Genomic DNA, 66,330 nt, shown 5'->3' on the forward strand with positions numbered 1-66,330 from the left:
GAGTGGGCGTGGCGTGTGATCCTCGTGAAAGCACTAGCCAGGGAAGGGTGATCCTCGTGACGACACCAGCTTCTCGCCATCGCCCTTCACTTCAACCTCGACACTAAAAATATTTACTATTATAAAAAGTAATTTATTAATAAATTAAAAAAACATACAGATTAGCTAACTGTATGAGTTATATCAAAATTAATTGTCACAAAATTTATTATTTAAATTTACATGTGCATTAAATATAAATTAAAATTTTTAGTGTTATATATAATAATATTATTTATTTTATAACATAATTAACCTATTAGCGCAGTTGGTTAAAGTATAATTCTAATAGCGCGAAAGTTAGATTATACGGATTATTTTATACGGATTAAGTAATCTGTATAAGTTATATAGATTAACCAATCCGTATGAGTTATATGGATTACGTAATCCGTATAAGAAAAAATACTTAAGGACATTTTTAAAATTTTATTTTAATGCTAGGTGCACAAACAATATGTGTGGTGCACTTAGCAACCACTCCGATTGCTTATACAGTTTGTTGGGCTAAGTCACTCTGGGTGCATTCCTCAACTCGGAATTGAAGAGCTACCTTGATTTTCAAGCATTCCACGGTATAGTATTTACATTACTTTTTCAATTTTTATGGTGCTGGACCTGTCTCTGTCTACCTCTCTCGCCAGGGAAGAGAAATTAATACAGAAGCGTGTGAAATGAAAAGGGAAAGTTGTTGGTTGGTCAGAAGAGGAGTTAATGTTTTGCCAAAGTGACACCAAAAGCCACGTCACATTCACATCCAACCCCTGTTTGTAATGATATCAAGTTGATTGATTATGCTAGTTGGTAGAAGCGCTAAGACAATATTAAATTTGTCAAAAGCAAATCCGTTGGTTGTTAAATTTAATGTCAAGTTTTACATACCATGTTCATTATTTTTTTTTTTAATTTATTTTGCGTCTCAAGCTTCTTCTATTTTTTTTTTATGTCTTCTCTAGCTTTTCTACAAGTGCGGCAAGCCTTTGGGAATTGAGATAAGAATTTGTGAAGTTAGTTATCCTCTTTAAGAAATTGAAACAAGTCTCTCTGGCTCTCATATAAAAATAAGACTTTGTGAAGTTTGTTATCCTCTTCAAGAAATTGAAACAAGAATTTTGTTGAAAAAAATGTAAATTATATTAAACTCAAAATGATATATAACAATAAATGAGACATAATTCGCAACTAAAAAAAAAGTAAAAATATCTTTAATACAAGAAGACCTAGATAAAAATGTTAAAATAAATACAATCCACTTGTCTATCTATAAAAAATTTAATCTTACTAATAACATACAAGAAATTGAAACAAGCTTATTCTTTATGTGGAGAGAGAAACTAAAAAACAAACCCAATAATTGAAACTAGCCGTTTAAAATGTCGGTATCAAATTTAAGATAGATTATAGTGGCTATGCCTCGGAGTTTTTAGTTTTAAAGGGCCCCCAACACCATGTGATGCCAATGCCATATGTCTAAAAAATCAATTAACCAAACAACTAAGTTGGCCAAAACTTTTTTGGAAGATTGATTTGATTTGGAAATGTTTGGAATTTTCTCGGTGGATGTTTGGTAAAAGTTTTCGGAAAATTCATCATGCTTTGTACCTCTTCGGGGAATTCTCAGATACGAATCTATCACTTTCTCCATACAATTATACACAACACAATCAACGAAAAGCTCATAACTGATAAAATAAAATAAAAATAAAAAATATTTTGGACTTAATTTATTTCAAGTAAACTCACATTTTAATTTGTTGATTTGGGAAGATATTATAGTAATTTCAACAATTAGAAAAATAAAAAATAAAATCTTGAAATTGACGTTAGTTCCATAAGAGACTATAACGATAGAAAGTTATAAAATTTAGCAACTATAATAATAATAATAAATTCTATATTTTAGAGACTAAATGACAAAAAAAATTAATTTCAGATATTTATTTTATTTTATGAACTACTAAGATAATCTCTCACAAATTAAGAGTTTAAAATAGGAGTTTACCCTTTCTTTTGCACAACTGCATTAATCGTATTAATGGTATGTTTGGATGTAAAAAAATAAAACAAGGCTCAAATAAAATATGAATAACAATATATTTATTGTTAATTTTTTTTTATTGTGAAATCTATTGATAATATAAACTCATTTCTCATAAAAGTGGATGTACTTATGGGATATTAACAAAATAAGGTATACTCATTGAATGAAAAATTATTTTTTTTAAAATAATTACCACGTAAAGCATTTAATGATATGGATAATTTTGAAATAAAATTAAAATTTATGATATTATTAATTAAAATTAACTAATTTAATTATATTTTATTGATCTTAATGAAATAAATATCTGTTTCATATATATATATAGATCCAGATTTAGTAAAAAAAGCATTGAAGAGAAAGTGTAAGAAAAAGAAGATTTTTTTAACTAAAATAATATTAAAAAACTATTTATAAACAAATGTAATAAAATAGTTAATATTATAGAGCAAAGTAATGTTTTAATTTGATTTTTGGTAAAAATAATTATTAATTAAATTTTATTTATTTTTTAGTCAAACTCTGAATTAATCACAATTTTTTTTCTCTTATGAACCAAATAATTAAGAAAAAAAATTACTAAAAACTAATTCCACTTAAAATAGGCGAGTCTGGTTGACACATGAGAATTCTGTTACGGATGAAATACAGTAATTTAACACCTTTATTTACATTTAATTCTTAAATTTTCAATGCTTGTTCTCCCAATTAACACATAGAGAAATGTTCTCAAATAAAACAAAAATGACTAAGTTCCATTTTTTGTGAGTCTTCTGATTTCAATAGAGGCTAGTTTTTTTTTTTTTAAACGATTAGAGGCTACTCATATACTGACGTCTAAATGAAAGAAAAGAAGAAAAAAAAACAGCAGAGACGAATTTTCAGAACACATATCATGAGCTCAAACGAATATACGTAGATTAAGGGCCCCAAACCCAAAACCTGCCAAATTTCGGATTCATTACCTAATCACAAATTATATTACATTTGCTTAATTAATTAATGATTTGAAATGATTATCTAGGTCACGCTATCAAGATTACGTAACTGTTTAAGAAATTTAGTATACATCAACAAATTAGGAAATTTATGATATATCACATGTCACGTATAAATTATTATTCCTCTGAATTTTTTTTTTTAATGATTCCTCTAAATTTATTTGCCCGTGATATAATTTTATGATCAGTTAACTGACATCTTTTTTTTATATGATCAAATTTAAAAAAAGTTTAAACTCAATTGGTCAATTCACATTTCAATCATAAAGAATTCATTTCATTTAACCAAAAAAAATAAAAAAATCTTCGCTCTATGAACAATAATATAGACATTCTATAACTATTAAAATGCTAATCTGATGTCCGCGAATAAGGATGTCCCATTTCTAAATTTTAGTTGAATTTTATTCTTTATATTGATGGATGTGTATATATACAAGGGATCGACTTAACCAAAATACTATTAAGAATCTAACTCAATTAATTAAATATGATGGATAAATTATTATAAAAATATATATTTACTTTTTTTTTATCATCATAGATAAAACATTTCATTAAAAGGTACAAGAGCTACTAGCATGCCCATGTACGAAATTATAATAACAAAAGAACCCTGCTAAGTAAACAAACTACAACAATAGGCAACCTTAAGTATTAGGTACATGTCTTTAATTTCCACATATAAAATAAAAATGTCAACCGAAATAATTAAGATTAAAAGATTTGGTTTATCAAGCTTTTTATGTCACTTCTTTTCAAAATTCAAAAGATGAGAGATGGAGAGGGGTAAATATTTGTAAAAGATTATGTGACATTGAATTTAGTAAAAGTTAAAGTATTATATTTCGGATATTAAAAAAATGTGTATTTGACAATACTAATTACTACTTTCTTATGTAATTATGCTCAATAATCTTTATTTTATTTTACTAGACAAAGATAATTTATAAGATAAAATATGTATGAGATCATAACATCTTGTCTATCTTTAGTGTTAAAAGTGAGATGAGATACAATCTATAATCATATTGAAAAATAATGAGATCATATATTTTTTTAACATAAAAAAATGATCTCCCATATATAAAATGAGATCACTAATAAGTCATTGACTATTATGTTGTTAAGCCAAGTTCATTGAGAGATTATCTTAGAACACACATCCTCGCACTTTTTAAATGCATGATGATATACAGAGTAATACAAGCTCCTAAGATTGGACTAATGATGAACAATTTAAATAATTCACATGTAATCATAAGTTAAACCTTGTTTCCTCCGTTATATGACAAAAACAAAAAGCGATTAATCAAAATCCATTTATCTCATGTAAGCAATTGTTTAGCTTTTTTTTTTTTTTTTTTTCTTTCTGAGTTAAGCAATGGTTTAGCCACCACAGTTCAATTCCTCTCATGAACGTGATAAGCTAATTATCTAAACGAAGAAAGTTGACTACCTAATATATTAAATGCTTTATTTTTTTTAATAATAGAAATCATGGCTTAAAAAATATTTATTGATAAAGCTTTCCATTTTTTTTAAAAATGAAATACTTATAAAATTCTCAAAATATTTTTTTTATTTAACAATTCTAATTTAAATTTATTGACCGCTGACTTGTGATACCCATTAGCAATTAAGATGAAATGTAGACGCACTTATTATTTTACTATTAAAATTATTTTATAGCTTATAATCTTCCTTGTTTGGGAATTTTCTAATTATTATATAAATATCCAAACAAAAATCAGTAATTAAAAAAAGTGAATTGTTCAAAATACCACACAAGGGTCAATTGTTGAAAATTGAACTCCACAAATTGTTTGTCAAGTGGTGATCAACTTGATGAGCGTGGAAATCTTCCTTCCTCGACTGCGCACATCCAAGTGGCAAGGGGACTTTTCTATGTGTAGTTTCAATGGACCACTTCATCTGATCGAAACATGTTTGTGTGCGTAAGGTTAAAAGATAGTGTTGGCAAGACATGTTGATCAGGTAAGTTGAACAAGAGTTTTGAACAAAAATAGGAAGATAAGATGACTTTTAGGTTATAAGAGAGCAGATGACACAATAATTACAAATTAGAGTTCATAAAAAAAAGTTATTAACACAAGTTGATATATATTTAATTTCTTTAATAAAACTGTAATTAAAAATACTATTTTATCCAAAAGAAGTCCATATGGTGGAAGGAGATTAGTTTAAATAAAAGCTATTAGTATCTCATAGTTTTAGTTTTAAAAAAAAAAGAGTTCATAAAAAATGAAAAACAATAATTAAGAAAAAAGTGTTGTGGGCTGAGGTTGAGTTTGTGAAAGGGATAGATGGTTGAGTGAGAAAAAGACCACATCTACATCTACTACATGAGATACATGGGGGGGTGAGGATGAGTTTGCACAATCATCATCACCTAAATCCAAGCAATCACTACCTAACAACATGGGCATCCATGCTTCTCCAGGTTCATGGCCTATTATTATATAATATAATATAAAATATTTTCCCTCATCTCATGTGCTTGTCTCATTATTTAATCATAGACATCTCACCAAACTTTGTGAACTTTTCCTACCCGCTACATTTTTGCTATTTTGCGCACGGTGCTCTGTCCTTCTTCTATGTACCTGTCGTTTTCACGGTTTGGTACATTCAGGCCCAGCTATGGCCCAAATTAATTAAAAGAGCTGCTCCACTCCAAGACCTAACGAGTAACGACCCGCTGTGGTAAAGGCATTAATACAACCCAAATTTCCTCAGGATTTAATTTGCCAACTATGAGCTTATGACTATCTAGCAAAGCAATAAACACACATACGGGTCAGGGGAAATAATTTCTATCTTTTTTCTTCTTCTCAAGTTTAGAACTAAATAACACATACCAACCAGAAAGAAGAGAAAACATGCATCTAATACCAAATTAATTAATTAATACTGCAAACATCTAAATCATTTCAAACTAGAGCATTTCTTGCATTTAGCAAGCAATTAATGAATGAGGCAGGGAAGGGTTGGGATGTTCCTTTCTGTCTCTGACAAGTGACCTGGCGTGGCAACTAGCAATTTGTTCATTGCATAAAGAAAACTAGGGAATTGTTAATTTGTTTGTTCAGGAAAAGGAAGGGTAGCTTAGACACATCCCACTACTAGTATTTATTGAAGAGAGTTATCCAATTTTTGCCCAACTACATGACCCCAGATGTAATAGAAAAAATTGGTACCAACCAAGTGCCAGAAACTGAACCAGAGTCCAATTCTATATAGACTTGTAGGGTAATAGGGTATTAGGTCTGACTCTGCCCGTTCTCAGTAATGGCTCTGTCCCATGCATGTCTTGAAAATTAGAGAAGATAAAAGTCTTGCTTTTTGTGTTCATTTAGTCATGAAAATATCACACGCTAAAACACATATTCAACTCCTCAATTTTTTGAAAACCTTTTTAATTTTCCTCTGCTTATCTTATCCAAATCAACTCAGAAAGTGAGGAACATGACCGCATATTGACATAATCATGGTTATTTTAAAGAAAACACTTGGGCTTTCTATTGCTAGAATCGTGCAAACAGATATGATTCAAAGATCAAATTAGTCGTCATGGACCAAGGTCACCCGAATACAGTCAAATATGAAAAAACAGTAAAGAGGACCATTGATTGTCGTTTAGTAATTATTTTTGCATATAATAAGGGACGGTGAAAGAATGAAAGAATTGATGCAATTCATGTTTAATCCCTAAAGCTTGGATTCTTAGTATTTTCACCTAATATCCTAAAAATATAAGCAAAATAGACTAAACAAGAGGAACTTTAAAACCAGTATCTCGGATCTCACATGACTTTCATCATTATAAAGTGAATAAAACCTAAACAAAGATAATTTCTGATACGCTTTATATAATTAATCCTTTTTTCCCTAGCTGATTACATCACCGAATCCATGGACTTTTCTACGAGTGTTCCATCATGATGTAATAGTCTTCTAGAGATTAGAGAGAAGAATTATGGATTAAATCAATCAATTAAGTGAGGGATTTTCCTTAAAACCAAGATTAGATTAGATTAGAGAAAGTGTTGGAAATGAATTATATTATAGGATGAGGGCACGGTGATAAGAAAGAGATATATTGTGTGGAAATATTGAGTTGAGGCATATCTTGGTTCTTGACTATAAGGTTAGAAAAGTGGTGGGACCCAGCGGTGATTGACGGTGGTTAAGAGAGGACCCACCGCCGCAGCAGCGCACATGTGCCTACGTCGGACGGCTACCAACTACCGCCCCAAAACATACTCGAGTTGGTAGCGTTCAGGGCCCAGAGCATAGGTTAGTTATTCCTATACAATTACTGTGTTTGATTACTTTTATCTTTAAGTGTATTTTAGGTGAAATTTTTTAAAAATTATATGGGTTTCACACTTATATACCTTACTTTAATTTATTTATTTTTCTTGTTTCAATTCATCTTTTTTTACTTTCATATTCTTTTGTTTTTTTTTTTTAAATCAAACATACTAACGAGGATATTTAGAAACCAAACATATGATCACATGTTTAATGATGTCACATTTTATTCATTTCTCTTGATGAAAGTAATTTAATAATATATTATTTTTTCTTTTTTAAGTAGGAACAATCAGAATTTAACCTAAATATTTAGGTATACTCCAATCCCTTGCCACTAGACCAATCCAAAGTAGATAAAAACATAAGATTAAATTTAGACAATAGTTTGGTTAAATTTAATTTCAATATTCAAAAAGTATCTTCTAGTAATACTTAGAACTCGAATTCAATATATCTAATTAAACTTAAATAATCTTATATCATTTAAGTCACGTGCTAGATAATGATAGAAAAGTTATGTTGAAACATGTAAGATTACTATGTTACTTAAACCTCTACTTAAGAGAAAACAATCATGCGTTAGATGATGGTTAATGTAAGTTTGATTAATTCTTCATATTTTGTATCCATAAGTGTGATTAATCATTATTTATAATATTCAAACAACTTTTTTCATAAATATTGTCGTGCATGCGGTGTATAAAATTAATTTTCATATTTGTGATCTTATTTTGGCATCTAAACAAAATTTCCTCTTGTTAAATTACTTATAAAAGCCATCATTTCTAAATATAAATTAATTGTTTAACTTTAGCTCTTCTGAATTCTATTCTTTAAAGTCTAACTGATTCCTCAAGATCTATTTATGAATTTATTCATGTTTATTTTGCATGATTTGTGAAATTTAATTTTAATATAATACAATGATGACATCATTAAAGTTTAAGGATATATTGGATTAAAGGCTGCTAACTAATTTTGCATATTTTAATACACAATTATGATTGCCAAATGCACCAAATGAATAAGAATAAAATTATTACTTTGAAACTAAAAATACTTTTAAATTTTTCCAACTTTAACCTAAACACTCACTAACTAACTCTGTTACTTTATACAAACTATTTAGTTTATAATTACTAGCTCACTTTTATTTTTTTTATTTTAATAAATTCCTCTATGTAATACATACAGTAGTATTCAATTCTCATGTTATAAAAAAAAAAAGGTATTCAATTCTTATAATATCAACCACTCCAAATCAGTGGATACTCCTAGTTGATGAGTAATGTATTTGAATATGGAAATTTAAGTGTCAGGTAAAAATTATAAATATTTCCTCTGCACCTTGCTCTCTTCTAACTTCCTTTTGTGACTATGTTGCATTTGAGTGTCTCTAGATAGAAGAAAGCTTTTGTCTTGAAAATAAATTGGAAAATTATGAGTAAGTGATCAACAAAAATAATTAGCTCCATGTCTTGAGTGCATGCCTGCAGCCTATACCTCCCGAACCCTAAATTTAGTACAACTACAACCTGCTCAATGCCAAACTCACTTTTAGCTAGAGAGAGAAAGATGCCTAACTCCCACATTAATCTCGTTTCTGTTTGTTAATTGTTGATTACGAAAGGAAAGTATCCCTACATTTTGGGAGTGGTACCAACCACGAGTCAATTGAAGGAGGAACCCTCAAATTTTGTCCAACTTCTAGAGAAGTGCATGTTGTTTTCTCCCTTTGTAAATTTTCTTCTTCCATTTGCTAAAAGATATCCTCCATTTTAGTCGTCTTTCAATCGTGAATAATGTTTGTTGCACGGCATTCAGCATCCCATCCCTCACAATAATGAGACGATAATTGGAGTAGGTATATGAAAAATGAGACGACTCTCTTTTTCTATCGAAAAAAATATCTCTATTATAAATTTCTTGTTTTTTATCTTACGTACGCTTTATTTGGACCTGCAGTTTTATAGAGATGAAAGAAATATGATGAATATAAATAAAACAAAAGATAAAATGGATGATTTGTTGTGTTATGTAAATTAAAAGAAATACGGAATAAATAGAAAATAAATAAATAAATAATGTTTTCTTTCCTTCTTGGTTTAGTTTTAAGAAAATGAAAGAAAAGCAAATAATTTTATTACAAAGACATTTTTGTCTCATTTTATTTTCTCAAAACTGCACATATATGCAAGTGGAATATTAGAGAAAGGACAGATAAACGGAGTATATATTAATAACGCAATCCTTCTCATTGTCTTAACATTCAATTTGAATGGAAGACCATTTTTTTTTTCTCACGGTTGACTGCTGATTTTTCTTTTCTAGTTTTCTTTCTCTCCACTTTTGTTGCCATTCCCAAACAGTGGAACTACTGATTATTTACCCCACTAGTCTTCTTTCACTTACTTCACTCGTTCCTAAATAACAGGAAATAAACCAAGCGATCATTAAATGTTTAATTTTACTACTTTATGTTCCATTTTCCGCCATGCCCATCAATACAATTTTCCCAATATTGTTCATCTATGTTGGTAAATCAATAGTTCAATACCCCATATCCATAGCCTAGTGAAATCTAAATTAAAGCAAATTTGACGGTATGACATGCCTATAATTAGGAACAAAAAAAAAAAAATAACAAGTTGAAAAGAAAAAAGAGAAGAATCGATGAAGCAATAATTAGCATTGCAAGGCCCAGTTTACCCCCATAGATAGATAAGAGGAAGGTAGATAGATAGATGTCCGAACAATCTCTATTCGCTAACCTATAACGGACCCCATGGAATGGCCATTAAATGTACACATGTGTGCTGCTACTATTTATCAAGTTGGTTAAGGTTCTATCAACATTATTATTATGTGATCCATATCTATATGCACACACACATGCACATCCCCAAAACAGAGTTGGATAAAGTACTTGCCACCAAACAATGGCTTATGTAAGGCATCCTTGTCTATTATCTGGTAATCTCCTTGATGCGTTGAGGATCTAGATATGAATCCAAAAGGACCCACTACAAGTCATGCATGTGAATTGTGATGTGGGTGGAGGTTGAACTAATTTAACAATATCGAGGATGCAGAAAGTATAGGGAAGAAACAACAATAATAAGTACCAATCCCACCCCCTCTCCCAATTGCTATTTGACGGTCTCAGAAAGCAATAAATTGAAATCACAAAAGTCCCCCTACCTTAGGGCACTTGTTGTTGGCTGCGCCATTAATAAAAAAAAATCGTGAGGCTTGAGAGAGTAAAATAATAGTGAAGAAATTAAAAAAATATCTTATGGAAGCTTCTAATGTCTCTACCTAACACTTTTGAAAAAGGAAAAAGGGATGGTTGATGGTTGAAAAGGGACGCTCCCCATTATCTGTGGGAAGGGCATAGTTTTGGGATCTGGTTGAAAATTAGCTACCACCCCTTCTGTCCTTTCTGCTCCTTGTTATCTAATCCTAATATCCAATGTCTTAAATTACTTTTTTTTCTTTCTGAAAGACAAATGTTTTTCAGCCTTTTTTAGGAAATTCATTCAAAAATTTAAAATAAAATCGTTTTATTACTACTAATGTTTTTTACTGTAATTTTTTTATTAAATATTAATATTTAATTTTCTTATAAATGCATTTTTTTTTGGGATTCTTTGTTAAGAACAATTCTCTTCTTTTATAATTTATTTTTCATTTCTACAACATTCACACTTCTATTCTAATTTCTATTTTCTATGATTATTTTATATATAAGCTTAACCAATTGTTATATAAATATTTAAATGCGATAATAATAATAATAATTTCTATCAATCGTTATTAAAAGAGCTATTATATTCCATACAAATATACTCTATAATAAATTATAAAAAAACATTAATGTAATTCTAAATATATTTACTTTATTTTCTAATAAAACAATTTCAGGTATCCATCCATATATACACGAATATCACAATCTTTAATAATGTTAAAGTGGCCAATCCAATCGAATTGCACTCTGACCCCATGACATGACCCTGAGTTAATGCGGCAGATAAAATTTGAATGGTTGGTAGGATCAATTTACTGCCAATTTTATTTTAGTAGTTGCTCCCACCTTTTAATGTGATTTATGCCATTTACCTATTCAAAAGTTCCTTATATATCTATCGTCAATACGCAATAATGTAGCTAGTAGCTACTAGTACTGAGAAAGCATACTCGCACCAAGCAAGCACCATTTGAACCAAAAAAGTTTGGAAAGATAATTACGCAACGACCATTACATACATGACCTAAAGCCAGCACAAAAAACATTCTTTAAATAACTAACCATGAATATAGATATAGATTGAAAACAAGGGTGCTTAGTGAATACAACTAATTGAAGGTTGCTGGGGTTTGATTAACTTGACGAAACCAATTAAGTACCTGATTAATATTATATATATAATAATAGTGCTGTACTTGGTCAGATCCATTGATCCAAAATCTTATCAGTTTTACCTATCTATCATTTCTCTAATTTGATTGCAAATATGGTATGAAGACGTATCACCAAATTTAGAAGAGCACAGTGTATACTTGATCTCTGTGTAAGGTAAAATAAAGTATAGCAAAACCTAGGTATGTTGGGTTTATATACACTGACTGTACATATACCGTGTTAAGAAGTTGGTTGGAGCTGGCCTAAATATTTAAATGCTAATAAGGTTGGTAGAACGAAAAGTGTGGCACTACGGATTCTGCTGGTTCATTCACGCGTTTTACGTAGTCTTGTATGTATCAGTACTCGGTATATATGTATTGTGCTAGCTGTAACTGTGATTCAGAAGAAATGAGGAAGATACTGTAATTAAGACTCTGCTGATCAGCCACATGTTTCAGTTTCCTCCACATATATATATAAACATGCGACAAACTTGAGTTTAAGTATATAATAAAAACAAAATGAGATTAGTTATATTTAAAGAATAAAAATTGTATTACAAATACATATAAAATAGTGTGTAAATGTATGGAGCATTATTTTAAACTTAATTAGGTAAGTATCATTCCATCTAAAAAATTTCTCCTCCCCTCTCAGGGTATCCATTTACTATTTGTGTATATATGGATATATCTATTATATTTTTTTGTGTATAATGATCACAAAATTTGAACCGAAGACCTCATAAATACTATCCTCAGTCTCCCGCTAGTAGCCGACCCAAGTGGTTTTTCTCCATAAAAGACAAGCCCAAAAGCCTCCAAATAGAATTCAAAGGGAAATAAAGATCATCATCCATAGATATATGGATATATCTATCATCCTTTTCTGGTATATAATGGTCCTCAGACCCCATAATACTACCTTAAATCCCCCGACAGTCGGCCGACTTAGTGGTTTTTCTCCATAAAAGACAAGCCCGAAAGCCTCCAAATAGAATTCAAAGGGGAAGAAAAAGAGAAATAAGGATCATCATCCACAGGCTTAGTGGTCTATATATATATATATATGACGCATGAATGCATACATAATATTCATTATAAGAATAGGAATAACAAAATATAACAACAATGATAAACGACCCACAATCACTAGATTCATCTGGGAGAGCAGGGATTTGTTGCGCAACTGTGTGATGCATCCATGTGAAGCCTCGAATAGTTAATTAATTATATAATCAAAAACTCTGGCTAGCTGATCTAGCTCAGGATGTAAATAAATTCATTAAAAATTCTGACAAGATTAACCACGACTTACGATGTGATGATGCAGATAAACTATTGAATTGTGTACAGTAAAATATAATTAAAAGAGCTGTCATTACTCATTACCCATTCCAATTGGAAAGAGGGACTTGTGTAAATTAAAAAAGTTTGCAAACCCAAACAAATTTCATGTTCTCTTCTTTGTCGCTACCATCAATTGCCAGAAGAAAAGAAAATGAAGAGTCACAGCAAGAGGCAAAATTGGGCAATAATGTTCAACTGTACCGTTACTATATATTATGCATATCAGCGACTAATTATTTATACAAATAAGAGAAGAAAAAAAAGAAAAAATAGGAGAGAAAATTCAAAAATTAACGAATTTCATTCTCTCACTTCTCTCCAACAACACTAACTAATTGATATAATTTGGTTGAATTTTCATTTCATTTCCAAGCGGGTGCAATCCCAAACACCGCTGGTTTTCATGCCCAAGAAATCATAAGCAGCAGCAGCAGCAGAAGAAGGAGTGGTGTTGTTGACAGTGACAGCGTTGGAAACGTTGCAGCTGCAATCTTTGCTGTTGTGCAAACCCAAACTGCAAACGAAACAAAGATTCTTCTGAGTCTGTTGTTGTTGGCGAGGAGGACTAATGGTTAACTCAAGGTTCAAGTCAGGGCAGCGTTCCAAGATGGAACCTTTAACAACGCTTCCGTTACTCGAACTTGTCTCTTGTTGTTCTTGTTTGCCAAAAGATATATTAGTTGTAACAGTTGCAGCAGTTGCAGCTTCGTTGAGTGGCCTATGAGTTGCAGGGTCGATTCCTCTGTTCAAAAGCTTCCTTCTTATGTGCGTATTCCAATAGTTCTTTATTTCATTGTCTGTTCTCCCCGGCAATCTTCCAGCTATCAAAGACCACCTGAAACCACAACAACAACAACGTTGTTGTTTTGTTTGTTTTAATTTAGATAAGATAAAGAGATAAGATTTCTTTTGAATCAATTGATATGATGGTGAAATTAACGAGGAGTTTGGTATATATGCTTACTTGTTACCGAGGAGACTGTGGAGTTTGATGATGAGCTCGTCTTCTTCTTCGGTAAAGTTACCTCTTTTAAGGTCGGGGCGGAGGTAGTTGATCCACCGGAGACGGCAGCTTTTGCCGCACCGGAGAAGACCGGCGGCTTTGGGGAGTGAACGCCAGCAGCCTTCGCCGTGAGCTCGAATATAAGATATGAGTCTGTCATCTTCTTCTTTAGTCCATGCACCTTTGTTTGTGTGAGCTTTCTCACAGCAAGGGGACCTTCCCATACTCAATTAATAACTCACACAATTATAAGAGTTGTGTTGTGTTGTGAAATTGCTCTATTTTTCTTACTTACTTTAGAGTTATGTAGTAATAAGGATAGGAATAGGAATTAGGATTGGCTAGCTTGCAGCAACAAATATTTAAGAAGCCGGCTCAAGAGGGAGTTTGGGTGTGGTTTTATAGGCTTTTGACTCCAAAGGAGACATAGAGAGAAAAGGGAGACCCTAATTGCTTCTAGATGCGAGTTGGTGAGACAGGTTAAAGAGAGTGCCTCTTGTCTCTCTCTCATCCCCTGTCTGATGATATATTTATACTACTGTATTTGCATCAATGATATAACTAGTTAAAAGACATTAACTATGGGTAACCTTCAGGTTGGTGTAAAGTAGAATATGTATTAAAGTATGGTAAGGCAAGACAAGATGTGATCTCTTGCCTCTTTTAGAAAAAGAGAACATATTTTATATAATCTCATATGCTTTACCCCTAATATAAAACCCAAACCTGGTTACTAACTAATCTTGTGCTAGGTAAAAAAAAAAAATCAGTTCTCCATCAGTTCTTTCTTCAATAATTGATCAATGAAATGTCAAGCTGTGGTTAAGTAAGGAGTAAGCTACCTCTATATTTAATCATTTGGGATTAAAAAATTGGCCTTTCCATTTACCGTGCATGTGACAATGGAATCAAATTGAAGTTAGAGAGACTTTTATTATTTGAATTTGACCTAATTAGCAGGATCTACCTACCTTAAAACGTTTGAGTTTGATTCTTATTATTATCTTGGAATGTTACAACCTCTCATCTTTCAAACATTGTTTCTAATTATAATATAAAAAAATGTTACATGTCCAACAGATTCTGCATACAAATTTTATCATCAATGATTAACATAATTTGATATACTCTAATAATAGTACGTTTTACGGCACTAAACAATTATTCACTAGTTTTATTTTTACTAGTTCAGTGAAAATCACCACTTAATTAATGTAGAAATACAGTAATAGTACAATGCAGAATTAACATGTGGATAACCAGTCAATACCATGCCTTAAACATAAGAGCTTTCATGTGGGTTTAATAATTTCCCTTAACAAAATTAGCAATTTCGGTAAGTTAGTCGCAACGGGCAATTCCTGAAAGAAATGTATCAGTAGTTGGCTATTCATGTGCATAGACACAGAGATGGTAATGGTAGTTGGCTATTCATGTGGCATTATCATGCATGAGACAAGTTTCTAGAAGTGTTGGAGGGGTTGGAATGAGAGAAGGGGAGAATGGGAAATGCCAAATGAGTGTGAGTGCGGTTGCGGTTGTATATGGGTTTTGGTTTTGGTTTACCTTCCACTTTTCGTTTTCCTCTTCCCCCAAACCTGAAACCTTGTGTTGCAAGTTTAGGGAAAGGTTGGGATTGGGGGACTCATTATTCATCTTTTTGTTGTCATAATCGCCCCCCAATTAGCAGTAGTTATCCACTACCGCACATATATCCACTCTTTCTCTTTCCCTGTGAACGTCAAGTGGATGGTAAGAGTACTTAATATTCATGGGTACAAGTTGCTTTCAAGGAGGAAGAAGAGCACCAATATTGTGGGGAAAAGATTCAGTCCACATGGGTGTAATTATTTGGGAGTATTTCACCCACCTTTTCACTCTTTTCTGACTGTACTTGCAATTCTAGACCAAATCCTCCACCAGTTATATATATGTTGAACTATGGTACATATATAATGACATGAATTACACGCACAACTTTTAACAACACTTGTAGTATTCTTGGAAATGTAAACATCTCATTTTGACGGCAATTTTTTTGCTTCCAAACCAAAATTTGACTCACTGTTAATGTGCAAATTAAAGAAATTGATCCTCTGTGTTTTTAAAGAGAATGAACAACTCAACTAATTAAGATCATGAGCATATAATAGCATTGATTAGATGATATTTTATGGGGTGAGGCAACAACACTACCTAACTCTAATTCAAAAGATGCAATGTGCGTATAATACCAAAGTGTTAGCAATAATAATAATAAATGATGGAGGAAGCTAGGCGCGAAACAGCACACATCAATAAATTGAGCATGAGTCCGTCATGGTCGCTATCAGTTGGGTGTAATTATTACAAGAGATCAGCCTATAATGGGCTTCTTAGCTAACCCAAAAAGGAGGAGAAACCTAAGAGGCCACATGGGATGGGAAGAAAATCAAACAAAGATGAAAATTTTCAAATGAAAAGGGACTCAGTCGTCTAATTCTAATTCGAATATATACATTACAGAGAGTGTATGGTGACAGCCAGCACAGCAACACGAGTTTGTCATGTGCTTAGGTACTCTCACTCGTGGGAGGCTGTCCTAACTTCTAAAAGCCACTTACTTACTACCTACCACTTTGGCTGCCTGTCCTCCACATGTGTGGCTTCCTCAACTTGAACCTTTTCTGCTATGCTATATAGTGGATAAGATTTTTAAAACTCATTATTCAGTATTCAATAATAACCTTGCTCACAAAGGAGAAATTTTCTTGTAACAGTGTTGCCAGACACTAACTGCAGATTCCGATATTTCCTTTTACCGCTTTTCCTGCCTTTTCATCTTTTTTCCCATTTAAAATAGGACACATTGTCTGAGGACTCGAATGAATTTGATGAATTGTTCATCGCCATAACAGGCACCTTCTCTTTGTTATCAAAGAAAAACAAATAGACATCCACTCCCCAAGTCATACTTTAATTATATTCACCACGTTCTTCAATGATCTAATCTTAAAAATATTGTTTTCCTCTTCGTGGGTATGTATGTGCACACACACACAAAAAAGTGATGTACAATTATTAAGTATTAACAATCCAATGTTTTAAGACTTTTGTGCCTATAAATATGTAAATAAAGTAGACTTAAGCTTTACATAATTATATGAGGAGACCTTTTTTTAGAGGATCATATTGAATTATACTACTATAGTTGTTAGATCTAATTAAATTTCATGAATTCATTTATATTTAAATTGCTCACACGAATAATATTTATAATACAATTTTAATTAGATAATTCTAATTCAATTACGAAAATATATTTCGCAAACAATAAAAATTCAAAAGTAATGATATTTATTATACAGTTTTAATATAATATTTAATAAATTATATTTAATATATTTAATTTTATAAAATCATAACTTCAAGAGAAAAATTAACAATTTTTTTTAATGAAAAAGTATACATCATATATATTAAAAACACTATCTACATTGAATTATTTTATAATAAATAATGAAGTGATAAAAAATTTATTTTTAATATATTTTTATATATTTGAATAAACTAGTACAGGGGTTGTTCCACCTGGTTAAACACTTAAAAGAGAATTCTCTATGCTAGTGCATTCTAATTATAAGCATGATTTTCACAATTCTCTCGGCTAGTGCAGTTACGGACTCACGGTTTTCATAATTCTGATTTCCTCGCACGTAACATACACGACAAATTAGTCATTCTCTTTCGGCATGTCTACCCTCTAACCATTCAGAGAACAACACGTAACTGGGAATGTTAAAATTTGTATTTACGTATAATGAAGTTGCTCTCAATTTGAGTACTCAGGGATGTTTTTAGTCTATTCATATAAAAGTCTGAATGTCTGTAGCATTATTCTTTATTGGTACTAAGTAAACAGAAACTGAAGCTGCAAAAATGAACCCTGTTTTGCACACTATGGGTCAGGGTCAGGGTCACGCAACCGTAACAGCCAAGAGATGAACAAATCCAGTTTACTTCCCTCTTTTGCGAACTTCATACAAGTAACTGAGGATCACCACTGCGGTAGCAACTACAACTCCTACAGCACCTTGTGCCAGTATGGTCCCTTCCTTAATAGAAATCGGCTTTGAACTTGGCACAAAGCCTAGCTCTGAAAGTTTCTTATGTGATTCAGCATAATCTCGAAAAAATGCATCCTCATCCTGCCAGAGTGACAGAGTTTTAAAATAGGAGACAGCAGACAGATTCACACAAATCAATGATGCATTAACAGCAGCCAGAACATTGCTGAAAATAGTATGCTCTTAATTTTCTTTAATGGGTTTAGAGCAAAACAGAAACTTCGGTAAGTTATTCTACAACTCTACATACAAGTGCTAACACTATCAAGCATGTTATTTAGTTTAATGTAAACTTTAGTTTCATTAGTCTAAAGAAGGAAAACAAGACCAACGTTTAGTCAATTGTTGGCAAAGTATGTAATTTTATTAATACCTGACCAGCCAATGGTGAAAAGGTCAATGGGCCAGTTTGTTTGAACTAATGAAGTGTCAAGATAGCATAGTAAATTCCAAAGCACAACGCACATGGGGAAGAAGGATCCTACTAATCTCAACTGCTACTGAATGAGCTTGGGCCAAAAGAATTTTTTTTTGGTGTACACTGTATAATGGTGGCGATAAGGATAGAACCTAAAACTTTATGCATACTACCCAAATCTCTCACTATTAAGCCAACCCTGGTGGGTACCTCAGGCCAAAAGATTGATCTAATAATTAATGCAATAAGATTACAAGCTTCATGGTGTTTATAGTAAACAGATATTCACATGAAATGCTATTGAGAAACAATAATTGGTAATTTGGACACAACATCAAACAAATTTCAAAACGGTGGTTATTTGAATTAATCTCAATTACCTTTGCATATAGCTCAACATAACAGCGAAATTCAGCATCCTCCAATAAAGCCTTGTCTGTTGGAAGTTTAAGCAGCCCAGCAGAATCTTCTTTCAAAAGTTCCCTGATGTTAACAATGATATTTAGATGTAGATAAAAATCAAACTCTTCCAATATTGCATTGCGAGGCTAAAGTGAAGCTCTACAAAGTGAAACTCTATAGTATTGCACACAACACAAGTCTTACACAAAGTATGAGTTATCAAACTTCAGAGGGTCCTCCGTCCAAGGGCCATCAAACCCTGATCTCTCTGGATGTGCTCTCCCCTTATAAGATCACCACAGAAAGTAAGATAAGAATAATCTAGTCATAATCACAGCAAATAATAAAAAGATATTAAACAAAAGAAGAATTACCAGTGTATGTCCTCCAGATAGTGCAACAATATCTCGGTCAGTCAAGCCCATTCGATAAAAGATATCACGGAGATGTGGAACACCTAACAACAGCATTGACATATTTTTATGCTTTCATACTGCATTCTTAACCTCGTCAATTGTGAAGGGAATACAAAAAATAGAACATCATTCACAGTCCAGGTGAAGAGAATAGTATTATCACTGACAAATTTCAAAACACACCTTTTTTAGCATCAGGAAGCCGCCCTTCATTAGGAGATACTTTTGAATCCTACAAGAATAGAAAATTACATGAACAAAACACAATTTGGTGATTTCATAATAATTAATATTCTGACTAAAGGCATGGCACAACATACTCTTCTACCAGGAACGAAATCAATTGTTGGACCCCCAGTAACCTCAACTGCAACAACACCCGCAAGCTGGAAGCACAGGGAGAAAGAAATGATTTTTTAATCAGATTTGTATAATCTATATGGTAGTTAGTTTAAATCTTTTTTCTACTTATAAATGAATCTTGTTTTATACAAGCTATGCCCTATCAACCCTATCAATGAGTGATAATCTCCTCCCTCTCTGTTTCAACAGAATCTGGACTCATGCACTCATTGGATTTAAATGGCTTGTATGTCATATACACAAAAATCCAGTAACTGCTTGATTCTGATATAAATAATTTTGGTAATCTTAAGGGAAATTTTGATTTTCAGAATATCAAATTGCTGATATTTTCTAACCTTTGACACTAGTACATTAGTGTATAAGAAAATCAAATGATATTCACCTTTATTGTAGAAATCTTAGGCACTAACGTTAACTATATGCATGTCAAAAACTTGCCACAAAAGAATTGGACCACAACCAGGTAAATGCTTAAGCTATTAAAACTTGAAACTCATTCCATTAACTAATACAGGAGCTTGAGCTTCAATTGTACTCCTGTACACTTCTTAACTAGCAACATCTAGCTGTACTACTGCTCCTAATACAAAAAAGATATAGCTATCAAGAATTCTTGATTAACTGGGCAATGTTTGTCAATCCCCTTGCAATTGTGGTCTTTGGTTTTAAATTGTGGTAGTGGTTGTGGATGCAGACATGGTTGTGGCCACTGCAATTGCAGGCATTTTAGCTATTGTGATGCAATATTGTGGCCATTGCAGCATAAAATTATTTTATGTTTGCACTGAATGTAACTTATCATGACTCATTCAAAATCCCACATCTATTGCTCCTCCCTCCCAAATCCCACCTTTCATTCACCAACTTGCCAACATCCTAAAATCTCCCCAACCCTTTGAAATTCACTTTAAATCTACTAAGTAAAGAAATAGAAAGAGTGAAGAACAATTTGTTTGAGAACTTTGATTCCCATTGCTGTGTGATGCATTTGTTTTGGTGGAACGTTGCAGATCTTTTAGTGATTTTCAAACACATCAAAAGGTGTGATGTGGTTGTGAACCCAACCACAATATCCTGGCCGCATCATGGGATGTGTTCCACAATTTGAAACCATAAGTAATCAGAGTTGTCAAACATTATAAGAGGATGAGTCTTAAGTGTAACAAGGCACTACATCACTGGCATGTTAAGTCTGTAACCTTAAGATTCATCCATCCACCTCATACTGAAATTCAATCATGATCAGGCAACAAAATAGAAACAAGAGTCATAAACTAATCCCACCTAACACTATAGGAAAACCAAAGCCTCAGCAGCATCCATGAGATTTGAGTAAAAAACAGTGTACAAAAAGAGTAATTTGAACTGATAGTGGCAGAAAATGGAACCCTTAATTAATTATCATGCAAATCCCAGACAAGTTTGAAAGTCCATTGACCCCATTCTATAATTTTTACCTAATGAATTCAGTAAAAAATTATCAGATTCACTACAGACTTTTATAGCAACTAAATGAAAACAAATGATCACCTGGAAGAGATCTGCATATGTAATTTTAGGATATTTTGCCTTCACTTCCTCTGCGACATCAGAAAATCAGCCAACTCTTAGAAAGACAAGGAGACCGACATAGTTCCAATTTTGGTAAGAACATCCTAAGCGAGTTCAATTCAACACAAGGCCGCGTGACCATGACAAATCACAAACCAAATTCAAGCCTATATGTATTATGGTTAATTCAATACTCAAATAACACAAAGTATGTGCAAATAGATAAGCACGGAGCATTACAATTCCTAACCTAGCTAGCTAGCAAAATGAAAACGAAATAATTTTAGGAAAAGATAAAAAGTAAGGAATGAAGAAAAAGCATACGGCAGAAATCAATAGCTTTCTTCAAGCCATTATTGGCTCCGTGAGAATACTCTTCCTCGTTCCGGATCGAACCGTTAGGTCCACCGGTCTTGGTCTTAGCATCGTAAGTTCCGGCATCGTGCCAGCTGCATCAAATCAAGCTAATTCAAACACAGAAAAGGGAAACACACAGTTGCACGATCGCAGCGTTGACCGTGTACGAAGCGAAATCTAGGTATTAAAATCAATCGTTTAATTGAAGAAGAAAAAAAATAAAAAGAGTGAGAGAGAAGAAGAAGAAGGAGTTACGCTAATCGGAGCATGAGAGGAGCGCAGTTCCTGTTAGCGATGAGTGCGCGGAGATCGCGGCGAGCCTTGTCGACCTCCTTGAGGTACTCTGCATCGACGACTACCGGCAACGCCATTCTCAACGGATTCTGGCGGAAAGGAAAGGAAAAACGAAACAACAAACAAACCTCCCCTCACCTCACTGCAGCAGAGTCTGCTAAGTGCTAACTGTGAAATGTGAATGGATAACTGTATTGTATTGTATGGGTGGTGTTCCCATTTCCCAATCCCATCGCTTATTCTATTCCCATGCCTTCCCACTTCTCTCTTGCCACGTCACGTTACTTAATTGGCTCACAAGCTTCACGAAAATGCATAATCAATCACCTAAAAATAAAGGGACAAAATTCATACTTCCATTCACTTTTTTTTATTACTACTTAAAACTATAGCATTAATTTTATTTAATAATTTGAGATTTTTGTTAATAAAACTATTATGCACTAAAACAATGTGTTAAAAAATCATTGAAGGATGTCTCAGCTCCACCCAGCATAAAACGAGCTTTCATATGTATATGGACACGTTTCTTATGCAAAAGGTCAATATACAAGAACATCCAATTTGTTGGTATCTAATCTAAAAAAATACTGTCCAATTTGTTGGTATATATATAGAGAGAGCCTTTTTTTATATTGGGTTTATAATTTTTGTTTAAAACTTAGACTTATTTAAAACAATGAAAATAATTGTTTTGATTACTTTCATTTATTATACTGAACACTAATAGTTTTCTTAAATAGAATCTTGGCACTTAAACTGACGTTTTCAAATGTTATAAATTCAATAGTTTTTCATCCCCGAATTTCAGTGCCAAAAATGCATCTTCAATTTAATTTTTTATACATTCAAAATATTTGATAAAAAAAATAATACTTTATAATATATATTGGAATATAATTAAAATTTATTAAAATAAAATGTAGAATGTAGAATTTTTACACATTCGGACGTAAAGCTGGTTTGTTGTGTGTAGTCCGAAAATCTTGGTGTAGATTTTTTACAAACGAGCCTACTTGTGCTTGATTAGTTACACAAGTTAAGAAAGACGAAGAAAAGGCCCAATTTGAGGAATTTTCGTCTTAGACAATTTCCAACAGAAATGATTAATGGTACGAAATGTTTTTACGAACGGATGGAAGCCGCTGGGAGCCGTTGATGAGATTTTACCTCTTGTAAACTGAATTTTCCAAACCAGCATGATTGGATGTTAACGATTTCCAAAATTTCCCGAGTTTTAAGTACCCAATAGTAAAATTGCCTCTCGATTCATAATATTGGATCACATTCTGATTCTGTTGAAATTATGGTTCAAGCTGAAAGCTGGATACGCATCATATAGGTCGTTCTTCAATGATACCAATTAAGGTAAATGTATATAATCCAAACCAAATCATATCTATGCTTTTGCTATTTCAAACCTTTTTATCTCAAACATGTACATGATTGACAAATAAAACCAATATATATCCCAGGAACACATGAAATACCCTTCTCACCTTTTCCTTACACTGCATGGAAAACAAATTTTTAAAAAGGAAAGAAGGGGAGAAAGAAACAGAAGTACAAATCTATGGAGAATTTAATCATCATGCTTCCAAGGTTCTCCACTGCAACTCTATCTGGAGGCGACCATTCTTGGAGTCTATAAGATGGTACTTCTCATTGATTCTTTTGTTGGCAACAACATCCCCAAGATTGATGTCGATATAACCCAATGGTTCCTAATGCCGTAAGGAGCAGAAGATAATAAAACTCAAGTCAGATCAAGTAACATGAAAGGGAAAAAAAACGTTGAGCTTAATTTCACGGCAAAGCACTGTTGTTTCAAAAGAACATATTAGTGCAAACAAGGAATCATCAAGTGTTAAATCAAAGTTGCAATGGGCGAGCTTATAATTTCTCATTTTAGCAATAAAAGGCAAAAATGCAAGAAACACTTTGAAACAAAGATGCTCCGTAGAGTATATAAAAGCAGCATGAGTGTATAGTTTACCGCACAACATAACAAAGATCCTACTAACTATCTTCTGAAAATTCAATATAATGTTCCTCTGAACTAATGAAGTCAATTTCACATGCACTAGATTCTAGAAACATGAATACAATCATCCCTCAACATACATTTAGGCTAAATTATATAAAACTCCCTTGAAGTTTGAGACATGCGATTTACTTTCTTTGATTCAAATTAAAACAATCAACTTCCCAATAATAAGGTTCCATCAAAATAGACAGCAGTGAGCATGACATTACCCAAAGCTAAAGGCACTTGTGTAATTCAGCCTACATTTTTATATTTGGATTTGGAATCATTAAAAGTTTGTGCAGATTCCACACGTGTTTTAACTTTTTTCAACAATTTGAGGCTTTCTAGTCTAACTCACTCTTGCATAAGGCTCGGGCTTAGTTTCTACAGTATGCCATCATACTAATGATAATGCATCACATAATTCAGAACTCTAGAGTTGCTATGATTATGTACCTTTTGGTGGAGCAGGTTTCTTGATGAAGTACTGACAACCTCCACATGCAATCTATCATTGGTGGGAGGCTCCTCCACCATAAATTGGAACTCATCTTCCCATCTTGGATCTCTGTTCTTTTTAATGCGCTGTGATTATAACCATAGGCATCATCAGCATTCCATACAAAAATCAGTATTCCATACAAAAAAACCAATATCAGCCTGAATTTAATGTATACATGTATCACTCCAATCTTTTTATCTTTGACATTTGCATCTGCATCCCATTATCTTCTTGCTCTTTTCTATTTTTTGTTAGATTAATAAAAAGAATTATGAATTTGCTACTCGAGTAAAGACAAGAAAAAATAACTAGACCATATGCTGGGTAGAATGGTTAGACTACAATATGTTTGATTAAATTCTCCAACAGTATACCACATTCTATAAGAGATTTGCCAAACTGGAACCTGTACCCCCACCCCTCCTAAGTAGCATCTATTAGCAACAACCTATGGGGATTTAGTTGAATGGAAATAATTTCAGAAACCCATTAAGGAGTATTAAAACCCAAGCTTGTAAAGAGGGGTTTTCCCTATCTTCCAGGGGAAAGGTTAGGGAGCCTAATATTTTATTTATTCCAGATAATCCAGAAGAAACAAAAAGTAAAATGCAAGTATTTCTTGGGATTCTGTACCTTAGTTTTTTTCTCCTCCCCTCTGAAAATAAGACGTACATGTGGATTAGTGTGATACTTTCCTTCAACGTCTTGAGCTTCATGGACTATAACTACAAGCAAACCTCCACCAGCTGGAGTACCTTCAGGAGCTTTCGGTACTGTCTGTGTCTCCTCAAACCCCTTGCCCAAATCCTCCTCCTTGAAGGGTTTATAAGTCAATTCCACAACAATCTGCCCTCGTGACTTCTCATTTTGGACATCATTAGGATCCATATTTTTTAGGAGGTCAAGAGAAAAACGTTTAGTCTCTTCAGGGGAAACTTCTTTTAAAGGGATCACATTCATACCCATCTTGTCATGCTTCCCAACCTAAGCACAGATACAAAAAAACAACATTCAGTTATGATATCATAAGAAGAAACTAGAAAAAACACTTACAGTTCAACAGATTTACCTGCTCCCAGTCATAAACATTAATCTCTAAAACCTGGGAGTCTGGATCTTTAACAACCATATTGAATTCTTCATTCCATTCAGGATTTAAGTTCTTGTGCTTCACAGTAGTCTTTTTCGATGGCAATTTATCCTCAGTAAGCTTTAGCTTCACATAAGGGTCAGATGCACCAAGAAGATCTTTCTTCTTTAACTTAATTGCTTGCAGAACCTTTACATGTAAAATACCAACAGGCCTCTTCAAGGCTCTAAGATTCCCAATAACATTCACAAGAAAAAACAGAAAAGAGTTAAGGTAATATACCATTATATTTTGACAAACATTTATAGAAATGAAGTAACATACTTTGACATATCTAACACTTGAACTTCCAAGGTTTTGGGCCATAGATACATGTTTGCAACCTGATCTTTAATAAGCTCCTGAAAATAAGCGATGAATACTTCAATAAACCAAAACCAAAACAAGCGTAGTACAATAACAATAACATGGATATGTTACAAAAGCATAAACCGCGAGTGCACACCATAAACCAAAGAATACATTACATATGTGCTATACATAAAAGGACCACCAGTTTTCTGTGTACACTTTAATCTGTAATAATAAAACTTAAATAAAACAAGGTAGCATAATCAAGAAAATGGAAGGCATTTAAGATGGCCAAAACAAACTTTCAATTTCATAGATGTGACCAATCAAATGATATTTCTATAACTAATTCTACAAGAGAAGAAAATGCCAAAACAAAAAGCTGGCTTGAATCTAAAAAGGTAACAGCACCCAACTGAATCTGACACCACTGGACCACTTTAACCAAGAAGACCTAATTATACCCTCAATGAACTGTAAAATAACACCTTACAAGCCCACAAACAGTTCAAATTCAGACCCCTACACTACATATTTCGTCATGTTCACATCACACAGGTTCTTATTTCCTTTAGCAATCAAATTTCTATCTGACATGTGCAAACACAACACCAGCTTGATGCAAGAAATTGTTCCATGATAATTTTCCCACCATTATGCCAGCAAAGATGTTTTGTGCATACACAAATCAATGGTCTGTACTGAGAATATCACACATTTCAAAATAAAATCTACTTGAGCAAACAATTGTTCATTTCTAGCATGGTGAGATTGTCTACTATGCAGCCGGTGTCAACTCTGGCTTAAAGAATGGAAGAAGAATGTAAGCAAGTTCAGACTTCAAATATTAACCATGTAGATAGGAAAGGGGGGGGGGGGGGGGGGGGAGCAGACAAACAGATAAAGAAGATACCATCTTATACCTGAACAATCCTATAGACCCCCGGAATAGACATAAGATCAGCCCCTATGAGCTTTAGCCCAAAGTCAACATGTGGCTGCAAAATAATGTACACCAAAAACAGAAAGAAGATAATAACCGGATATAAAATAATCACAAGTTGATATCAATTTGGGGCAGGAAGAAAACAATACCAAAGTTTCCAAACATTCAAAATAAAATCAAATAATTTAATTATGTATAAGCAGGAAGAAAAAATGTTAGAATTTCAACATCATCAAGGATATCATAAAATGGCAATAATAACTCCAGATATCATCATAAGCATCAACAAAAATATACCTACAATCGCAAATCATTTGCATATGGAAGAAACCCACCCAAAAAGAAAAGAACTACAATCACAATTATATTTGAAGTTACTAAACTACTAATAAGGGAGGAAAGCAAGTTATTTGAACATGATCCCTTGTCGACAAAAGCTGAAAGCTTGATAAATGATCATCACTATAATAGCCCTAGAATCTCTCAAAAATATTTTGAAGGTCACCTTTCAGTTTTAAAATGTGTAAATATCAGTGACTATGATGAATTTTTTTAATTCTAAACAAGTCAAGTGCAAAGGTTATTTATTTCATTTAGGTTACGTCAGAAAAGGGAGTTGTGATTGTGATTGCCAGAAGTTAGTGATTCTTAATACATGTCTAGTATTCCTAAAAGTAAAAACAATTACATTCTTAAAACATTCAAGACTTTATGGGGACAAATAGCAATGAAATGTACATGTAACAAAAGAAGACAGAAATATATCCTGAATTTAAGCATTTTCAATAGGAAGACCATGCATTGAACTTGCACATAAGTAGGTCAGAATGAAAGATCTATCCCAGCTCCTCTTTCCCAATAAGAATAGAATATCCAATCATCCAGTACGGGGTTTCTATCAACATTACTTCCAACTAGAAAACACTCCATGATAACACTATCAAATACTCTACTTGTGTCTTTCATTACATGTTCAAGTGAGCATGCAAAGTAGGTGGGGGGAAGTAATACACCCAACAATCACCAACCTTTTCCATGAGAGAGACGTATATGTTCGCAAAGCAAGGAAAGCTAGGAACCAAAGGCTTCAAAGTAATACGAGGCAAAAGGAAAACTTGCAAATCCACAACCTGAAAAGAAATAAGAGCTCTCAGTGGGAAGGGAAAAAAAGTTATCAATCCCCTCTCTACCAACACGCACCAAAACACAATAAAGTTACCTGCACAGTTGCTTTCAACCCAAATGCCTTAACAGAAACAGTGACATTAGGATTTGCAGCCCATTTTACAGAAGGCTCCATAATTAACTCCTTCTCATCAGTCACATAAACTTTCATTCCTATAAATGTGCATTTAACAAAAGAAGTATTAGGAATATTCATGACAAAAACAGAGGATCTTATGGGGAAATGCATTATAATAGAAAATATTGATTTAAGACCAACAAGCCATATAAGAAGATTTTGTGTGTAAATGCTGGTTACTCTTTCTGTAACTCTGCTTCATATCCCAAAAAGGCTAATATCTTTGGTATCACCGGCAATGTCTAAAAATAGCAAATATTCATGGACCCTAGATTCACTGAGTCACATTTCACACAGTCAAGGGAGCAGTCATGATCTAATGGCTATTTTTTTCTTTTTCTAATATTATATTAACTTTACAGAGTAAAAAAATAAAATTAAAGGTTAAGATTCAAAATTCTGTCTTTCTGACTGCAGAAAATCCACATCAAATATTTATCCCCTTGTAAGCAATAGAAGAGAATAGAAACTCGGTGAAAACAGCTAACACTGTTCACAAGACATTGTCGGACAATTACAAGGTTCTTATCCGGATCTACTTACTAACCTTGAAATGTTGGAGGCAGTGACCCCAGTGTGAGTGTTTCAAACTCAACGGAATCAATTTTGTATTTAGGAATCTGCTCAGCAATTATAGGTTTTGCAATGTTCTTCGCAGTCTTGCATATTGCCTAAATAAATTAAAAATATCTCCATAGTCAAACAAGCTTAGAAACAAGGAGAATCAAAAGCCTAGTATAGTAGATGTTAATCTCGAAGAGTTAAAGCATATATTAAAACTACAAACCTTGTCAAGATACGGCCACATATATTCTACAAACTTGTTCAGCCAGTCAAGCTTGACAAAAAAAAAAAAAAAATTAAACAAATTATTCAGTAGTCAAATCCTACTAAAGTAAAAAAAAAAAAAAAAAAGCAAGTACAAATTGGGTAATAGTAGGTTACCCGATCAAAATCGGGATTTTTTATCCAAAGAGGAATCTCGGGAAACATTCGTTGCAGAGTCTCTTGCTCTTGCTCCGCCAATGGCTTGATTTCAGGATCCTGTCCAAGCCACAGTTATTAAATTCAAACACAAAGACAACAATGCTTAAAGAATCATATGCAGCAGCATATAGCTGCTACACACAAACATACGTACCTCAACATTGGTGGGTTGGAAGTAGATGAAGAGAAAGTAGCCAGCCACGAGACCAATCGAAATCCCAACCCCAAATCCCAAAAACCCCAAAATGGTACCAAAGAAACCCATTTCAACTCGATTCTTTTTCTTTCAGCTAAACTCTGTTCCAGATCGCGATTTCTCTCCACTACTACTACACCATTATTCCTCTACTCGGTTTATCGCAATAGATCAATTATTTTAAAGTAAGGAAAAAAAATCGTTAGAGATTTTGTCCTTATAGCTGAGGTGGGGGCAGGTTATTGAAACGGTTGAAGACCAAAGACGAAGCAATTGAACGGCGAGAGACGGAAACAGAAAGCAAAGCATCCCTAAAATGAATTAATATAAATAAATATACACGTGGCGTGCATGGAAAGCTGTCGGCATGGGTTTCAGCCAGATCACCTGATGGTGACCGTGATTGCCAATGCCTCTACGCGGATACTGGACACCTGGCTAGTTTCCATGTAAAATAAGACAAGCAAGTAGTTACCTTTCACACCAAAGACAGAAAATATTAAGACATAAGAAACATTTTAATCTACAAATAAAAATAAAAATTATCGGGAATAAAAATAATATTTATGTTGGTAGCTATTGCAACTATGATTCAACACTTTGACCGGTTGAGTGTTGACTCTCTAGTAATAGTAAGTAGTTGGTGAAAGAAAGGTCAGATGGGCCATGCATGGGTCCAGTAATCAAGTTGTTAATCCATAGCTTTGATATTAAACAATGAGCGTTTATTCAAAACATGGCAGTGATTGCAACTCATTATGATAGTTTTCAAGCTCCCAACCCCCTCCCACCCCTCAATTCAATCCCTTACGCTTTTAGTTAGAAATTAGAAGAAGAAAAATTGACTGGAAATAAAATACAATAGAATATTTGGCTTTTTGGTTTCAATAAAAATGAAAGGAGAAATTTTAATATTATAAAAATTAATACATAATCGATTCAGTATGTGTTTGGATTGTATTCAAAACTATGGTGGAGGATGATGAAGTAGATCAAACTTAATTTTAATCAAAAAATTGCATATATTAGTTATCTTTATAAAATTAATTATGATCAAAAAATCATGGTGGAGTTGAAATAAGTAGGAATAATTTATAATTCTATCAAAATCAACAATAATTGATTTTTGTCCAATTTACTCTCAATCATATGTTTATTGTTTATTGATTTTAAAAGAATAATTAAAAGTCTCGATATATTTATTTACTTTTGAATGCATTTTGTCTAATTTATTTTTACACTCATCCTTAATAGTGTGATAGATCATATTAAAAATATAATAAAAATATTAAAAAATATATTGTTTATCCTCTTTGACCAAAGATTTACCCTCACACTGGTACGCTTAATATTATTTATACTTTGATGCTTATGTTAAGTTAGTACTTTTATTATTTATTTTATCCAATTTTAATTTTAATGTTTTATAAGAAATGTGGTTATATTTCAAAAGTTAGCATATTATATACATACTGTTATACTGTTTCAACTTTACGTAATTGATTTTGAATGTTGTAAAATTAATTTTACATAATTAATTATTATTATAACTGATTATGAAGTAACACGATTTTTGCTTGAATAACAGATATTAGAAAAGTAATTTTTTAATAGAATATTGTTTAAAAGCTTTCAATCAAAATTGATTTTGAAGGTATAATAATCAAAATAAATTTTAATATCTATATACATATTTTATTATAATTAATTTTAATTATATATGATTACTATCAAATAGGCATAACTAAAATTAAGTCGGCATGTGTATAATATGCTACCTTTTGAAATAAAACCACATCCCATATAAAACATTAAAATTAGATAAATTCTATTTTAATATGATTTGTCACACACTATTAATGGTATGAGTGTACCCGTAAATTAGATAAAAATGCATTCAAAATTAAATAAATATAACAATACTTTTAATTATATTTTTTATTTTGACATATTTAATTATATTTTTAAATCAATAAATAAATAATAAACATATGCACATGAGTGGATGTGAGGGTAAATTAGCCCAAATAAAAGTCAAATTGATTTTTGTAGAAGCATGAGTTACTCTTACCTTTTTCAATTCTATCATAACTTTTTTCATCAAAAGTGATTCTACCATGATTGCTATCACTATAATGTATCATAATTTTAGATATTATTCAAATACACACTAAATGTTTCGGACCATAATAAATAAATATATATATAAATAAATCGTGCACTATTAATACAATGTGTGACTTTTTTACCGGCCAAAAGTCCATGTTATATTATAGATTTTGGATCAAGGACACAAAAGTAAAGAACATATTACTCACCCAAAATCACAAAATCCATGTTATAGCATAAGGTACAAAAGTAAAGCTCGCCCAAAATTACCTGTTATAGCATAGACACAATTGTGGGATCTACTAATTTTCAAATTAATTCCATCATAAATCATTGCTATCAAATGTCCCATGTTAATTCAATCTATTTTAAAATAAATTTCTTTTAATTAGATTGAATGAAACAAAACCAATCAAAGTTGGATAAAAAATGAAGTCAAAAAAACTAATTTAAAAGAACTTTATTTTAATTTTATTCTGTTTTTTTCATTAAGTTGTTGATGCAATAACTTTTACTAACTATAGAATTTTGTATAAAAATTCTAACCAATCACCTTTAAATGAAAGTTTTTCTTTCAATCCCATTTTTTGCATCTATATGTCTTAAACATATATTTATTTTTAAAAAAATATAAGTTTAGCTATACTCAAACCAATAACTTTTTGTTCCAATTTAATATTTTAGATGGATAGAAATTCATATATGAGATATGTTATTACTATTATATAATTATATTGCTATAACTTTTTCATTTATCCTATATGACATATGGTATAACTTTTTTGTATTAATTTGAAATTTTGTTGAGTTTAAATTTTTTTAGATTAGTTCATTATTTATTATATAATACAATTTTTTTAAGTCAATATAGAATATAATATTAAAATATATTTTTTTGTCTTAATCTCTCATTAAGAAAATGAAAGTCTGACTAATCCATAATTTAGTCAAAAAATTAGTAAAAATTTATCAAAAATTATTTTCACTAAGATTAAATTAGAATAATATCTAAATAATTTAATATTAACCACATGTGTCCAATCAATTGGTTATAAAATATACATTTAAATAGTATTTCTTCAACAACTATTTTAATTTTGATTACATTATAGACCATTAAACATTATCTCTGAATATATATATATAAGCTATCTAATTATCTATGACTAAACTCATTTTTATACAAACACAACATGAAAAATTATTATCTTTAGTGATCATAGTCACGAACTTTGTACAAACAGTAACACACTAACATCTCATACATGCTTAAAGAGTATTTTTAGCTTTCACCGATTGACACGTTATTTCATTATATATTTCAATGGTTCAAGTGCAAATCCATAAGTTATTGTCTTCATAAGGATAGATTTCCAACTAATAATTAGTGTTATTGTGTCAGCAATATAACTTTCATAAACATGGATTCTAGAATAATTAAAAAATTAATTAGTAACATATTGTATAATATTGTTTGTTTTTAGAAGATGCTTTTAAAAGTATTCTTTAATATTAGTCTTTTTAAAAATAATTCTATTATGTGGATAATATATATCTTACTAAATACTTAGTGGTATATAAATATGTAGTGATATTTAGTAAGATATATATCATTCCATTCAACTTATTTTGAATTAATTCAAATTTAATCTCATTTTTACTTTTCTTTTTAAAGAAAAAAAATTCAATTTTATGTGTTGATAATCTCATAAAAGACTTTTTAATATGAGTCAATTTATTTAAACTAAAAAAAACGATTTAAAAAATACTTTAAAAAAATAGTTTAGAAAAACAAAAAAAAATATTCCATAAAAAAAATAAAGAAGTCCTATATCACATTTGTTATTAAAAATCACAATTGATTTCATTCAAGTTTGCTGACACACTTTAAGAGAATATGAGTATTTTTACAAAAAAAAATGATATTAATTTTTTAAAATAATTTTATAAAACAAAATTCAAAATTAAATTTTTAAAGAGTAGGAGTGAGTAGAAAAATATGAAAAAGGTATGACTTATACTTTTGTTGGACTTTACATAAAGTCTTAAGAGTTAGATTGTTTTTATATATATTTTATATTGGTGTCTTAAGTAACAAATAACAAATACATCAAACAAAAAATAGAAATCAGCAAGTACCAAGTTTTATCATACATGAATATTTTTTTTAAAAAAATTATACAGATATTTAAATATAAAGAAATAGATATTGGATTAATAATGAACAATTTAAATTATAATATAAGATTATTTTTAATTATAAAAAGATGACACATTGAAAGAAATATATGATTAAGAAGTTATAACAAACAAGTAATAATATTTAAAATTACTAAGCGACAAGTTTTCATAAATTAGATGACAATGTTTTAAATACACATTTAAGAAAGTTAAAAATTGAGTTTGATAGTTTCCCCTTATTCTCGTGAATGGATATGTCTGTGTATATAAACTATGGGAGAAGTTTCTTGAGTGAAACACAAACGGCCAACAAAAGTCGAGGGTTTAATGATAATAACGACCATGGTAGAGCCCGACCCACCACTTTGAGTTGTATTTGTAAACATGCGCTTCACACGTGATGTGCCACGCACCTCAAATATGAACACGTCCTTTAGTTCCACACACAGACTAGGGCCAAGGAGTGTGGTGGGTCCAACAAAAAAATAATTGAGTTTGATTATGTTTCAACCCTGTACATCTGGGACCGTAAAAAATGTCATCATACTCAATTTGTTGTTCAAGATAAAGTCAATGGCGCGCAAGAAGAATTATGTCATGACGAAATGACAATGGTAGAGAACTTTGACATCAAAGGGGGAAAACCTTTTGATTGTAAACTTTTGGAACACCCTTGCTCACAATGATGAATTGAGAATTTTGGTGTTTTGGAGGCAATATAACACACCCATGCACGCACATGCACTATATCGCACACACATATTTATTTGTACACAATTATTTAATATAGAATAAATTCAATTTTTGGTCTCCCTACTATTGTTTTAAAATTATTATGAATATATTAAAATATAGTTTAATATTTATGTATATATTGATTTTAGTTTAATATTTTTAATACATATTTATTAATGGTGTAAAATTTAATATAGCAAAAACACAATTCGCACATTTATTTTGTTATCACATGCATTTTATTGGGTTAAAATTTATACATTATAACAATTTCTCTAATAACAAATTTTCATTAATCGATGTGTCCCTTTTTGCTTGGTGGGAAAAAACGGGTTTGACAAAGATAAATGAGATACAAAACTTTGAATACCCGCATTTGTCAGCAAAGAGTTTAACAGACACTAAATTGTCATTTTTCGATGCCTTGTAGAAGTACTCTATGTTGTTATACCTGAATCGCACTTCCATTCTATGCAATAGCTTCAGATCTATTCACATTCTCAACCCTATAGCTTCAACCTTAAATCTATATACTATGTTTTTTGGTCCCTGAACTTTTTTAGATTTCCACTCGGTCTTAATTCCTAAACTTTTACTCCATTAATCTTTTAGTCATTACCGTAAAAAACACATCATTAAATGATAGCGTGATGGTAATCTTATAGCTGATTTATTTTCTGACGGTTAAAAACCTATATAAATTGTTTTGCTAAAATGAAGAAACACGATTTTTGGCGGCTAAAAGAAGTCAGAAAATACTTTTCCCTTTCATGATTTTCCCCCTTTCTCCATCAATCATTGCAAGTCGAGTTCAAAATCAAATTTAGATCCAAGATCAAAATTAGCTTAGGTAAAATCAAATCAAAAGAACAAAATAAATAAATAAAAACAGAAAACAAATTACACAAATCTTAGCCCAACTGGTAATTCTTTGATGGCAAAATGAGGAATGGAAGGGTGTAGCACATGAAGGACAGAGGAAATTGGTATAAACACATGCGAGAAATGGCATCATGATGCATAGAAAAGCATTGTCATATACTCATGATTATTTTTGTGAATCATATTAAGTGTCTTTTGCAAAAAAAAAAAAAAAACTCATCTTCATGCACACCACCTATCACAACTTCAATTAAAAAAAAGTATCAAACTAACAGTCATCGCACAATCTAACTTTGGCAATATTAGTGCATCAACTTCACACAAAGTTACATAAAGCAGAGACAAACACATTCAACTTCGAATTCTTAAGACTTCTAATCCCAAAAAACCAAAATTTTAATAACAAAATTACAATTATGTTTTTTTATAAAGAAATTACAATTATAAAATAGAGATAAAATAAAAAGAAAGTAATGGACCTAAGAGAATTGAGAAGGAGGAAGGTGGATTCATTTTCTAGTGGTTAATAACCGTTCGAAAGTGTGTTTTTCATTTCACTAAAAACAATTTCTAATAGTTTTTAACCATTATAAAATGAATCCGCTATAAAATTACCGTCACGTCATCATTTAACCATGTTATTTGACAATAATAACTAAAAACATTAACAAAATAAAAGTTTAGGGACCAAGACAAGTCAAAATTTTGTTTTAGGACTAAAAGTGAAGACCTTAAAAAGTTAAGGAATAAATATTTAAAATTGTTAAAAGACATTCTCATAAATTAGATGATAATTAGTGAAATACACATTTAAATTGAAAAAAGTATAATATTGTAATTATTGTGAACACTTTTTTCGTAGACTAACTAATGTCCCCTAACTTTTTTTCATCCAATATTTTCATCCTTTCATTTATTTTGGTCGTTAAGTAATAATGTAATATTATTTTATTTTTATTTTATTTTATTATACTTGTGTGCTTAATAATAGAAGAGTAATGGGACAGTGATGCTTGTGTGTAGATATGAGTAAAATAAGAGTACATGTGATGACAATATAAATAAGGTTGAATGCTACAAAGGTAAATAGAAAATAATCCATTTTATTTTATTTATTATACATAAATGATAATTAAAATATAATTCAAATGTTATTTTCTTTTCCTTTTCTAATTAAACCCAATTAAAATATTTCTTCTTCTTTTATTTACTCACAAAAAATATATTTCCATAACTACCCTCACACTTCTTCTTTTATATATATATATATATATATATATATATATATATATATATATATATATATATATATATATATATAAAGATAAAAATTAAGTATGGAAACAAAACTGATTCACAGTATTTATTTTAAGTAATTATAGAAAATATATAAGAAATAATGATTTGATTTATCATTGGCAATACATTTTTCTATTTTTTTAAAAATTATCAAAAATATTTTTTAATGACTCAATCTAATTATCTAATCCAACCCAATCAATTGAATTGGATTGCTAAAAAAAAATGCAACTAAATCTAATTCAATTATGTTTAATTGAGTTATATTGTAAACTAGAAGTGTTTCCAATGTATTTTGTACATGCAGTTACATAATATAAAGAAAGAAAGCAAATGCAATACAGTACAAAACATAAAATTACTTATATTGCATAACAAAGTAACACGTGTAATGTAGTTGGATAGATTTTATATATATGTTGAGATATATATGTTGAGATTAGATTAAATTTAACTCAATCCACTTATATATGTAATTTTTGTCTTATATTTTATCTAAAATTTGTATTATAAATAATTTAATATCTTATATTCGAGTCAATTATAATTTAATTTTAATGTGCCTCCAATATTAGTTATGCTGGTGTCTATTGAAACGCCGAGGCCGAGGGGTCGAAGTGTACCTACACGCCACACTGCAAGAGTGTCGCCAAGTTGGGTTTGATGAACGAAAATGATCAATCCATCCAACAAAATTTTAATTAATTTTCAATAATAATAATAAAAAAAGGCAAAGAAAGTTACGCACAAAAGCCTCGTTTTGTTCTGTCCCTTTATTCCTTCCTTCCTTTCTTCTTCTTCCTTACCCCTTTCCCTGGCTGATTTAGGGTTTTCTGGCAATAATCTCCTTTCGGTACTTTTTACCTCTGAATCCTCATCATCGCTATTGCTGATTACACTCCTCACAATGCTCACTCAACGCCTCGTTCGAAAAACGTGAAATCTTCTCTTCTGCAATTTCTAGGGTTTCGAATTGCGGAACCGATTCATTCAACTCAACACCACAAAGACTCGATCGATCCATGGTAGCGTTGTGATTGGCGCTCGGTGGCGAGCGAGTTGATAGATTGCGGGTTGGCTGGATTTTGTATGGAAACTCGGAGCCGGAAGCGGGCGGAGGCTTCCTCAGCTGCCCCTTCATCCCCTTCCTCTGGTCCCACCACTCGTTCAAGCAAGCGCGCACGTCTCTCTTCTTCTTCTTCCGCTTCCGCCGCCGTGAACACTCGGTCCCGTGCATCCAATACTAAGGAACCCTTGCCCCCTAAAAATCCCCCTCCTCCTCTTCCTCCCATGGACTCTGCCAACGAATCCTCTGGCTCCCGCCGTGATCGCCGCAACAACAAAGAAAACTCCTCCGACAAGGGGAAGGAGAAAGAGCATGATGTCAGGATTAGGGACAGGGATGCGGCATTGAACATGGATGGCAGTGGTGGAGACGAGGACGATGACAATGACAATGACAGTGAAGGCGGTGTGGGGATTTTGCATCAAAACTTGACCTCTGCGAGTAGTGCACTTCAGGGGCTTCTTCGGAAACTCGGTGCTGGTTTGGATGATCTGCTTCCATCGTCGGCTATGGGCTCTGCATCTTCCTCTCACCAGAGTGGGAGGCTGAAAAAGATCCTCTTTGGATTGCGGGCGGACGGCGAAGAAGGGCGGCAGGTCGAAGCATTGACACAGCTCTGTGAGATGCTTTCGATTGGGACTGAAGAATCGCTTAGTACATTCTCTGTTGATTCGTTTGTTCCTGTGCTCGTGGGGTTGTTGAATCACGAGAGCAACCCTGACATCATGCTTCTTGCTGCCAGAGCATTGACCCATCTCTGCGATGTGCTCCCTTCATCTTGTGCTGCGGTTGTGCATTATGGTGCAGTCTCAATCTTTTGTGCCAGGTTGCTCACAATAGAATACATGGACTTGGCTGAGCAGGTTGTTCTTTAATGGGAATGGTGTTAGAAGAAACTTATGAAATATAAATATTTGTCTTGAACTCTGGTGCTGCCTAATTGTTTTTTAAAACTATGTATATTGCAATGTTTCTGGGTTCAGTTGTAGAAGAATCATGCATTTTGAAAATGAAATTCTTATAGTTTGATTACTGTGTTTGATGGCATGAACAGTCCCTTCAAGCTTTGAAGAAGATCTCTCTGGAGCATCCCACTGCCTGCCTACGAGCAGGTGCTCTTATGGCCGTGCTTTCTTATTTGGACTTCTTTTCAACAGGAGTTCAGGTAAATTGTCAGTGAAGTACCTAAATTTAGAGGATGATTATATTATATGGTCCTTTTGGATAGTCATAAATCATTTGGCCACAGATGCCTTTAGTGAGCAAGTGTGTGTATGTTGACATTATTCTTTGTTTCAGCGGGTTGCATTGTCTACTGCTGCAAATATGTGCAAGAAGCTTCCTTCAGATGCAGCTGATTTTGTGATGGAAGCTGTTCCTCTTCTGACAAACCTTCTTCAGTACCATGATTCCAAGGTAAGGTCATGTTTTGTTTTAAGTCTTGTCACATAATGGAAACTGTATTTTTCCTTTTGCATCTATAACTTTTCCCGTTAAGGAAGTTTTTTTTAGCTTGAGAGGAGGGAGATTTTGATCCCTGTATCCCATAGTATAAAATATTTTTCTATAGCTTCACCTTATGCATTATCAATTTTTGTAGGTTCTGGAGCACGCCTCTGTTTGTTTGACTCGAATAGCTGAAGCTTTTGCATCATCTCCAGACAAATTAGATGAGTTGTGCAACCATGGACTTGTAACACAAGCTACCTCCCTCATTTCTAACAGCAGTTCTGGAGGTGGTCAGGCTTCTCTCAGCACACCGACATATACCGTGAGTGCAATTTTTACTTTAAGTCGGATGCATTTTGCATGTAGTTTTGGTCCTTGACTTGGGCATATGCAGGGTTTAATCCGACTTCTTTCAACTTGTGCGAGTGGATCCCCTCTTGGAGCTAAAACCTTATTACTTCTTGGAATTAGTGGTATTCTTAAAGATATTCTATCTGGTTCTGGAGTTTCTTCTAATGCCTCTGTTTCTCCTGCATTAAGTAGGCCACCAGAACAGGTATAGTATAACACCAGAACTTTTCTTTTAGTCATTCATGTGTAGTTTTATCTCGTAATGTTCATTAAGCAGCCTTTGACCTTAAATACACCATTATTTAGATCCTTGATATTTCCAGTTCTCTTACATTTGTGAAGGAATGAAATTATTCTAATTCTCTGTTTCAAATATATAGATATTTGAGATTGTAAACCTGGCGAATGAGCTTCTGCCCCCATTGCCACATGGAACAATTTCTCTCCCTATCATCTCCAACATGTTTTTGAAAGGGCCCATTGTAAAGAAGTCTCCTTCTGGTAGCTCTGGGAAACAAGAAGACACTAATGGAAATGTTCCTGAGATATCGGCTCGTGAGAAACTATTAAATGATCAGCCTGAACTACTTAAGCAATTTGCGATGGATCTCCTCCCAGTTTTAATACAGGTTGACATTTGTGCATTGATCATTTGCTTAAATTTTGCTTGATAAATTTGTTAAATTAAAAAAAGAAGTTCTGATATTGCTCCTTTGCTTCCTTATTTATCTTCTTTGGTTAATTGATGGTATTGGCTTGCTTTTGATACAGATATATGGTTCTAGTGTCAATGGTCCTGTTCGGCACAAATGCCTTTCTGTCATTGGGAAATTGATGTATTTCAGCACGGCAGAGATGATCCAGTCTTTGTTGAGTGTGACAAATATATCAAGGTATGTAGAAGTTTAATTGGGTTGATATTGCTTGATATCCTACTGATTTTATGGGTTTAGAAAATTTATGCATTGTTGCTTTGATCATATAGTTTCTTAGCTGGCGTCCTAGCATGGAAAGATCCACATGTTTTGCTTCCTGCCTTGAAAATTGCTGAAATTCTTATGGAAAAGCTTCCCGGGACATTCTCCAAGATGTTCATTAGAGAAGGTGTTGTGCATGCAGTGGACCAACTTATTTTAGCCTCAAATTCAACCAATATCTCTACACAGGCATCTCCTGCTGAGAAGGATAATGATTCTATATCTGGAGCATCATCTCGCTCTAGGCGTTATCGGCGACGGAGTGGGAATTCCAATCCCGATGGAAATCCTTTGGACGATTTGAAAACTCCAGTTTCAGTAAATGTTGGTTCACCTCCAAGTTCTGTGGATATGCCAACATTAAATTCCAGTATTCGGTTATCTGTTAGTACAGCTGCCAAAGCTTTTAAAGATAAGTACTTTCCTTCAGATCCTGGGGCTGCTGAAGTGGGTATTACTGATGATCTTTTGCATCTGAAAAATCTTTGCATGAAGTTAAATGCTGGTGATGATGAACAAAGGACTAATGGAAAGGGGGAATCTAAAACTTCTGGATTTGGTCCGGAAGAGTATTTAATTGGGATCATAGCTAACATGCTAAAGGAACTTGGCAAAGGAGATGGTGTATCTACTTTTGAATTCATTGGTAGTGGTGTTGTTGCAGCTCTGTTGAATTATTTTTCTTGTGGGTATTTCTCTAAAGATCGACCATTAGAAGCCCACCTTCCCAAGCTTCGCCAACAAGCACTTACAAGGTTTAAGTTATTTATAGCAGTTGCACTACCTTCTACTATTGAAGTTGGGACTGTGGCTCCTATGACTGTCTTGGTCCAGAAGCTTCAAAATGCCTTGTCCTCCTTGGAGCGTTTCCCTGTTGTGCTGAGTCATTCATCTAGGTCATCTAGTGGGAGTGCACGCCTCTCCTCTGGACTAAGTGCTTTATCTCAGCCCTTCAAGTTGCGGCTTTGTCGAGCCCAGGGTGAAAAGTCACTTAGGGATTATTCATCCAACGTTGTACTGGTTGATCCATTAGCAAGTTTAGCAGCGATTGAGGAATTTGTTTGGCCTCGTATCCAACGTAGTGAATCTGGTCAGAAGTCCACTGTAGCCACTGGGAATTCTGAATCTGGGACAACTCCTGCAGGAGCTGGTGTATCCTCTCCTACTACCCGTCGCCATTCTACTAGATCCAGATCATCTGTTAATATAGGTGATACATCTAGAAAGGAAATAACTCAAGATAAAAGTACAAGTTCTTCCAAGGGTAAGGGAAAAGTTGTATTAAAGCCTGCACAAGAGGAGGCAAGAGGACCTCAGACCAGAAATGCTACTCGCAGAAGAGCAGCTCTTGATAAAGATGCTCAAATGAAGCCTGTAAACGCTGACTCTACTTCTGAGGTATACCGATGTAAACTGAGTTAGGGACTGTTATGACAGTTATCTGTAGAGAATAACTGCTTTAGAAATCAATGTTAGAAACTCAAATATCTGTCTTAGAAAACAGTACTGTATTAGAAACTTCAGGATAGTAGTTATGTATTTGGAGTATATGTCTGTTAGTATGTGGTTTTAATTAGGCAGTTTAATGTTATTTTTAAGTTCGTGGACAGAGAATACTCTGTAGGAGACTTCTGTCTCTGGGACAGTAAGTGCTGTTTTTGTATGTGATAGGAGACTCTAGTCTTTAGTACAGCAAATGTATTGCTGTATTTGTATGTGATAGGAAACTTTTGTCTCTGGGACAGCAAGTGTATTGCTGTATTGTGTGTGATTTAAGTGTTCTATATATTTTAGGCAAATGCTAGGGCGCTGTTTGAGGAAGTAAAAAGGGAAAGTTTTTTATTGGGATGCGTAAAATGCACTCCCCCTATATTTTATTTCTTTACTTTATCATTTGGTGTTCTATCATATACTTTGAAATCCTAGCGATGAGTTTACAATGCTACAACTTTTTTCTTCTGTTAATTTATAACTTTCAGTTATTTAGTTTTTGTTGGATGGTTTTCTTCTTTTGCTCTCCACTTCCTTCTGGCTATGTATGATCTGACTATGAATGTTGCTGTTTTCATGTTGGTTTATACAGTGAAATATGAGGAGAATACTTAATAATGCCAATATAAGGTGTAAAGATGCATTATTAGATTTTGCATCGCAAGCTTGAAAAGTCATCTGGAATTTCTCTGCAACTTTGGACACACTGGATTTTGTTGTCTGTAGATCCTTGAAATGTTTTACCTCTGCCATTTAGTTTTATAAATGGCTTTTGGTTACAATTATCTATTTAGATATATCTCTTATGTGAGAAACACTACCTAAGTGTTCTTTTGATTATTATGTTGAACAGTTGCTTTTTTGCACCATTGATTTCTTTACATACATTAAAATTAAGCTATTATAAGATTTCCCTGCAAAAGTGTTGAGTTACTACAAAAGTGAGGAACATTGCCAAGCCTCATCCTTCTAGCATTAAGTGTATGTGTCAGGATTGTTTTAGATTATTTGTGGGTGGGTTGCATATTTTTTCTATTTAGGTTATACTTGTTTTGTTTTTCATTGCTTTTGATTATGGCAGTGTTTACATGCATGTTGTTTAGCTAGGTTCTTGTGGTTGTTAAACTGGTGGAAGGATCTTTAGAGTATAAAATACAACACACATTCTATATGCAGTTGATATGGCTCAACTTGGCTGCTAAACTCATCTTTTTACTGCTATGCTTTGGACTAAATCATGAACCTAATCCAAGTATCCTGAAGTATCTAAATATTAGTCTCTTGTTTTTTCTTTTCTTTTTTTACCCTTCTATTGACATTTTTCATTGTCTACATTGTAGGATGAAGATTTGGATATATCCCCTGTTGAGATTGATGAGGCATTGGTGATTGAAGATGACGATATTTCTGATGATGAAGATGATGACCACGAAGATGTATGTTATCTACTGTTTTGTCTACTTTTCTTACTTGGTGATGAGTATCACATTTAAGTAATTACTGTGTTACTGTAATTTTTTTTTTTGCTTTTCTGACAACCCCCCAGCTTTTTCTACGTTTAACACGGCTTTTAATATATTAAAATCTATTTTTGGCTACCAACGCTGGTGTCCTTCAATCTTGTTTACATTTTTTTCAAAATGATATGCTGCTGTCTTTGTATCATTTCTTTGCTTTCTATTTTTTCTTCTGGGTATAATGATGCAATGAAGTTTTAGTTTATGATCTTATGCGAACTATCCAAGCCTCTGACCAATAGCTCAATCTAGGTGTTTTATTTCCAAAATTTTAATTTTAGCTACCATCATTATTGTTAACCAAGATTGAATGTTATAGTTAAATTCAGTTGTATCTATTCTTAAAATATTGGTGCTTGTTTTATTTTTATTGATGCAGGTACTGAGGGATGATTCTCTTCCTGTTTGTTCACCTGACAAAGTACACGATGTGAAATTAGGCGACTTAGCGGAGGAGAGTAATGTTGCTCCTGCAACAAGTGATGGCCAGGCTAATGCTGCCTCAGGTTCTAGTAGCAAAGCTGGTACAGTCAGGGGATCAGACTCTACTGATTTTAGGAGTGGCTATAACTCAAGCTCAAGAGGTGCAATGTCATTTGCTGCTGCTGCTATGGCTGGACTTGGATCTGCCAATAGCAGAGGTATCAGGGGTGGAAGAGATCGACTAGGGCGTCCATTGTTTGGTAGTTCTAATGATCCTCCAAAGTTGATATTTACTGCTGGTGGGAAGCAGCTTAATAGGCATTTGACTATTTATCAGGCAATTCAAAGGCAGCTTGTGCTAGATGATGATGAAAGATTTGCTGGCAGTAGTGACTATGTATCCAGTGACGGAAGCAGGTTGTGGGGTGATATTTATACTATAACTTATCATAGGGCTGAGAACCAGACAGATAGGACTCCCCCTGGAGGTTCAACCTCTAATGCTTCAAAATCTTGCAAATCTGGGTCTGTATCGAATTCTAGTTCCGAAGCCAAGCTGCATCAGACATCTGTACTAGATAGTATCTTGCAGGGAGAATTGCCCTGTGAACTGGAGAAATCTAATCCTACATACAATATATTGGCATTATTGCGGGTGCTTGAGGGTTTGAACCAACTTGCATCTCGTTTGAGGGCCCAAGTGGTTACTGATAGCTTTGCTGAGGGAAAAATTTTGGATTTAGATGAGCTAAGTGTTACCAGCGGTGCTAGGGTTCCTACAGAGGAATTTATAAGCAGCAAACTTACTCCAAAATTAGCTAGGCAAATACAAGATGCCCTTGCCTTATGCAGTGGGAGTCTTCCCTCGTGGTGTTACCAGTTATCTAAAGCGTGCCCTTTTTTGTTTCCTTTTGAGACCCGGCGACAGTATTTTTATTCAACTGCCTTTGGGTTATCTCGTGCATTGTATCGCCTTCAGCAGCAGCAGGGTGCTGATGGTCATGGATCAACAAATGAAAGAGAGGTCAGGGTTGGGAGATTGCAGCGTCAAAAGGTTCGTGTCTCTCGAAATCGCATTTTGGATTCTGCTGCTAAAGTGATGGAGTTGTATTCTAGTCAAAAGGCTGTACTTGAAGTAGAATATTTTGGTGAAGTTGGCACCGGTCTGGGTCCCACTCTGGAGTTCTACACACTTCTCAGTCATGACTTACAAAAAATTATACTTGAAATGTGGAGATCAGGTTCTTCAGAGAAATATCAAATGAAAATTGATGGAGATGAAAAGAAAATGAAACGTAGTGAAGGCTCTTTTGTTGGAGATGGAGAACTTGTTCAAGCTCCTCTTGGGCTGTTTCCTCGACCTTGGTCTGCAAATGCTGATGCATCAGAGGGTACCCAATTTTTTAAAGTGATTGAATATTTCCGACTATTAGGCCGTGTAATGGCTAAGGCTCTTCAAGATGGACGCCTATTGGATTTACCAATGTCAGTGGCATTTTATAAGCTTGTTCTTGGTCAAGTAAGTTATGAAATGTTGATGTCTTATCTGATTTGATGTGCATCTTAAGGTTGATTTTTAGTATGTATATATTTAACCCTTGATATATTGCAGGAGCTTGATTTGCATGACATTCTTTTCATTGATGCTGAGCTTGGGAAAACTTTGCAAGAGTTAAATGCCCTTGTTTGCCGAAAACATTATATACAATCTACTGGTGGTAGCTACACCGATACCTTTGCTAATTTGCATTTTCGTGGGGCCCCAATAGAAGATCTCTGCTTGGACTTCACACTTCCTGGTTATCCAGAGTACATCTTGAAACCTGGAGATGAAATTGTATGTATTCAGTCTGTTTCTATTACCTGGTTTTTGTTTTGGTTCTGATTCTGTCTGTTATGAAAATTGCTTTGAACTTACTGTCAAACTTCCAGGTTGACATCAATAATCTAGAGGAGTACATATCCATGGTGGTTGAGGCAACTGTTAAGACTGGAATCATGCGTCAAATGGAAGCATTTAGAGCAGGGTTCAATCAGGTTATATGCTGTCTCAATTAATTCATGTAACTTTTGTCTTTGACTGTGCACCTTGTTTGGTGATGCTGTGTAAGCTCTTATCTAAAATGTCATGTATTTTTTAACTGTGATCAGAAAGTTCTGTAATATCATTGTTGTCTGTCTTTTACTTGCACATTGTCAATTCTTATTTAAAACATCATGTATTTTTTAATTGTGATCAGAAAGTTCTGTAATATCATTGTCTGTCTTTTACTTGCACATTGTCCATTCTTTTTGGTGTTCCTTCTCTCAAACAATTTTATTGAAAAGTAAACTTGACTGGGGTTTAATTTGATAATAATAATATTGAGCATGGATTCTTCAGCTTTTAGATTCTTAAGGGGCATTGTTTTTTCTAATAAAAATTATTACTTTTGGTTATATCTTGAGCAGTGAACTGCATATATAGCCTGAATATCGGATGTATTAATTAAGAAATTACAAAATGTTTGTTTTTGACTTTTACTTATGTTTGCTACCAACCTTGTGTCCCCCTTCCCCTGGCCCCTGCACATCAAGAATGGAAGATAGAAAATACACATTTTTTTTTTATATTGATGTCAAATATTCAGTTATTTAATGTCAAAATTTTACAAGTGAAATAAGCTACTGGCTGAGGAAGAGATGGGCTGGGCTGGGCAATAGTTGGAACTTGGAAAAACTAGTTTGATGATTTGTTCATTTGCTTGAGTCCAAAAACTAAACATTTGTCACTTGCCCACTTGTTCTTTTCAATTCAGGTTTTTGACATCTCATCTTTACAAATTTTTTCTCCCCAAGAACTGGATTACTTGCTTTGTGGCCGGAGAGAATTGTGGAAGGTATTCTTTTTTGTGCAAAAGTATTACTGCTGCTTACAACAATATTTTAAATGTTACCATGAATAATGTAGTTATAAATTTATTTTTCTCTTTTCTGCAGACTGAGACACTAGCCGATCATATAAAATTTGACCATGGTTATACTGCCAAGAGCCCTGCCATAGTTAATGTATGGTTCTTTTCCCCATAGAAGGACATTTGTGTTTTTGGAAATTTAGGCTTGCTATATTTGATGCTGAACCTCTATGATGCTATTTTCAGTTACTCGGAATTATGGGAGAATTCACACCAGAGCAACAGCGTGCCTTCTGTCAATTTGTTACTGGTGCACCTAGGTTGCCTCCTGGTGGACTGGCAGTTCTAAATCCAAAATTAACGATTGTGAGGAAGGTATTGAAAAAATATTTTTGATCACTTGCAACCTGTGCTATTTATTCATGCGGCCTTCACGCAATTTTGTACTTGAATGTTAAAGTGGCTTTCCTCTACTTTTCCTTTTTACCTCTTAAAAGGGGGCTTACAAAATGCAAAGTTTGTAAGTGATTACATTTACATGTCTGGGTGCAGCTTTCATCAAGTGCAGCTAATGCTTCATCTAATGGGAACGGTCCTTCAGAATTAGCGGATGATGACTTGCCAAGTGTGATGACGTGTGCAAATTACCTTAAGCTTCCTCCTTATTCTACCAAGGTAGAACACTGCAAAGCATTGTTGGTAATATGATCATGCATGTCAAAGTGTCTTTTGGTGTTGAACTGTTGATATTTGATTTCCATTTTAAAACAGGAAATTATGTACAAGAAGCTACTCTATGCAATCAGTGAAGGCCAGGGATCCTTTGATTTATCGTGAGTTTCTGGAACTAACCAACCCGGCCCTGTATGTTAATATGATGATGAATCAGGGTTTACTCTTGAGACTTGATTATTTTTTGGTTATATGTACTTTCCTCCCTGCTTCTCAAATAATGGCCTCTCCCGGGTCACACATCAAAGGTGGTGACATGGTTCAGGTGAGTTTACCATTGTTGTGAAACCTCACTATGATTCTTGACACTACTAGACCATTGTTGTGAGCTTACCAAGAGCCTCTTATTATTTTGTTCATTTTCATTTGTTGGTAAACTAATTAATATCATTTCTTTGATTACTGGCAGTTGAATCGGATCGCCTCGTTCTAAAGGTGTAAAGGAATTTGCGGAGCTCGTTTTAGCTGTTACAACATGTAAATAGAATAGGAATGTTGAGTAATTCCCTCCCCCCTCTAAATTTTCCATCATTCTGTTTTCAACTCAAATTATTGGCAGTTAGTTATTATACATGCATGGAAGATGGTAAAAGGAATAGAAATAATATCAAATACTATGCTTTATTATTTCATGTTAGATCTGTTACGAGCTTTTGTTGAGGTAAAATGTGGATATCACTCTATGCTGATGCTATTTGCTATGATTGCCCCAAAATGAGGCGCTCTATAGCATAAATAAGTGCTGTTTGGGTTGCCGATTGGTTAGTCGCTAATGTACACTTTTGCTAAAGCATCTCTTTTGTTACTTCTCCGTTGAAATGCATTGAAATTCCCGCAACCAAGGTTTGAATGGGAATTCAAACATTCCCTAAATTTCATGTACTAGCTAGGGCTATCTAAACTGTGATAGCGCCAATTCTAATGCACTTTAAATTTTCCCCAAGTTATTAGAATATTATGTTCTAATGTGTTGAAACGGTTCAAATAGACTTTTTATATTATAAGATTAAATTACTCATTTGATTTCTTGATTTATATTTTTTTAGTTCCTATAATTTATATTTTAATTTGTTTTTAGTTCTTATAGTTTGAAAGTGATTTTTTAGTCTTTATAATTTATATTTTAATTATCTTTTATCACAAAAAATATATAAAAATAATTAATTATAAATTATTAATTTTTTTTATAAATTATCTTGCGATAAATTAGTTATAAATTATTTGTTATTATTTTTATAATTAATTTTAATTGATAATATTAGTTATATTTTGATGGTAAGGATTAAAAAAAATTAAAATATAAAATATACTGATTAAAAATATAACTTAAATCATAAAAATTAAAAAAAATAAAATATAAATTATAAGAATTAAAAAAATTACATCAATTAAAAGAAAATGGTCTAGTATGACAATAAGAGAAATGCAAATTCCTAGCTATAGTACGACACAATAAATTTTTGGTAGCTCCAATCAGAGTGAAGGACGAGTGCCATTGGATATCTATTCCTCCAGTCGAGGATGGCGTGCATGTTGATCTGAAAAAGACGTCCCCAGTCTATGACACGGCTCAGGGATCAACCAAAGCACCCATTCCATGTTTTGGTGTAAATACTCTATCTCCACAATCATTAATTCTATGCTACTTTGTTGAGTACCCAACTACCTGTCGTAGTCGTGGTTGTGAAAAACAACTCCCATACCCATAACTGTCATACTGTGAGTTGCTGCAATGCAATATGGATGTTCTTATTGAGCAACGAAACAAGTGGTTATAGGAATATGTCAGAGTCAAAGGATAAAATAATTAAAGTTCATTAATAATTTTTTTATTAGTTTTATAAAATAAAAAGACTTCCATTTTTGACAAATGTCATATATGCTGTCAAATAAGTTTGGTATATAACTCTTATTTAAAGTAAATTTTGTTTTAAAATTTTCTTTAGGTGTCATTCATTGTTGGACTGGCGGCCCTGCCCGTTGTCAAAGAGCATCGTTATCGACTGCTGGGGAAGCAACCCCGTTAGAGTTAGAGGAAGCAACTCCCATTCTACGTGCGTACGGACAATTGCTATTTGCTAGGGAGACACAACAATTGCTTCCTAAAGCAACATTGCTATCCATAATAAATTTAATTAAAAAAACCAAAAATGATTATTATAGTGTTATTTTTATGTAACGTTGGACTTTAGTACTTATTGTAATGTATTTTTAAAATAAAAGATACATTCCTAGCCGTTAAAATAGAGTGCAAACGGACATATTTGTAGCCGTTAAAAATTGTGTTATTAGAAGTATCGGATATATTTTTTTGCAATATAAATATAGGGTAATGTAATTTTTTTTACCCAATCAAAACCTCTAAAATTTATCTCATTTCATTCTTAAAAAATTCACAACTTTATTTATTTTTTCATTTGGTGAATCCAAACCAAAATTCCTTTAATATGAATATGTGGTTTAGTTTCATACCAAATACTCAAGGTCTCAAATTCAAATTTGTAAAATTTCTCAAATTTACTAATCCCACAGAATAATCCAAATCCAAGTATGATAAATTTTCTAGATTATACACTCTCATTTCATCTATATCATTCCTCTATGTATCAATCACCACTAATAAATCCTTACATGGATCAAGGGTCTTCAATAGATACTAGTAGTGAACAATGGAATGAAAGAGAATATGATGTACCATCCAACTTTGTGTCAAAATTCCAAATTCTACCATTTGGGGGGGGGGGGGGGTTGTAGGTTCAAATAACAACATCAATGTATTCAACAAATCTTCTATGTTTAAGGGTGTTACGGAGAAGAAAGTTCCTACAATACAATTTTGGAGTGAATGGAATCCACATATAACGCGAGGTACTTTCTAACGAATGATATTTATCTAGATTAGACAACACTTGTGAAGATCATCCCAACTTCCAAGGCCATAGGGTCATAAAAAAAAATTGTTTGCTAAACATCAAGAAGCAACAAGAAAGGATGTGGAGCACACACTTGGAGTGCTTCAATATTGGTTTGCAATTGTACGCGATCCTATGCGTGATTGGAGGAGCATGGACACAGTCAAACATGTATTATATGCATGCATCATATTGCATAATATGATTGTGTAAGATAAACTACACATATAATGTGAATTTTGACCACTATTATAAATATCCCACTAATGATGTGCCAACGACCAATATATGTATTGATCATTATCCAACCCTTGAATCATATTTGCTTAGAAAAAGAGAAGTCCATGATCTGAGATATTATCACCAATTTCAAGTGGACCTTGTGAAATATATTTGAAAACGTTTTGGATGTGATAATTAGCAAAAACTAATTATTGATTTAATTATGTAACTTTTATTATTTTAGTTAGTGTCCTTTATGTTTTGCTATATGTTCTTTCATCATTTTAAATAAAATTTAATTTTTATTATGTTTATATTTATATTTTTTATTTTGATTTTTTTAATTATTTAACATCTGCAAAAAATATTTAACATAACAATGCACAATTTTTTTTCTTAATTTTAAAAGTTTAATTAATTTACAAATAATATAATTATAAATTAATAAAGAAATTATTAATAAAATATAATCATAAAAGCTTTTTGGAGGGACCCATTGGAAGCAAAAAAAAAATAATAATTACTTCATTGTAGAGATTTATTGCATATATTAGCTTGTATTTTGAAAAGTAAAAATAAATGATATGTACCACATGTTTGATTAAAATTAAAAAATGGATGCTCTTATTGAGCAACGTAACAAGTAGCTAAAGGAACATGACATCACGGTCGACTCAAGAGTAAAACAATTAAAATTCAAGCTTATGTCCACTAACAAAAAGTTATTTTTTTATTAGTTTTATAAAATGAAAAGGGATTCATTTTAACAAAAATGTCATATATATATATATATATATATATATTCAAGTAGGTTCTCCTTTTTTATTTAAAGTATAAAAAAATTCTTAAAACTTTAGGTCTCATTCATTACTAGAGCCGACCTTGATGTTGTGCTAACAACAACACAACGGTTGATTTTTAAGTGGAAAGAAATTAGTGAACTTCTAAGAAAGAAACGAAAGGGTAATACAAACTACCAGAAGTTCTTATTCAATCGTACAACCGAGGAGCTTTATGGTGCCTTGTTAGCTAATACTAATGAAGAGTGTGTGGTTAGGATTTTTCTTTAAAAGGATTTGTCATATGTTAACAGAGTTTATAACTTTTTTTGTTTTGGTAATAAACGGAATAATTAATGAACTCTTTTGAATTGCTAGGCCTGAAGTGCTTTATTAAAATGAACCAAGAAGGATGACAAGTTGCAGGCGACCAAATATGAAACAAAATTGAATTATTGTAATAATTGTTTTTAGGGTTGGGAATAGGCCAGCCCAGGCCAGACTTTGAAAGGCTTGAGTATGACATACGATGAATTTTTGAGACCTGAGTCTAACCTATAGCCTATCAAAACTTTTATTTTGGTTCGGTCTGACCTTTTTAAAAGCCTAGTATGACATGATAGTCTTTTTAAAAGTCTTTTTCACATTAAATTTTTAATATTCATTTGCTCTGGAATAGGAACAAGAAAGTTATCACGAAAATACCAATAAAAATAATGAGAAATAGAAAGGGCACATGACTCACATCTAAATTATAATTAAAGTAAGATAGTTAAAAAAAAACAATTGTACCTAAAAAATAATATAAGTATATATTGGTACACAAAAAATAATATAAATATATATACATATATATAGGTCGGCCTATCAAACTTTTTAATAAGCTTAAATCTGGTCTATTTAATTTAATAGACTTTTGAAAAAACCTGAGTCTAAACTTTTAATTAAATAAACCAATTCAGATTAGACTTTATGTAGATCAGATCATAGATATCTGTAGACCGACCTGACCTATTTCCACCATGATGATTGTTCTGCATTCTTTTTCAATGTAAACAGAACAAACAAAATGTTGCTTGTTAAGTAAAAGACCCCGATTTGAGGTATCATGTGCTGCTACAAAGCAAAAGCTAACTAAAATTTGAGCTTATGGACTCCACCACTTCACCAATCAAATCACTGACGTGGCCACCCAACTCTACTTGACCTAGTGGCAGGTTTCTAGGATTCATTCACACCTCACTTGGATTGCAAGTGCCTTCGTCACATTTGGGCAAGCATCTTGGCCCTTAGTGAAGGCGTCCTTGTCAATTGGAACCAAACAAGATGCTTTTCCGAGGCATTGCTGCACAAAAAAATCACAGGAAAAAGAAGAAAAAACTTCATAGCCTAAGACATATAAAAGATTTATTTGGTATTTCCTTCTGTCCAAGCAATAAAAATTCCTTATTTTTTGATTTTAAATATAAGTAAATATCAATTATACATAACTTATTCAATCAGTTTATCTCTAAAATATCTTTCATTTAATATGATCAAAGATTTTTTTATATTCAATAAAAAATTATTTATTTTTTAATTAGAAATAACAATTTAATAAAATTAACTAATTTTTTAATAAATATGAATTATGTCTTTTTTGTTTATTAGTAAGACGGGAGAGAATATTTGATAACGAGAGCTCTACCTTCTCCACAATCTGCTTGATGGCAGGTGCATTACATTTGCCTAAAGCAAAGGCTCCACATGCACCCGCAGGATCACCAAAGCTTGCAAACTCCACAGCCTTAATGGTTCTTTGGTGTGGACATTTGAGTGAAGCTGATGGCACCAGATCATTCACAACAGCCTGGAACTTCTCGCTCTTAATTGCCCATGACTTGACATTGGGGGGGTGATTCTCTGTGACGAAACTGCATATTGTATCTCTGTTAACAGTTAGGATTTCAACCTTTTCTGGATTAGCTATCTCTTCCTCAAATACAACAAGCAAGTTGTCTTTTGGATTGAAGTAAGTTCTTGGGATGTGGTACCTGAAAGAAAATAAAGAATAACTTGAGTTAGTTTTTCTAGGCCAAACAAATATATTTTTTATCGGTAAATATTAATTGTTTGTTTTTGTTAGTAGCAAGGAAGGAAGGAGATCCAGAATTCACTATCTTTCCTTTCTTTCCTTCTTCTTTAACTACCCAACCAACATTATATATTGGTTTGTTGTTTATGACTCATGAGTGATTTACTTACTCTGATTGAGTAGGCTGTCCAAGAGGAGAGAGGTAACTCATCCAGTGACGACCAATGCTTTTACCATTGATCCAAACCATTCCCTTCCCCATACCAGTCATCCTGATGGCAACAGGATCCGTTCCCTCTGGGGTTGCAAAATTTGTCTGCAAAATGAATGAATACAAACATGTTTGATTTGATTGAATCCTTCTAACAATGAAAATAACAACAACAACTTGCACAATAAGTAACCATTACCTTGTACCAGGAGACAGCCGGTCCAGGTCCCTTGGCTTCTTTCCATTGTACTTTCTTTGATCCTTCTTCAGTGAAAATGCCAAGCTTCTCACCTTTGATACCAACCTGCAAATTGGCACCAATTCAGTTATACTTATACATACAATCTCACAGTGATTAATTAATTAATTAATACCTCATGACCCCAACCATTAGAAGTGAGATCCATTTTTCCAGAGTTGAGACCAAGGATGAATATAGACTTGGGTCCAGCGAACCTGTGTTCCATGTATGCTCCACTGTCCTGTATATTAAAGGGGACACAAATACAATAATAGAATGATTCCTTGAAACAAACAAGTGCTGAAAATATAGGAGAAGGAAAAAAGTTGAGCCAGCTCTTACGGGGAGTCCCACAGTGGAAGCCAAGATAGCTATTTGGTTAACTCCAACCTTCAAGGTTACAGGTTTCTGGAATTCAAAACCTTTTTCTTCATGGCTACCATGATTTGATCCTTTATTAAAACCACCAAGACATTTAATTAGCCAAATATTAACACCAACTTTAGTTTCTCATAGAGAACATATATATAGTACTTTGCCATGCATGCATGAAATTGAATAAATCCAAATACATTGATTGGACTTGATCCACTTCCTCTATGAATTTCTGTGTTCTTACCAATGAATTCTCCATTTACAAAGGCAAGCAATGAATGACCAAGACTCATAATACGGAGAATGGTAGGTATATCATTCTTCTTTGGCAAGTCTTCTGGACGTAGTTCTACGCTGCAGTAAATATATATATAAAGTCTCATATAGCAGTTGCATGCATAAAGAGAATATTGAAATATATATCCTCAGCTGCTGACAAGAACATGAACATAAACTCACCTGGTGGTGTACCATGCATAGTCGCTGGTGTCTTTAAGCAAGCTATAAAGCTCTATAGGATTCTTTTCATGGGTTGGAATTTGCTTGGTGGTTGGAATGGTCTCAGAATACACCTCCCACTTATGATCGTTTGCTGCCATTGACCGCTTGAAATTCCTTGAACTATGTTGTGAAGCAATCTGCAGATTCAGGAGGCAATGCAAAAATCAATCAAAATGGTTAGCTACAGAGCCAAGCACGAGAACCATGAAGCATGCACACCTCTCTTGTTCGCCGCGTCAGACGTTTTTAACACCTTCACACCCAAACACTTGTGCGACCCTTATTAAGTGCCTAATTTAAAAGTTATTTTTGTTGGCTTGAACACTTAAGTTGTCACTTTTACACAACTCACACACTTGAAAAAACATAGAATATTTGTTTAAAAAAATGAATATTCCATCAATTTAGATATTTTATTGTATGTAACTTATATTTCATTTTATTAGAGTCTCTATGTGTGAATGGAGTGTCTCTGCATCCTAGATTTTAAACATTAGCCATGTCAAAGTATCCATGTGAGAGAGTTCATGCTTCATGAGAATTCTCTACTTGTAAAAAGAAGGCAAGGGTTAAAAAAGAAAGTTACTTACACATTGAGTGTTGAAAACAACAGTCTTGCAGTCAGGAAGGATGCTAATGGAACGTGGTGGCATATAGTAGTCCGTACCTCTGAAACTTATGGTTGTTGGTACTTTGGTGTGGTTGTTGGTGATGAAAGCAGCACATAAATTACTTCCTGGCTTCTCAAAAACTATAACCTGGGAAATTATGTTGAGAATTTTATAATTTCTAATTAATTAATGAGTTAAATATTAAGTGATCTAATTTAATGAGTTCATTAAACTGCCAACAAAAAATTGAGATGAACTTAGTGAACGGAAACTAGTTTGATCCATTAGGAGATAATGAGAACTAAGGTATGGCTATGATTCTTGATACACCAAACAAAGGTCGCATAAGAAAGAAGATGATTTGGTTGAGGAAGATCATTAAACCAATTGTTAGTAACCGATGTAATATTTTGCTGCGTGTTGATAAGTTCTATGGATCCAGGTTTTCTTTAAAACCTCTTGATAATTTGACTTAATGTGTTTTGATACTCATTTGATATTTTATAAGGTTTATTAAAAATTTCAACAATTTAAACTTGCAGCATGGGTTAAACTGTCTTGTGGGAATGTGAATTTTGAGAATTGGCTGTGTTGTGTCAGATTAATGCTTATTACCTCGTGATGTTGGCTCATTTTTGTGACGGTAGACGCACCATTAAACAGGGCCCTCTTGCATAGGCTCAATGCCCTGTGCACATCCCTCAGGTGACTCCATTTTGGTTCTCTCTGCATACCGTACTCATCAAGAGGGGCTTCATCGTAATATCGGGTTGTAGTGAAGGCAGAGCTTGTTCTACCAAAATTTGTTCCACCATGGTACTACACCAGTTTCAGATTGAGTTTATTTAGTAAGAAACACAATAATGTCCATAAGTTAATTTCTTTATCATAAAAAACCTTTATTTATTACCATATAATAGTTCACCAAAGATCCATTCTTAGAGAAGAAGCGAGCAACTGAGAAGGCAATGTCTTCTGCTGATCTTTGAGATGGTGGATCTCCAAACACTCTATACCTGTAGTTGCAAATTACCAACAAATTAGTGGGGTAAGCCAAAACTAGAACATTGTCTTAAATACTTGACAAAAATAAGTGACCGTTATTTTTAATTTTTTTTACATGAAGATCAAATGACTTAAATTTTACTTAAGTCCGGTTTACTAAGTCACTGCATCTTCATTCGAGGGTACGTTCTAATTTACTAATTGCATGAATACATAAAAAAAAAAAAACTAAAAAATTGATCTCTAGCCAACGAATATATATACTTACTGAGCAGTCCAGTTTTCAGTCCATATGGCAGGCTTGTAAGGTTTGTTGGGGCCTGAAAAGGTATCACCACAGTGCCTTCCATTGCATGCATTAATCTGCCAAATGAAGTAGGCATGCATGATCAGGGCAAAGATAACACGTACATACACATGCATTATTTAATTTATATCGACGATCACTGGAATTGAAGGAAAATCAATTATGTCAAACATTTAATTTTCATGAACTTACCACTGGATCAGGAGCATCTGTCTGCTTGCACATGATCCATGGAACTCCAATATCCAGTGACACTGCCATTTTTGCGGCCCATTGGACATAATTATCTCCTTCCTCTCTAAAAGCACGTTGGATATGGTTGTACTCATTCTCAATCTGCAGCACGTACGAAAACAAAAATGTTGTGAGCACTAGTTTGCTTATACTATATATTGAGCAACTTGCAGAAATTAATTAAAATAGACTTGGGAGAATTAGGATCTTGTGGAAATAATCAGAACCTGTGCCAAGATGATAGGGCCTCCTTGGGGAGCAAAGAGGTTCGCGTCTTTCACCGTTTTTATAACGGTTGATACATATTTTTTCATGTGCTTCTGCAAATTATAAATTATTTTAATTAGTAATCTTGAATTTCCAGAAATTAGAAGCAGCTCTGGAGTTCTATATATATATATATATATATACTAGTGTTTTGCCGACGCCGGACTCATACTCCTATTTAAATATTACCAATATATATATATATGGAGATCGATCAGAACACGGTTAATTACCTTAAAGGGTTCATTGTTAGAGCGGAATATGATTTCAGGGACCTCTCTTAGCCAATATGGAAGTCCTCTGATGTATTAACATTGAAGGAAATATATTATCAAATCGGAGATAAACAGAGTGAGCACACTTTCTTAATAGAGTATAAGAAATTTTGCACTTTTAATTAATAATTAAAAAGTGTATGTGTTCATGAACAGTATTCGGTGTTAATTTGTTGTTTCTTTTAACGTAGTTAGGAACATACATTTTAGAAATGAAATAATAATTAAAAGGGCATACCCGTGATTCCATTCAGCTTGGATGAAAGGCCCAACCCTGAGGGTTACATACATTCCTTTCTTTTGAATAAGCTTGATGAACTTTATGTAATCATACTGCGGCTCAATTGAGTACTGCAAAATGGAGCAAATTAATCACCAATTAGTCAAGCTAGGACATTCATTAACCTTGGAATAATACCAAACTTTACATGCATGCATGCATGTGGTAGGTACTTCAGCTGCTTCCCGAATTCATTTACCTTGCCTTTCTCAGTCTCATGAATGTTCCAGAACACGTAAGTTTGGACCACGTTTATGCCTCCCTGTCTTGCTTTGTCAAGAATGCCTGCCCACTCCTGAAAACACAACAAAACAGTTAGCTGAAGCTTTATTTTATCTATAACTAATTATTATATTATTATGAATCTATCTAACAAGTGTCTTGAGAATATTAATAACTGTAGATAGTCAGGGATAATCACCTATTCGGGATCTCAATCAATTTTCACATAACAAAGAGTTGAATTTTTAATGTACAACAGAGAATTAATAAAATTCGACTACGTCCATGTATGTTACATTGAGAATAGACCATATAATAGTTTCTTGTGAAATGATATGATGTTACTTGATGAAGAAGGTATGTACCTCGGGGGTGCTTCGTGGGTAATGGATGGAACCGGAGAAGAGAAGCTCCCGTCTTCCATTGATAATGAGTGACCTGCCATCATAAGTCACAGTCTTCTTCTCCCCGCCTTCGTCCTCGTGACTGTTAGAAGTCGTCATCTTCTTCTCGTCTTCATGGGCGCTGGTGGCAGCAATGACCAATGAAAAAGTGATGGTAATCAAAAGAACTTTGAGAATTGACATGTTAATTGAGATAATTGTATGTGCAACAATGGAGAGAAAGAGAAAGAGGTGAAGTGTGGTTTGATCCAAGTGACCCTTCTTCTTAGATGCAAGAGTTGCTAAGAAATTGTTTCCGCAATTGTGACACTAACTTAGGAAAATCAGGAAACACATGTGTATTTAATTAAGGTCTTAGAGCAAACCTCGGTTTCCCGTTTTGGATTTCTGTTAGGAATCATTGGTCATGGTTAATCTTCGTCCTAGGCCTATCTTATATTTTGCTTTCTCCTTCTTTCACTGCCAGCTACATAACGTAGTTTAGTTTTTCTTTGCCGTGTTGGCTATAATGTCGGGGACATATATACATATTACATAATATCTTATCCCTATCTCTCTTCCCCGGCCACCCTATATATAGTTTGAATCAATGTCTTGTCTTCAGCTATATATATAAGTTGTTCAATTGTTCCACACTCCTGTAGTTTGATTTCAGCCTGTCTTAAACTTAATTATCATGTTTTAACGCTAGTATAAGAGAAATTTAGTTTAAATATTATTTTCTATCAATAATTATAAAATAATACATTTTTTTTGTTTTATTTATTTCTTGTTTTTAAAGATTTATAAGAAATAATCTTGTCAAATTTTTCTTAGAAAAAGAAAAACCAAAAATAATGTAAATGCTTGTAATTATTTATAAAAAGATAAGAAATGAAATTGAAGGATATTTTCTCTAACCAATTTTTTTTGTGAATAAAAAAAAATACTAAATGTTGTATAATATTTGGTATGCCACGGTTGGCAACCATGTTTAGGTCTAAAAATAGACTAGGCCTGACGAGCAAGTACAAAAAATCAGGCTCAATAGAACCTACCTGGACAATTAGGCCTGACTTGATGGGCTTACAGCTCAATCTCAAGAGTATAGGCCCGTATTCAATCAGATTTATTTTGACTTGATATTATTTTAATTTTTTTTCTTTTAAATATATATAAGTTCAGACAAAAAAAGAAGTAAAACAAATCAATTTAGTCGGACTTGACTACCCATTAATCCAGGTTGAATAAAAAAAATAGACTGCATAGAATTTAAGCTAGCCCAATCCCATTAGCTTGTCATAAGGGTTTTTTGTTATCACATGTGTGCATTATTATGATCAAAACATGACCCTTTCATGAATCACAATCCATCTATAACTTAGAAACTCATTTGATCACAAAGTTAGCCTTAGACGTGATGTTGTCATTGTTCTATATAAAAGACTTATTGGTGTAATGTGCAGCGAGTCCGTACATTCATTTCTGAGCATTTCAATCTCTCTCTCTCTCTTCTCTTCTTAACTATTTCTATGACACCAAACAGAACGTTATGAAAAGTATAAGCAACTTAAGAACCAGTGTAACTGAATAGTACAACTTTTTTTTAAGGAAAATGTTACCATGCCTTTGAAATATTAGTAAAAAGTTTTAATGTAGATTTTTTTTTTATTGAGGTGCACTTTATGTGATTTCCAATGCAATTTTATACTTTTTAAAATATTTTTTATTTGCCCTTAAGACTATTAATACGATAATTTAAGTTTATATTTTAATTTGTTGTCATTTAATTTAAGTTACAGTTAATTTGGTAGATAATCTAAAATTTATTATTCTCTTGTATTCTATATATACACCTCTTGTACACATACCGAACGATTGAATAAAATTCTAGTTTTATTTTCTCTATACAGCATCAAGAGACATTTTTCAAACATGACACATATATTAATGAGTTACATTTTAGCCAAATCATGTGAACTTAACTTGATAAAATATCAAATCGTGGATTAGAGAGTGTAATTAGGGATGATAGTAGGTTGAATCGTGGATAGGGATTTATATCCTGCCTTATTTAAAGCCTGATTTATTTAATTAAAATGTTAAGCTTGAATTTTTTTAAAAACCTATTTATGGATTAGGCTTGAGCTTATAAAAAAATCTATTAAGTCTCATAGGTCAATTAGTTTATTCATTTAAATATAATAAAAATTAATATTTATATATATATATATATAAATATTATACTTTTATATTTAATATTTTAATAAGTTAATAATTTTTTTTATCATAAATAAATTAATTTTTTTGAAATAAAAAGACTTTTAAATAAGTTAATATGTAAAACCAAATTTTTCAAAAGATAATATTAAACTTAAAATAAACCTCTCTGTTAGATTAATAGGTGAGATCATATCTTAATTTTTTACATTATAATAGATTAAATCTATTTATGTAAAGTATCCATTTCTAATCCTAACTGCAGTTATAACATTTTTTAGGACGTGTTTATTGTTCCATTTGCTAGCAGTAAGTCACCTAAATCGTATCTTAGTGCATGTGCCTGTGCCAACCCTTAAATACGATATGTGCTTTAAAATAAACGAAAGAAGAAGAGCATTAAAGAAAGTCGTTTCCTAGTGGTTTGATTTTTTGGTGTTTGGTAAGAATTGAAGACAAACGGCCAAAATCTAGTGGAATCTGGAGGCTAGAAGGTAGGTGGACCTTTATCTCTGTGCACACATAACCTAGTAATTTGGTACTTGAATAGTGTGCTGTTATTATTTTAGATACATAAGTTCTTGAATAAAAAAAAATAATACATTATTTCGTACCTCCGATCATCTTCTCTTACCCAGTTTGCTTATTTTGGTACGTGAAAGTTTTAAAATATTTTTTTAAGAAAAGTGGTAGAACATAGACACCCTACTATCCAAGAGTGTAAATAATAATATTAGTAGAATCTCAGTTATACGATTATTGGACATATTTAAATTGTAAAATGATTGTTCAGTCATAGCTATTTATAAATCAGTATATACTAGCGTTAGGAGATTTTTTGAGGATGATTATCATTAAGTGAAATTTTAACTTAAAATATATACAAAGGAGTTACATTTGTCTTACCTTAAAAAGATGAATACATAAGTTCGAATTTGCAATTTGTCCCACTGATTTTTTTTTTTTTTTTGCAATTTGTTAAATATAATATTTTACATTGCTTCACTTAACTAATTACTTGAAGGTTAGGATAATAACTAACCATGTTTGAATTGTACAAGCGGAATCAAGTCATATCCAGTGGTTTAAATTAAGATAAATACAAATACTTTCCAATCTCTTTCTCTTTTTCATGTAGTTTTCCTTTTGCCAGGTGAAGAGTTGAGATGTGTAACGAAAAAGTATGGGAGTATCATTACTTTAATTTTTTTTATTAATTTTCTCTGTCAAAACAAATAAATAACTTCCTGATGTTGCGGGTTTATAAGAAATTAATCTGTCTTATATTTTCTATCCTAACAATATATATTTTTTGTTATCTATCCTAAGATTTGATAGGTTCCAAAAGAACGACATAAAAGAAAAAGAAACCGGTAAGTATATTGTCCTTTTTGTTATAATCTTCTCATATCACCCTTAATTTTTGTTGGAATTTCTTCATAATTAATGAAGTGGCACATTTAAGGAATTCTTTTAAGGGGACTGTACCCCAGGTCCCAAGCAGCTTATTAAAATTAAAAACAGTTAGCAGGTAGTATTTGGATACAGTTCAGTGAGTTTAAGACGTGTGTAAGTTCGATGCTCTATATTTTTGTGTCTTTTAACTCTTTTATATATTTGACGTGAAATTAAGATAAATGCACGTAAAGGATGCACACGCTTAATTATCCTTTTAAAAAGTGCAAGTGTTAAAAGCTCTATTCTTGTCTTGATATTTAAAAGAGTTTGAAGTTTAAGTGCACTAAACAAGTCTCTTAAATAAGAAAAACAAAATTGCAATCCTCCAAAGGTAGAGATACACTTTGAGCAATAACTATCATCTTAGAGAAGATAAAAGAGAGAAATATTTCAGAAAACATGTATCATTTTAAAAAATTGTCTTAATATTTTAGAAAAAAATGTACTTACATCATGTATGTAACAAGAATTAAGAGACATATTATAAATCATTATAATTAGATAAAACGATTATGTAACAAGAATTAGGAGACATATTATAAATCATTATGATTAGATAAAATGATTGAGAGTTTCTTATATGAAGAGATAAATATTATAATGAAATAAAGATATTTTTTATAAGTTCTTTCATATTTTTTATAAGTTCTTACTTACATTTAAAAGTTCTTTCATATTTTTCATATCATTCTTCTACTTTCTCACGCTTACTATTTTGAATTCACTATGAAAAATTTACTATTAATTTCCAACACTTCTTTATTAGATAGTTACCCAAGCACTTATGAGGTTAAGTTTTTTTGCCTGTAAATGTTCTTAGGTTGCATTTTATTCATATATGGGTGCTAACAACTAACTATCTCTAAGGAGGTTCCGTAAAGAAAACAACAAGTTAAAAGGGACCATGTCCTATTAAAAAAAAACAATTCTTTGAACAAATAACCCTACTTTGAAATATGAACCAAAAATTGAATATGACCTACACATCTTGGTGGTTGCATAAAATCAGGTCGTGGAAGGTTGATTCACATAGGTTTAGGTGTAGATTAGATAGTGATAAATTACTATTTTTAGTTAAATTCATTCAGTATAAAAATTCCAAGAGATACGTGCCGTGTCTTACACACACCACACGCATATATATAATTGCTTGACTTTATTACTTATGCAATTAGTTAGTCAGATTGTGTCTTTATTCACTTGTTGGTTGGGCTTAATAATCTTTGAATTGTTATGATAGTCCCTTTGCTTAATCAGTGGCAGATGAACCTGAAACTACCATCCGCACGGTCCAGTAGTTCCGTAAAACGTCACAATTGTTGATTTGTGATCCTCCAACTAATCTCATTAGGTGGGGGGTACCACTAGCCACACTCAACAACCATTGATTTCATGCAATTTAATTTGTGGGAAATTAATGTGGAATTCACATACTTAATAATAAGTAGTACCTGGTGAATGAAAAGAGTTTAGACACGGATCTGATTGAAATTTAAGCATGTTTGTCGAGTGTGATGGAGCAAGAAGGGACTGGTGCTACTAAATTAAAGTTTCTGGTGTGATGATGTTTATGCATCATTCATTGTCACTATAGCTTGGATGGTTTAATTGCACATACATAAATGGCGCTTTAAAAAGCATCCATACAAAACCGTGAAAAAATATCGCTTCCTAATGAAGGAAAACTAAAGCGTGGTCCATTCTCTTTGCAGTTGTGAATATTGTGGCATGCATAATTGTGATGAGAGTTATGGCATTCTTTCACATCATCCTCACGTACACTTGTCACCATCTTCCACATGGGTTTAATGGAAGATGCACTACCCATCCCCATCCCTTTCAATGCGAAAATTTTTCATGCTCAAAATTTGAGGCTCGGAATCAGAACTTCTATTATATCAGCATGTATCTTATAACGTAATTAAGCAGGTATAAGTGCATTCATTGGTCATATATTTTTGTCTAAACTATATGTATCTATAACTAAAAATAATTTTATTCAAGTCAAATAAGATTATTATAAATATCAAAATTTTTTCTCAAAATATTTAAGACAAATTAATACATGTCTAAAATTTGAACTCAAACCATTTGATAAAACTAAAAAAATTTCACATTAATTCACGTATTTTGTTGATAGTGTATAGCTGAGGTTGAAGTGGAATTACGGTGACCAATGTAGTAAAGAACTCTAAAAAGAAAATTGTACTAGTAGTTGAACTTCTGGATTTAAACTTCGTGATAATATATTGTGGCATCATTAATTTTTTAGCACTTCTCTCCTTATTTATGATAGCAATTGTTATGTTCTTCCATGTAGTGGACGGCAACATGCGTTGATTTGACTTTGCATTTTGTTCTTCACAGGATCTGTGAGGATTGAGTAAGAAATAAAGGATGGACAAAATCAAAATATAAGCTGATCAGCTGTATAGTAATTAATTTAAAAAACGGATACTGTTTCTCTCTGTCAAATTTTTTATGACAGGCCACCGTGATTCTTCTTAACTTGCCATAAATTGCTCATTCAATATACTGAACTATACTATTATTGGCAATGTGATGCTCCCGAGAGCTTACCTGCATGTGTCCTACACTTGTTACTGATCGACCTCCTTTTTACTATCAACATTGAATTTGAAAGATGAGTAGAATTTTTATTTTAAATATATTTATCACCTCATTTATGTTACTGTCCTTTCATGTTTGTAAAATTGACAATGCATCCGATTTTAATTGCATGAATATATGGTTCTTTTGCATAGTCAAGTAATTAGTACCACTAAGTTCAATTTTCAATTTCAAGTAGTTAAAATTGGAAGTGATTCATACAGAAACAGAGTTTAGTTCTGATACTATGTTAGATTTCATCTTAAAATTAATTGATATTAACATTAAGTGAAGTTGTCTAATATGTATATAAGTTGCATTTGAAGGAATGAGACAATCAATATAGGACTTGAGTATTCTCCAAATCTTTTGATGATAAGAGAGAAAGAGAGACAGTTAATCACTAATAAATATTTTCTTTATTATAAATGTTTCACATCCTATTCCTAGTTAGTTCTTTTAAGTAGCAACCGTTTTTTTTCCCCTCTTCTAACGAGAGATTATTAACAAGTGTATATCACCTTATAAATTTTTTAATTTAACCCAAAAGTCTAATTTACGTTGTCGACATTATCTTTGTATCTTGCATGTATTAAATTAAACAGCTACAACTAAAAGTCATATTAGAGTTTATATTATTTTATTTTCATCATGCAGCAAGCTCTATGAATAATGAAAAATGCCTGACATTAAATGCATCACAATTACAGCCAATAGTGGGTGTCCTCTAATCATGCCTCTTTTGCAAAGCGAAATCTTTATTTTATGTTAATACTACAAATTAAACTTAGATATACTTTGATAAGTGTTTTGAGTCTTTGCTTTTTTAAAAACTAAAATTAAATTTATCTTATTAATCTACGTTATAAATATTTACATTAAAACTTAATTTAAGTTATCAGAATGAAATTCTAATTCTAATAGAAAAAAAACAAAACATTTATCTTAATAATGCTTTGTTTGTTTCTGTGAAGAACTGAAGGATAGATTAAAGAATAAAAAATGTTATGAGTCGTTTCGTAGTTTGAATATTTGTATGAAGAAAAGAGATGAAAGCTTTTCATATGAGTCTCACACTACTATTGTCCGTTCATTGGACGAAAAGGCGAGAAAATGAAGCTTTTTTTTTTTTTATGTATAAATGTAAAATATATTTTTATTTATCTTACACGTATCGAGTAAGATAAAATTATTATAAATCATAAACAGTTGTATATATAAAACTTGAATTTAAGATTATTGATAAAGCAAAAAAAAAATAAAGATTATTAAATACTTCTGTTCTTAATTATAGCACCCGAATTTAAAATCATGTTTATTCTTTTTTATAAGATTTAATTTATAACATTTCTTATATTAATTATTTTAGATTAGAAATATCTCTCGTCAAAAGAAAAAAATATATATCGATAAATCATTAAAAAAGAAAAAAATATTAATGTCAAGAAATTATAAATTTAAGATAAGTTTAATACTATCAATTAAATTAAATATTTTTTTAATCATAATAAATTAGGTAATTAAAATTATATATTTGAATG

General features: G+C 32.5%; 5 protein-coding genes across 6 annotated transcripts; 1 reads left to right on the forward strand and 4 right to left on the reverse strand.

Annotated features, from left to right (window-relative positions):
* Positions 1-13,356: 13,356 nt before the first annotated feature.
* MYBZ2 (transcription factor MYBZ2) lies at positions 13,357-14,687 on the reverse strand. The gene is made up of 2 exons (NM_001248163.2): positions 14,144-14,687; positions 13,357-14,014 (listed from the first exon to the last, which is right to left on the reverse strand). The coding sequence occupies exons 1-2, from the start codon at positions 14,404-14,406 to the stop codon at positions 13,537-13,539; spliced, it is 741 nt and encodes a 246-aa protein (NP_001235092.2). The 5' UTR covers positions 14,407-14,687; the 3' UTR covers positions 13,357-13,536.
* Positions 14,688-17,947: 3,260 nt separating this feature from the next.
* Positions 17,948-22,351, reverse strand: LOC100170737 (ascorbate peroxidase). Its single transcript, NM_001354113.1, has 9 exons — positions 22,054-22,351; positions 21,766-21,890; positions 21,421-21,470; positions 19,845-19,910; positions 19,708-19,756; positions 19,483-19,565; positions 19,313-19,392; positions 19,087-19,189; positions 17,948-18,369 (listed from the first exon to the last, which is right to left on the reverse strand). Exons 1-9 carry the CDS (start codon positions 22,167-22,169, stop codon positions 18,178-18,180), a joined length of 864 nt encoding a protein of 287 aa, NP_001341042.1. The 5' UTR covers positions 22,170-22,351; the 3' UTR covers positions 17,948-18,177.
* A 1,120-nt stretch (positions 22,352-23,471) lies between these two features.
* On the reverse strand, positions 23,472-29,798 carry LOC100803978 (synaptotagmin-2). The gene is made up of 12 exons (XM_003537760.5): positions 29,455-29,798; positions 29,259-29,357; positions 29,101-29,151; positions 28,861-28,984; positions 28,230-28,348; positions 28,039-28,140; positions 26,988-27,062; positions 26,038-26,114; positions 25,693-25,939; positions 25,257-25,607; positions 24,578-24,706; positions 23,472-23,816 (listed from the first exon to the last, which is right to left on the reverse strand). The coding sequence occupies exons 1-12, from the start codon at positions 29,563-29,565 to the stop codon at positions 23,682-23,684; spliced, it is 1,620 nt and encodes a 539-aa protein (XP_003537808.1). The 5' UTR covers positions 29,566-29,798; the 3' UTR covers positions 23,472-23,681.
* A 7,635-nt stretch (positions 29,799-37,433) lies between these two features.
* On the forward strand, positions 37,434-48,234 carry LOC100804501 (E3 ubiquitin-protein ligase UPL3). The gene is made up of 18 exons (XM_003537761.5): positions 37,434-38,631; positions 38,823-38,933; positions 39,068-39,184; positions 39,369-39,539; positions 39,612-39,773; positions 39,949-40,197; positions 40,340-40,461; positions 40,554-41,943; positions 43,377-43,472; positions 43,933-45,495; positions 45,589-45,813; positions 45,909-46,013; positions 46,775-46,855; positions 46,956-47,024; positions 47,117-47,245; positions 47,423-47,545; positions 47,642-47,867; positions 48,012-48,234. Exons 1-17 carry the CDS (start codon positions 37,792-37,794, stop codon positions 47,705-47,707), a joined length of 5,619 nt encoding a protein of 1,872 aa, XP_003537809.1. The 5' UTR covers positions 37,434-37,791; the 3' UTR covers positions 47,708-47,867; positions 48,012-48,234.
* Positions 48,235-52,339: 4,105 nt separating this feature from the next.
* Positions 52,340-59,008, reverse strand: LOC100780092 (beta-galactosidase 13). 2 transcript variants are annotated; one of them, XM_006590794.4, is made up of 19 exons: positions 58,888-59,008; positions 58,484-58,643; positions 58,096-58,191; positions 57,855-57,967; positions 57,575-57,641; positions 57,302-57,394; positions 57,033-57,176; positions 56,802-56,896; positions 56,439-56,544; positions 56,144-56,347; positions 55,508-55,675; positions 54,876-55,054; positions 54,661-54,770; positions 54,384-54,493; positions 54,175-54,282; positions 54,000-54,104; positions 53,760-53,905; positions 53,203-53,548; positions 52,340-52,860 (listed from the first exon to the last, which is right to left on the reverse strand). In XM_006590794.4, the coding sequence occupies exons 2-19, from the start codon at positions 58,619-58,621 to the stop codon at positions 52,744-52,746; spliced, it is 2,445 nt and encodes an 814-aa protein (XP_006590857.1). In that variant the 5' UTR covers positions 58,622-58,643; positions 58,888-59,008; the 3' UTR covers positions 52,340-52,743. The 2 variants fall into 2 exon arrangements, with proteins under 2 accessions (XP_006590857.1, XP_006590856.1); XM_006590793.4 differs by lacking the exon at positions 58,888-59,008 and having other exon boundaries at positions 58,484-58,868.
* Positions 59,009-66,330: the final 7,322 nt, after the last annotated feature.

The sequence above is a fragment of the Glycine max genome, chromosome 11, assembly GCF_000004515.6.
Source record: "Glycine max cultivar Williams 82 chromosome 11, Glycine_max_v4.0, whole genome shotgun sequence".
Lineage (NCBI taxonomy): Eukaryota > Viridiplantae > Streptophyta > Magnoliopsida > Fabales > Fabaceae > Glycine > Glycine max.

What these genes read in the sequence shown, in the direction of transcription:
- MYBZ2 (NM_001248163.2), bottom strand. Translation starts at nt 14,406, where the DNA reads ATGGGAAGGTCCCCTTGCTGTGAGAAAGCTCACACAAACAAAGGTGCA. An exon ending in CACAGTCTCCTCGGTAACAA is followed by an intron (nt 14,015 to 14,143) that starts GTAAGCATATAT and finishes TTGTGGTTTCAG; the next exon opens with GTGGTCTTTGATAGCTGGAA.
- LOC100170737 (NM_001354113.1), bottom strand. Translation starts at nt 22,169, where the DNA reads ATGGCGTTGCCGGTAGTCGTCGATGCAGAGTACCTCAAGGAGGTCGAC. An exon ending in CCTCTCATGCTCCGATTAGC is followed by an intron (nt 21,891 to 22,053) that starts GTAACTCCTTCT and finishes GATTTGATGCAG; the next exon opens with CTGGCACGATGCCGGAACTT. An exon ending in TTTGATAACTCATACTTTGT is followed by an intron (nt 19,190 to 19,312) that starts GTAAGACTTGTG and finishes TGTTAACATCAG; the next exon opens with GGAACTTTTGAAAGAAGATT.
- LOC100803978 (XM_003537760.5), bottom strand. Translation starts at nt 29,565, where the DNA reads ATGGGTTTCTTTGGTACCATTTTGGGGTTTTTGGGATTTGGGGTTGGG. An exon ending in GGTTGAAAGCAACTGTGCAG is followed by an intron (nt 28,141 to 28,229) that starts GTAACTTTATTG and finishes ATTTCTTTTCAG; the next exon opens with GTTGTGGATTTGCAAGTTTT. An exon ending in GAAACCTGCTCCACCAAAAG is followed by an intron (nt 23,817 to 24,577) that starts GTACATAATCAT and finishes TTACGGCATTAG; the next exon opens with GAACCATTGGGTTATATCGA.
- LOC100804501 (XM_003537761.5), top strand. Translation starts at nt 37,792, where the DNA reads ATGGAAACTCGGAGCCGGAAGCGGGCGGAGGCTTCCTCAGCTGCCCCT. An exon ending in TGAAACCTGGAGATGAAATT is followed by an intron (nt 45,814 to 45,908) that starts GTATGTATTCAG and finishes TCAAACTTCCAG; the next exon opens with GTTGACATCAATAATCTAGA. An exon ending in AGAGCCCTGCCATAGTTAAT is followed by an intron (nt 47,025 to 47,116) that starts GTATGGTTCTTT and finishes TGCTATTTTCAG; the next exon opens with TTACTCGGAATTATGGGAGA.
- LOC100780092 (XM_006590793.4), bottom strand. Translation starts at nt 58,705, where the DNA reads ATGTCAATTCTCAAAGTTCTTTTGATTACCATCACTTTTTCATTGGTC. An exon ending in AAATGAGCCAACATCACGAG is followed by an intron (nt 55,676 to 56,143) that starts GTAATAAGCATT and finishes ATAATTTCCCAG; the next exon opens with GTTATAGTTTTTGAGAAGCC. An exon ending in TGTAAATGGAGAATTCATTG is followed by an intron (nt 54,494 to 54,660) that starts GTAAGAACACAG and finishes GTTTTAATAAAG; the next exon opens with GATCAAATCATGGTAGCCAT.